The sequence below is a fragment of the Vicia villosa genome, linkage group LG1 (assembly GCF_029867415.1).
Source record: "Vicia villosa cultivar HV-30 ecotype Madison, WI linkage group LG1, Vvil1.0, whole genome shotgun sequence".
Lineage (NCBI taxonomy): Eukaryota > Viridiplantae > Streptophyta > Magnoliopsida > Fabales > Fabaceae > Vicia > Vicia villosa.
The window spans coordinates 112,791,479-112,863,567 of record NC_081180.1 but is presented as its reverse complement, the minus strand read 5'-3'; the positions used below and the strand labels follow the sequence as shown (position 1 = coordinate 112,863,567).

The 72,089-nt window shown below is 32.9% G+C and overlaps 4 protein-coding genes across 5 annotated transcripts; 3 read left to right on the top strand and 1 right to left on the bottom strand.

The window, feature by feature from the left end:
* Nucleotides 1-5,558: 5,558 nt before the first annotated feature.
* LOC131643897 (gibberellin receptor GID1B-like) lies at nt 5,559-8,337 on the top strand. The gene is made up of 2 exons (XM_058914251.1): nt 5,559-6,007; nt 6,748-8,337. The coding sequence occupies exons 1-2, from the start codon at nt 5,969-5,971 to the stop codon at nt 7,741-7,743; spliced, it is 1,035 nt and encodes a 344-aa protein (XP_058770234.1). The 5' UTR covers nt 5,559-5,968; the 3' UTR covers nt 7,744-8,337.
* A 29,586-nt stretch (nt 8,338-37,923) lies between these two features.
* Nucleotides 37,924-41,535, top strand: LOC131614692 (uncharacterized). Its single transcript, XM_058886255.1, has 8 exons — nt 37,924-38,051; nt 38,125-38,392; nt 38,485-38,575; nt 38,661-38,788; nt 38,861-38,951; nt 39,048-39,210; nt 39,301-39,458; nt 39,536-41,535. The coding sequence occupies exons 1-8, from the start codon at nt 38,049-38,051 to the stop codon at nt 39,753-39,755; spliced, it is 1,122 nt and encodes a 373-aa protein (XP_058742238.1). The 5' UTR covers nt 37,924-38,048; the 3' UTR covers nt 39,756-41,535.
* A 4,474-nt stretch (nt 41,536-46,009) lies between these two features.
* LOC131643895 (LEC14B protein-like) lies at nt 46,010-52,719 on the top strand. Of its 2 annotated transcripts, none has more exons than XM_058914250.1 (10): nt 46,010-46,167; nt 46,633-47,150; nt 47,254-47,373; nt 47,484-47,561; nt 47,765-47,941; nt 48,348-48,425; nt 48,738-48,913; nt 51,811-51,969; nt 52,132-52,192; nt 52,285-52,719. In XM_058914250.1, exons 2-10 carry the CDS (start codon nt 46,722-46,724, stop codon nt 52,486-52,488), a joined length of 1,482 nt encoding a protein of 493 aa, XP_058770233.1. In that variant the 5' UTR covers nt 46,010-46,167; nt 46,633-46,721; the 3' UTR covers nt 52,489-52,719. The 2 variants fall into 2 exon arrangements, with proteins under 2 accessions (XP_058770233.1, XP_058770232.1); XM_058914249.1 differs by having other exon boundaries at nt 46,012-46,167; nt 46,619-47,150.
* Nucleotides 52,720-63,763: 11,044 nt separating this feature from the next.
* Nucleotides 63,764-65,445, bottom strand: LOC131614683 (LRR receptor-like serine/threonine-protein kinase ERL2). The gene has a single exon (XM_058886247.1). It carries the CDS (start codon nt 65,239-65,241, stop codon nt 64,045-64,047), a length of 1,197 nt encoding a protein of 398 aa, XP_058742230.1. The 5' UTR covers nt 65,242-65,445; the 3' UTR covers nt 63,764-64,044.
* Between the last annotated feature and the right edge of the window lie 6,644 nt (nt 65,446-72,089).

The following is a 72,089-nucleotide window of genomic DNA, read 5'->3' as shown; positions in this document are numbered from 1 at the left end:
TGGCTATTCTAATAAATTTATAATTTTTCTTTGGTAAAGAGGCTAAAAGAGTGTATGCGTTAGAAAAAACGTTTTATTACCAGTCGATAAAAAAATCCATTCACAATATTTATTACATAAAGATGTACAAGTTACGATCAAGATTGTGGGATAAAAAAAATAAAACACATAAGAAATAATAAAGGAACCTAAAAGATAAATCTGATAAGAATAATGAAGTCGTCTTTTTGATCTCGGTGCCCATAGAAAACTTGCAAGAAAGTTTCTCTTCTAGACGAAATCCATAACGAGGACGACTGAGCGATGAGATTTTTATAGGTCGATCATTGGGAAAATCACTTCAACGAAAAATCATAAATGCTCTTTTATAGTCGTCTTTCATTGTAAAAGTTAGGAACTCGACAGGTAAAAAAGAATGACATTATTCTGAATTATAAGATAGATTGACGATGAAAGGATTATAATGGCCAACCTCGTCAAAACTTAAACAATTTATAAGAGCAAGGTGGTGGACAATGGGAGAGGTGCAGTAAAAAAGGAGGGAAAATAACATTGTCAAAGGTTGTTTGGGAAATAAATATAAATAGATAGAGTTGGAGCATGAATAAAGAAGGACATGTACGTTAAACTTTTTTTCAATCAAGAAATAACATGATAATGATTGGAGAAAAGGACTTCAATTTTTTTAAAAAAATCTTGAGAGAAATAGGCTTTCAATTCAATACATATCCTCTATAATTCTCGAGTTATAAGTACCCAAGGAAAAATGTTCAAAAAGCGCGAGCATGAGATGAAATCCTTGGTGGCATAAGGAAATGAAGAAATCATGAGGAAAAAGAGGAAGAAATAGTTGAGTGAGGGAGACTAAGAACCATTTTTTATATAAGAAATCATGTAGATGACATCTTCCTCTTTGGTAATAGGAAAACACCTCCTTTATCGCAACTGAGCCCAATGTTGCCCCATGGAGAAACCTAAACGAAAAAAGAATTATATTATATGAAAATAATGAATATTACAAGGGTATAAACTCAATAATATAGAGCATATCAACATGGTTGGTTGTTACTAACTCCACTAAATGTAATAACTATGTTGGTATAGAGTTAGTACATTGTGAATATTGTTATTACATTTAGTGGAGTTAGTAACAACCAACCATGTTGATCTGCTCTATATTATTAAGTCATTATCATTTGGTATCTAATCATATAAGTTAGCGGAGTTACTAACAGAGGATAATGACTTAATCTTCTACAACAGAATAAATAAATGTTAACTTTGTTGGTGTATAGTAAGGGTGTGAATAGGCCAGACCATGCCATACTTTAGATGGACCGAGTCTGATCTATGATAATTTTAAATGTTTGACCTATTATAGGCCTTTTTGGCTTGACCTGGTATTTTTGAAAGTCTGGTATGGCTTGAAAGCCTATTTAAAAGTCTATTTCACATTAAAAATTTCAAATAGTCCATTTATATGTTTTTTTACATAGACAACAAGGTCTTCTATATACTATTTATTCTATTTTATAATAGATATGCATAAATAGTTCGACCTATAAGGTTTCATAGGTTTTTTTTAGTAGCCGAAGTCTGACCTACTTAATTAAATAGGCTTTTAAAATAACCTAAGCCTAACCTTTTTGTTAAATAGGTCAGGCCAGACCAGACCTTAAATAGGATAGACTATAGGTATGTGTAGGCCAACCTGACATATTTCCATCAGTGTAGAGTTAACCAAAATAACATGGAGTGTTGACTTGGTGTAACATTGACTAGAGCGTCATATCAAAAGAAAATTTATAAGAGATACAACTAGACGATGCTTTTCCATATGCATTTTTAGACTAGTTATTAATCATGATACTATGAGATGTTTTTCCATATTCATTTCTAGGTTAATTGTGGATCATGATACTAAGAATTGCTTTTCTAAACCCGTTTAGAGTCCAAATGATAACTTTAGGGCATGGTTATATGTGTTCTAGTAAAACATAGATTTTTAGAGAGTTTCAAATAACATTATACATAAGGAAATGACATTAGAGAATGAAAAAATTATATTACATTTTATTATCATAAAAACTAAAGTTATAGGTCATTATTCTTCAAACCTATTTGGTTCAACAATTTATTGACCCTTGGTGGACTACTTTATAATGAACATGCTATATATATGTTGAATATTCATCTTTTTCCTATATTAGTATCTTCTTTGTGCGTTTTCTTAAACTTATACTTTTCAAAATAAGTTTATTTTAAGTATAAATTTTCCACCAAAAGTTGGAAAACGATTACTCAAGCTTCTTTGGTGGTGAGTTTCATTGTATGATTTCACATTTTTTGAGGAGATGAACAACCCATCATACGAAAACAAAGATTAATTCTTTTTGTCTCCATTATCCTATGAGTTGACTTTATAACATATATTAAAGGTTTTACTTGGAAGATGAATGAACTTTTTGTTCAACCTCTTGTTGTGTAAAAGTAAATTGACTTTATAACATATATTAGACCAGATAAATTAATCACTCAATGAATCTAAAAAATAAACTATCTCTTATAAATAGGAAAAGATGGAGTATTTTATTTTGTTTATCCTTTTCATAGATTAATGACATATTAGGGTCATTTATGTTATGTTTGGTAAAAATAACGGTTGGCTGATAAGTTAGTTGATAACTTATATCTTATGATTGATGTATGATGACTGTTAGCTTATAACTTATAATAACATATATATTTAAGATACTTAAATTATAAAGGGTAAAAGTGAGTTTTTGTTAAAATAATAAGAGTAAAAGAGGAAGAAAAATAATAAGCTATAAGCTAAAATGTTATTTGAAATAGCGTATTGAAAATAAGCTATAAGCTAGTAGAATAAACTATAAGCTCGTGGTAAAACGACGGTTACCAAACACGTTTTTTATTGTCATAAAAGGTTATAAGCTATAAGCTCCAAATTATGTCATGCCAAACAAAGCCTTATGCATAATTAATAATAAAAAAAACAACAACAATGTTTGTGAATATATTGTTTTTTTGACATTCAACGAATTAAATATGTTTTAGCAAGTGTGTTTTTATTGTAACTTACTAGATAAAGTATCTATTCAGTTTCCCAGTGTTCAATGTCTTTGAGATTAATTATCCAAGTAAGATTTGTAAGACGTACATTTGTTAATCCATTTTGAGTATAATTAGATAAGGACCATTCAAATTGGGTGAGTTTCCAATGTTTCCCCTCTTTGATGGTTGCTCAACAAAATATCGTTTTAACTATATATTTGTTGTATCTTGTTGCATTTCACTATTTGATAATAACTTCTCTCAGGGCATCAGTATTGCGATTGTGAGTTTGAAAACAGATTTCTATTCTCATGACTCTTTATTTCTCCTCGAGACTTAGTGGATGCATTGTTATGAACCTTCCTTAACCTATCTTATCTAGCCTTGTTTTCAATCCTCGTAGGATGGTTGAGTTGCAAGTTTTACTTGGCTATTCGTACGAGGATGTTTTACGCATGTGAATCTCTTTTTTATTCTTAATTATTTGAGGTATTTTATAATTTTATTTTATCTGTGAACCACATCCCAATGTCAGTTACTATTACTTATATGATACCAAACCTTGCTAAAGTGCTTCTTTTTGAAGAAACATATCATGTTGGTCGACGTGATCTACCTTTATCCATTTCGTGAAATAATCGATTGCGACCATAGAGTAGTATATTTATTTATGGGCCATGGGAGAAGGTTACATGACATCTATTCTCCGCTTAGAAAATGGCCACAATGAAGTGAGAGTAATAAGGTCGGAACTTGTGGTTGGTGGAAGTTGCCACGTCGTTGACATTTTTCGTATTTATGAATAAACTTGGTCACATCTTCCTATACCGTTGGCTAATAATACCTAACTCATAACACCTCTTAGCTAAAATTTATCCTTTGATAAGTTTTCCACTAACACATTTATGTATCTCATGTAATGCATATTCTAAATCTACAGGGTCTAGTCACTTAAGGAGTGGGGTCGACATATCTCGATGGCTGAGAGTTCTGAATATATATTATATGATTGATGTCATCTCTAAGTGATTTCTTGAGGTGATTGTTTTGGACTAATAGACATTGTTTTTGTATAAACAATAAGGCTGTTGAGTGTTTAACGTATTTTTAATTTATGGCTTCTTGTTGATAGTGTGTTGGTTAGTTTCAACAATATATCTATTCAAGATTTTCTCTCTCGTGAGATATGGCGAAAAAAGTACAATGGCTCAGTTGGTGAACTTGCTTGTCTAAACCACCCACCGGTTCATGGTTTGAATCATGTTGGGATAAAATTTGTTTGTATGATTATTATTATTATGTTAGTCAAATCGACATAGACATCAAATGGAATGTTTTAGTAAATTTTGTGGTAACAATAGTAGATCATATAGAAATGTAGGTAGATAAATATTTTGATGGTACCAAAGGAAAAAAATTCAACCCATTACCTAACTCACAATTAATCCAACCCAAATCGAAATAACAACTCTTAAAATGATGAGTGAACAATCGACTTTGTTAATTGATGAATGGGGTGGTATCTACACACACGACACACATATAGACTTTTCTTTGTACGAAAATCAACCATTAAAATAGAAAAAAGAAGAAAGAAGTAAATCAAAAGAACATGGAAAGATTGAAATCATATCTTCAACTTTATTTTCACATTATTTTTGCTAATAGCTAGAAATGTGAGGAAGTCGATTCCATCAAGTGTGTTCCATGATATTTAAAATAAACAAATTTGGGGTGGTGTTAAAATAAAATGTAAAATTTTCAAGAACAAAAAACAAAATGTTTTTACAAAATCCAAATTTAAATCAAGGCAACCAAAAATACTCACCTACTACTAGTATTATTCAGTATATTATATTATTATAAAATCCCATTTATTAAATTAAATTCTTAAAGTAGCAATAAATAACGGGGGAATTGCGTGGACGTAAAAAGCAATTTCCGTTATGATAAATGAGGAAAAACAAAACTGAATAATTTAATATAATTTAAAAAGACAAAAAAACAAAAAACTCAACTCAAAGACATAACAATATTGTTAACAAGTCCAAAACGGGGTTGTCAATAGCCATCAACAAGAACAACAAGAACAAGAAAGCTTCTTCTGTACACAAGCTTGTACGTCACAAGTCATTTCTCTCTCAAATACATACACACGGATAAAGACAAAAACACACATCAAATTTAAATAATAATAATAATATTATTTCATAAATAAATTTAATTATTAATCGATAAATAAATAAATATATTTAATTATTAATCCAAGAGTATTTGAATGAGATGGTAATAGATTTTTTCAATTTAATCAGAGAACACATAAATGTTAAATTCTAGTGTTACTTTATTCGACTGAAAGATTAGTCTCTGTAATTGCACGTAGATGATACTCGACTTTTAAAAAATTATTAAATAAATTATACGTGGGACCCATTCAACAGTTTAATTCGGCCGCCAGCTTTGTCGTCTCTCTTGTCTCCGTTTACATCTTCCTTCCCTCCGTCGTTTGACTACTCCTTTCTCTCTCTACACCTACACCTGTCTCTCTTTCTCTCTCTCTCTCCTCAAACCTCTCTTTCTTATCTTTCTCATTTCTCTCATTCATTCATTCATCTCATACCTCATCATATATGTGAATGAATCAATCAATGTGATCGATCTTTTTCACTCTTTTCTCTCTTTCTTTTTCACCTTCTTTTCTTCTTCTTAAACCGACAAATCAACCTTACCCTCTTTCTTCACTTGTTTTTGTTTTTCTATGTGGCGGCATAAAGGGTTGGTTATGGTTGTTATTCTTCTCTCTGTTTGAGGATCACTGTTACTTTTTCAAGCTGTTTCTTTCGATTTTGTTTTTGTTTTTTTTAATCATTCAGAAAGAGAAAACATAGACACAAACATGGCTGGAAGTAATGAAGTCAACCTTAATGAATCTAAGGTAACTTTTCTTTGTTTTGGGCTTTTTATGTTTTTTCTTTCTTTCTTGTTCTTACTTTATTTGATTCTACCATTTGAGTATCCTGTGTTTTTTTTCTTCCTTCTTTTATTTGTTTTTAGTAGTGATTTATGGTGTGTTGTTGATGTTGGGTTTTGGTTTTGAAAGGGGAAAGTTGTAATCTTTAACATAGATTGGGAAGGATTGTAGTATATTTGTTGGGGGAATATCTCTGAGTTTGAACAAGTGTTGTCTCTTTGTTTTTATTATCCTCTCTGGGTTTTGTTGATAATGATGGTCCCTATAATAGGGTTCGTTTCAATTTTTATTTTGTACTTTCTATTTTTTTCTTACATGTAGGCCTCTTGGGTTTCTTGTTCTGGTAAGTTGGTAAATTTCAGTTTGATTTTGTCGACTAAGTTGAAAATTTTCCCCCTTTTCTGTAAATTTTGTATGGTTCTTTCTTGCTTATACACTCCCTTGTCATGATCCTTCTTTTCAATAAGTTTTTGCTTTTCTAAGGCTCTATGCGCTTTGTTTAGATGATTTTACAATTACTATTCTGTCAAATGATATGCATAGTTCAAATGGATAAGTATCTATTGACATAGTTCATATTGGATAAGCTTTGATTAGATGTTTTTTTTGTCACTTCTTGTTTAGAAGAACTATTTTGTTGAATGGAATGCTCATTTGATATGGACATGGTTCTAAATTCTAATGACATGTTACAATCTTTGCAGAGTGTTGTTCCTCTTAATACTTGGGTGCTTATCTCCAATTTCAAGCTAGCTTACAATCTTCTAAGACGAGCGGATGGAACATTCAATAGAGAGTTGGCTGAGTTTCTAGACCGCAAGGTTCCGGCCAATACGATTCCTGTTGACGGAGTTTTCTCGTTTGATCATGTCGATCGGAATACAGGACTCTTCAGTAGGGTTTATCAACCTGCTCCTGAGAATGTTACTACTTGGGGCATTATAGAGCTAGAAAAGCCCTTGAGCACGACTGAGATTGTGCCTGTCATAATTTTCTTCCATGGTGGAAGCTTCTCTCATTCCTCTGCTAATAGTGCTATCTACGACACTTTCTGTCGTCGCCTTGTGAGCATGTGTAAGGCTGTTGTTGTTTCTGTAAACTACCGAAGATCGCCCGAGCATCGGTTCCCATGTGCTTATGAAGACGGTTGGAATGCTCTTAATTGGGTTAAATCAAGGACATGGCTTCAAAGTGGAAAAGATTCTAAGGTTTATGTCTACATGGCAGGGGATAGTTCCGGTGGTAACATTGCTCATCATGTCGCGGTGAGAGCTGCCGAGGAAGATGTCGAGGTACTAGGTAACATTCTTCTCCATCCGCTCTTTGGTGGGGAGAAGCGTACGGAATCAGAGAAGAAGCTCGATGGGAAGTATTTCGTAAGGTTGCAAGATCGCGATTGGTATTGGAGAGCTTTTCTACCCGAAGGAGAAGACAGAGACCATCCTGCTTGTAATCCTTTCGGACCTAATGGTAAAAGCCTCGAAGGACTCAAGTTCCCTAAAAGCCTTGTTTGTGTGGCTGGTTTGGACCTTCTACAAGATTGGCAATTGGAATATGTGGAAGGTCTCAGGAATTACAACCAAGATGTTAAACTTCTTTACCTAAAGGAAGCCACTATTGGTTTCTACTTCTTGCCTAATAATGACCATTTCTATTGCCTCATGAACGAGATAAACACCTTCGTGCATCCTAACTGTTGATAAATCGCCACTACAAGTACTACTTAACCATACATGACTAAAAACCTGACTTGTATTTTTTATGTCCCTACTTTACAGTGGTGGTGTGTAGTTATTATAATATTATGTAGTGTTGTTACTCACTGTTCTAACATCTATGGTGGTAAATCCGAGCTTTCTGTTATCGGCAGACTTCTTGTTCGTGCGCTCTGCCTATATCTTTTGAAGGGTAGCACCGGTTTCTGCGTCTGAGGTACCAGAGTTTGGTCATACCACCGTATTCAAAGCTTGCTCCAATTTATTTGTTCGACCTCGAAAGGAGGAGGCGAGATACAAGATATAGGGCATGGTTGATGAATTTGATTAAGTGAGTGTTTTTTATGTTGTATAACTATTATATAGAGTGGGAACTTTTGAGTATAGCCCATTATGTTATGAACTTGTATTTTTCTATATAGTAATATAAGTGTCTTGTTTGTTTGGTTTTTTAGTTTTATCTTTGTCCCAAGTTCTCAAGTTGTAGTGTTCTTTGTTGTATTTTCAATTTCTTGACACAGAAGTTACATATGTATTTGGTTTTATTGATGAATTCAAGCTATAGAGAAATGTTGGTAACCAAGTGTAGTAATAGTAATCACTGGTTAGAATGATGAAGCTACATATGAATTTGAGTTATTCTATGGTTTTTTTTCCCTCACTCATGTTAGTTATAGGTGCAACCTAAGATTCAGTTGTAAAAGGTTGACACCAAATGTCCAATGTGGAAAAGAGATGTGTTTTCTTGTCATGCGTGATATTTAATCATTTGTTATAAAGGAATAATGGAACATGTAATAGAACATGACAGGGGTGGGTAGGATAGGAGGACAATCCTTAGTCCTTTGTTCATTCATTACCTTAAAGTCAAATCCCATCCACCAAAAGGACACAAGATGCTTTCATAGAAGAGTGTTCACCAAGAGTTTGAATCATGAATTTTTCTATTGTTTTTGTCACTTGTTCAATTTTTGACCAAGAAATTCATCTCTACAATTATGCTGAGAATATTGTATATGTACCCTAAAAAAAGTACAATGGATAAACTTGATGAAATTGAAATGCATTGATTCAAATCTATCAAGAATATAGTTTGTTTGAGTCTTTTTTTTCCTTTAAGCAAAAAGCTTCATTGAAAAATATTAAAAAAAAAACATGACTTTATTCTATTTTATTCTATTCTATCCTATTCTACATTGTTATTCCATTTGATCATGTATTAAAACTATTATATTTTTTTTCTTTATTCTGACTAGTATTCGGGAACAGCTAAGCTTTGACAAAGACATGAAACTCTTGTCTTTTAGTACCATTGTTTTTCTTGGGATACTTATCTACTTTGTTTTTTTTTGGGAGCATTTGTATAATAACACCACAAACTTATTCAAATTAGGCACAAAGACTTTTGTTACAACATTGAAGTTTGGTTTTCATCTTTCTTGTGCAAGATTATTCTGCTTTATTATTACTTGATGTCTTATTATGAATAGTTCTTAGTTTATAATCTTTTTGTCTTTGAAAAAATATTCCCTAATACGACAGAGAAGGGAGTCATTATCAATAAATGGGGTTTCTTTAATTTGGATTATGGACAAAATTTGATTTGTTATGTTTGGTACTTTGCTTTATTATTTTGTTAATTAAAAAATGTTTGATGGGTCATTACTTGTATTATGCGCATTCACACCACACCAACAATGCTACCATTATGAGGAATCTTCTACTCAAGCGTGTCGTTAGTGCCTAATTTTATATTAGTATATTGTATTAATACTTAAATCATAAGTATAGTTCTTCCACCTCATGTTGGCTACCTACTTTCAACTTTATGCTTTCACCTCAAATCCGTTTCTGCATAGTTGGATTCTCACGGGAGAAATGAAAAAGGTAAAAGCATATGGTTAGTAATAAAAATTAAAAAAAAAAAAAGAATATTTACCCATTCATTACTTTTTAATATATTTTAAAGTAGAAAATATATATACTTAAGAGAATCAAAGCATTTTTGTTTATAAACATCTCTTTAAATTGGTGACTTAGATGCGGAACAATTTTGATAAGAATATTTATAATATGAAACTATGTACGTCATAATAAAGTGATATTAGTTGATTATTAGAAACATAATAAATTGAATGACAATTCATTATAGGTGTTTTTGGATGTAGGGTGGATAGAATTAATTCTAGTAGAATTAAGTTTGTTAGAATTGATTCAAACATAATTGAGTTTGATAAAATTGATTTATGTTTGGTACATTTATGTAGCAGTGAGTTGAACAATAAATTTTAGTGTAAAAATCATCCAGAATCAATCTTGGAGGCAGAAACCATAAATTCTAGCTTCAAATAAAATCAATTATGGAAATAATCAATTATACTTTTACCTAAACAAACATCTTAAAATCATACAGAATCAATTCTACACATCTAAAATTATTTTTTACCCTTCCAAAAATCAAACCAAACATGCACTATGACATGTTTGATACATTTATGAAAAAAAAATGAAATTTGCAATGATTTACATGCAGAAACGGAGCTAGGAAACTTAGAAAGTGGGGGCATATTTATAAATAATATTTAATATAAATTTAAATTAAATGATTTATATGTAAAAGAAAATTTTCATCTATATTAAATTATCTTTTATCATTATTTAGCTTTATTGTATTCTTTTTCTTTTAAAAATTCACAAACAAAATACATCTAAATACACATGTTATTTTTTATATATTAATAATATGCATATTAGTTAAATTATATTTAAAATATAATATATTACTTTAAATATTAAATATGTATTATTTAAAATAAAAAATAATATTAATATTATGAAAACTATATTGAAAAATAAATATTATAACAAATAAAATATAATATTAGTTGTTTCAACAAAAGTTTAATTGTACTAAATCAAAACAGAAAAAAACAAGAGTTTGCATTGCATTAAAAATATATTTAATTAAGTGTTAGTATATAATATAGTATGTATGTATTAATTATTTTAGTTTTGGAGAATTCACTAGATTAATTAAACATTATAACAATTGAAATATATATATATATATATATATATATATATATATATATATATATATATATATATATATATATATATATATATATATATATATATATATATATATATATATATAATTGAAACATTAGCGAGGGCATGAGCCCACATAAGTATACATGTGAGTGTGACTCCGTCTCTATTTAGATGAAAGTTGTATTATCAGCATAACATGATTTAGAGTTTGTTTGAGGAAATTCAAATCTACTCAAAATACCGTAACATCAACTTATATTAAACAAGCAACATACATAATATAATACTTAGATTCAATGAAAGATTTATAAACTATTGTTTGTTTCTTATTTTTTGAAAATTTCTTTACCCACCTCCCTATAGGGGTCACCCCCAGCGAAAAACTTAAACTACCCCTGCTTCGGAGATGAATCTCCGAAGTTATATTTTTTTTTTAATTTTTGTTGACTTCGGAAATGCATCTCCGAAAACACCAATTTTTTGGTGTTTTCGGAGATGCATTTCCGAAGTCAAAAAAAATTCAAAATCCGTGCATATTTTCGGAAGTTCATTTCCGAAACTGTTGCTGCATATACAAATTTCCCTCCTTCACTATTTCATCATTTTTCTCCAAAACTTCTCAAAACCCTCTCTAAAACCCAATCAATCTCCATCAATTTTTCGCCCTAAAATCAAGTTTCAAACCGTTGATCACGTTAAAGGGAGCATAGAAAGCTACAATTTCATGTAAACATCTCTCATTTCATCCCCTATTTCACTACATTGATTCAACAAATTTATGCTGAAAACTGATATGGTTCGGAAGTTCATTTCCGAAATATCAAATTATTCAACACATTTCCAACCGTTCTTGTCATGGATTCGACGTACAAGACAAACAAGTATAGGCTTCCTCTTCTAGAGATCATCGGTGTGACCTCGATGGACAAGACTTATTCGGTGGGGTTTGCTTTTTTGGAGTGTGAAAAAGAAGACAACTTTACGTGGGCCTTGGGAATTTGCAAGTCTTTGTTAGTTGATCAAGAGGTTATGCCAAACGTCATTGTCACCGATCGGGACAATGCTTTGATGAATGCGGTCGATACCGTCTTCCCGACATCTACCGCTTTACTTTGCCGGTATCACATAACTTGCAACGTGAGAAGCAAGTTGAAACCCGCGGTTGGGACAAAAGATAGGCCGGATGAAAACGGTAAAGTTGTCAAAGCCGGTGTTGTGGTTGATAGGATAATGTCGGCATGGAGGGGAATTTTGGATGCATACTCCGAAGAGGATTATACCAAGAAATTGGTACACTTTAGGTCTTTGTGTGGTTCCATTAAGACTTTTTGTCATTACGTCGAATCCACCATTCTTGACAAAGTTAGAGAAAAAGTCGTGTGCGCTTGGACAAATCGGGTTAGACATCTTGGTTGCACCACGACTAACCGAGTTGAATCCGCACATGCGGTCTTCAAGAGGTGGTTGGGTGATAGCAAGGGAGATTTGTGTCGCGGATGGGACACCGTGAACCAAATGCTTGAAAATCAACACAATGAAATTCAAACATCGTTCGGTCGGAGCAAGACAGTTATGGAACACCGGTATAAGGGCCAAATTCTATTCTCCCAATTGATTTACAACATATCTCGAACGGGTTTGAATTTTTTGTTTCATGAAGCTAAGCGGTCGGAGACCACGGGGACGGATAGTTCATTATGTGGGTGCACCATTAGAACTACATATGGCCTTCCGTGTGCTTGTATACTTGCAAAAAAGAAAAATTTGAATTCACCCATACGCATGGATGAGGTAGCCGACCATTGGAAGAAACTTCGTTTTGATGATTTTGACCCGCCGAAAGAAAATGACTCCAAAATCACCATCTCCGACGAGTTGGAAGTGATAATGGAGAAGTTTGCTAAAGCGGACGACACAACAAAAATGCACATAAAAGAACAATTGCGAAAGATCGCATTTCCGGAGACCACCGATTTGAAATCGCCATCTCAACCGGTTAAAACGAAAGGTGCACCGAAAAAGTCCAAAATTACACAAGATGACACGTCAACAAAACGATCTCCTTCCTATTTTGAACATGTGGATGCATCGTTCCCGGAAATTCATGAGACACCGAAGTCTAAGTGTAGTGGTAACAAATGAGCCCGTATTTCGAAGCCACCTCGCACACCGCCGATCAAAAAATCACCAATTGCCTACATTGATGAGATGCCACTTTTTATGCACAAATATATCGATAACATCGTTGATGTTGGCGGCGACGGCAATTGTGGATATCGGGCCGTTGCGGGTTTGCTCGGTAAAGGGGAAAATAATCACACTTTAGTCCGACGGGAACTCATTGCGGAGTTGACTTCGTATCGGGACATCTACGGCATGTTAGAACAAGAATTGTTCTGATCAATAATCTTAGTTTTGATGATAACAATGTATATGAATTTTGCTCAAGATAATGTGGTACTCTAATCCTATGCAATTTCCTTTTCAGGAAATATATAAAGAGTATGCACAAATCAGCGCTAAGAAGCTTTGACTCAGAAGGTTCAGTATGCAACTTCAGCACATGGTCTGGCAAGACATCAGAAGATGGTCAAGCAGAATCAGAACATGGTCTATTAGAAGCATCAGAAGAACTTGAGTTCAGAAGCAGAAGCACTGAAGTCATGGAATCACGCTCAAAAGCATATCAAGATCAGAAGATCAGAAGATGCTCTGCACCAAGCTGTTTGTACTCTGATGATATTCAACGCAGTATTTACAAAGAACAAATCAGAATTAAGTACTAGATGGCAAGCTACGCTGACTGACAAAAGGAACGTTAGAAGCTATTAAAGGCAATGTCAGTAGTCACAGCAAATGCAAGGCTCGAGGTAGTTGACAAAAGAGTGAAACATTAAATGCAATGCTGTACGGAATACGCAAAGCATTAAATTCTCCCAACGGTCATCTTCTCAAACGCCTATAAATATGAAGTTCTGATGAGAAGCAAGGTTACAAATTTTGGACGCACTTTGAACGAATTCTGAACTATCTCTGATACTATCTTGCTGTTCACTTCAAAAGCTATCAAACTTCATCTTCAACCTCACTACATTACTGTTGTAATACTTTAGTGAGTCTAAGCTTAAATCTGTAAGAGAAATATCACAGTTTGTGATTATCGCTTTTAAGAAGCAATTGTAATACTCTTAGAATTTGTTTACATTAATTTGTAAAGGACTAGAGTGATCGGGTTGTGATCAGTATACTCTAGAGAAGTCTTAGAAGGTCTCTAAGCAGTTGTTCCTAGAGTGATCGAGTTGTGATCAGTATACTCTAGAGAAGTCTTAGAAGGTCTCTAAGCAGTTGTTCCTAGAGTGATCAAGTTGTGATCAGAAGACTCTAGAAGACTTAGAAGTTGTCTAAGTGGAAAACCATTGTAATCTCGTGTGATTAGTGGATTAAATCCTCAGTTGAGGTAAATCACCTTGTATAGGGTGGACTGGAGTAGTTTAGTTAACAACGAACCAGGATAAAAATACTTGTGCAAATTATTTTTATCTTACGAGTTTTTGAAACTACACTTATTCAAACCTCCCTTTCTAAGTGTTTTTCTATCCTTCACGGCCGACTATATGAAAATCAAGAAAAGTTTGCGAAAATTCATGATTCACTTGTTCCATCACTTACCGGTATCGCTCCGGTCTCGAAGTGGATGTCATTCCCCGATATGGGTCATCTAATAGCAAGTGCCTATGATATTGTATGCGTCGATTTGACGAGGTTTGGACTAAGTGAGACTTTCTTTCCACTTCATAGTCGACCGCCATTAGACTCGTCGGGCCGGATCATATGCATCGGGTATCTACGATCGCGGCACTTCGTCCAAGTGTTTTTGAAACCGGGGTGTCCTATACCGGCTACTTGTTGTCAATGACCGCACATCGTTCAAATGAGGCGGAGACTTGGCCGGATCCTTTCGTTTCAAGAATGGCGGAGTTTGAAGAAATGATGAGCCAAGAGCGCGAGCAAAATAGAGAGCGGTCGAAGGACGTGCCTATTTTGGACTTAGGATCCACCGATTGGTTCGGTGAATTTTAGTTCGTTCCGGATCGTTTTTGTTTGTAACGATCATTTTTTATATGTATTGTTGTTTATCATGTAAAATCGGACCGATTCAATACATATATAATATAAGTATGTTTTATGTCATCTTTGTGTAATTTATGTTTAATGTCAATTTCATTTGTTCAATTTACACAACACACTAAGCAATCAACGAAATGCAAAGTTTATGTCTGTTTCTGCATAATTCGGAAATGAACTTCCGAAATATGCTTTTCTGCCTCCTATTTTCGGAAGTTCATTTCTGAAATGTCCCCTGAGGCAGGATAAGGTTTGTTGGGCCATCAATGCTCCAATAAGTCTATAAATACCACACACTCTTCTTCATCCTCTTCACACCACAAAACACAAATGACACAAACCTACCCCCACCTAGCATTCGTCTACTTTGAAATCGGCTACCCGATGCCGCTCCAATTTCGCTTCTCGCGCGACACGCCGTTTGCGGAGTTGATACCGTCGCTCAACACGCTTTTGCGCTATCCCGAGAATCGAAAGGTTGTCAAGCTCGAGTACCGCTCGCCATCGCTTAACGACGAGGGAGGCATTAAGTTCACACCTTTTGAGATCAAGAACGACGAAGATTTAGCGGTTTTGTGGACAACGTTCGACCGTTTTTCTTCGAAAGGCCCGATCGAGTTGGACGCGAAACTTCAAAGATCGGCGGACGACGTAATCAAAATGTTGACTCATCCCCACCTACCCGTGTTCAACAATATGTAACTTTAATTTTCAGTAATATTATCGTTGTAATCTTCACCCGATTAAATAAAGCGAATCGTTGTTGTTTTCCATTTTTCTTCTGTCCAGACATAAATTCGGAAGTTCATTTCCGAATTTCTCCAAGGGGGGTGCGTTCGGAGATGAACTTCCGAAACACCACATTTTCTAAAAATGTAACTTTATTTCGGAGATGCATCTCCGAAATCAATATTTTATATTAAAAAAAACACGTTTTCGGAGATACATTTCCGAAAACACCTTTTTTTCAAAAAAAAGTACCTTTTCGGAAATGAACTTCCGAAACAAGGGGTAGTGTTGTAAATTCACCAGGGGTGAGCAAGAAGGTTAGGAGGTGGGTGAAGAAATTTTCTATTTTTTCTATGAGATTAATGAAGAGCCAATGAACACATATTAGCTAATGATAGATCTTCGAGTGTCTAAGACTCCATGTTTAAGCTCACATTATTTCTAATTACAAGTCATCTTTTAAAGTTTAGTTTTCTAAAAAAAAGATAGCATTTAAGTTGAAATAAAATTTGATTAGGGTGACCCAATATAAATAAGAAAAAGGTCCCAAGTTGGACCATTAACCATTTTATTGGTATAAATAGTATATTTTGTTTTAAAAATGTTACATAATATTTTACTAAATATAGTAATGGTCCACTTTTATGAGTTAAATTTATTTATTTTTAATTTATTTGATGTATTGAAATTTTGAATTATATGGATTGATTCAAATTTGAAACTAGAATTCAATATTTTTAATTCAACCTAAATTGATGAAGAATAACTTTGTTGGATAACATGTTCGTTAAATATTTAACCAACTTAATTCATATAAATTTTTAATGACAACATCACTTTTTAATTTCACACATATATTTTAGTCGATTTTTAAGTGTTCAAAATATTTATTCTAATGTTTGGATTCCAAGAAAATTTGTAATTAAGTTAGAAGATTTCTAACCATCTTATCCAAGTTCTCCCGAGTATATTTTATATGAATTTGGTGAGAAGATAACACGATTTTGAATTGATGGAATATTTAAAAAATTTAAGTACCTTAATATTGGTATTCATGGGTTCTCGGAGCGCCTCTGTGCTTAGAGGTTGTGTCTAATGCCTTAAAATAGGTACCCGTAACTTCTTAATGTGCCTTCACTCTTTACCCATTAAAAAATGAAAAGATTTGATATTGATTATTTCAAAAGTTTAACAAAGTTTAAAATATAAATAAAGTTGAATGAGATCATTCTTACCATGAGCTTACGAGACTTTCAATATGAATAACCTCCCTAACCCCTAAGAGTCTTCTAAGAACTTGCACAAACTATTTCAATGTTGTTTAAAGGAGAGCTTAATCAAAATTACGAAAATGGTGAAAATAAAAGGGCCAAACAAATCTGTAAAACAAAATCTCAAAGGATGATTATCATCTTGAATGTCGTAAGAACAATTCATTCAACACACGTAAGTACAATCAAAACCCAACAAAACAAAATAAAGAAAAATAATCATTAACCTACAAAAAGAACAAATTGTGTGGTTGGAGTGGGAAAGCTGGTGCTCTAGGATAAAGAAAAGGAGGAAGTGTGATAAATAGATTGAAAAACAAACGGGAAAAGAAAAACAGGGGGGGTGGGAATTGGTATTTAAAATAAACAAACATGAAAATTGTTGTAGATGCAATATTAGATTCCATACGTGTGAAACTATTGATGAATTTAGGGAGGAACTACTTAAAAAACATGGATATTTGATGTTTTGCGTGGCAGAGACATGCATATAAGTAAGGTATAATGATCATGTGTACATGAAAATGTAAAGTGGCGATTTAATCAACATAATCATACATTGTAACTCTCAATTGGCTATTCTAATAAACTCTTAATTTTTCTTTGGTAAAGAAGCTAAAGGAGTGTATGTGTTAGAAAAAAAGAAGTTTTATAATCCGTCAATAAAAATGTCCATTCTCAATTTTCAATACATAAAGATGTACAAGTTACAATCAAGATTGTGAGATAAAAAAAATAAAGTACATAAGAAATAACAAAGGCTCCTAAAAGATAAATCTGATAAGAATAATAAAGTCATCTTTTTATTCTCGATGTCCATATAAGACATGCAAGAAAGTTTCTCGGATGAGAAAAATATTGTCACAAATGTAAAATATTTTTATTTAAAAAATGTTGTATTTGCATAAAACACACCACAAATGACTACAAATTATTATACTTTATGTTTACATTCTCGACAAAAAAATCGTCGGAACGTTGTAGGGGCTTAAAAATCACCAATAACGTTTGTCTGAAAATAAAGGTATTCTTGTAGTTTTAAGAATAGTATCATTCAAATTAGTCGATTGGAGATACACTGGTAGTGTTGCCAATGTGTCACCAAAAGTCGACACTAACATAATTAAGGTACTTGTTTAATTTTTTTTATTAGGCTTCAGTTTTAGCGTAAACGACTTTTCCATCCTCAATTTCGTCTGGCTCCCTTTTTTATTGTTTATTACTAGTGTCGGCTTTAACCGACACTAATTTTGGATTGAAAAGATTTTTCCCTCCTCAATTTCGTTTGCCCCTTTTTTAATGTTCTAAATAATTATTTTGTTTAGGGTTAATAGTTATTAATAGTTATTTTGCCCTCTGTCATATAGGCCCGTTTTGAAAAATTCCCCTGTAAAAAAATATATTTAGATTCCGTCCCTAACATTTTAAGATTCCATTGTTTTGTCACTTGTTGAAATTCAATCATTAGAATCTTTGATGTTAAGGTTAATTTCATATGGCGTTTTATATTATTATTTTATTGTTTACCATGTTAAGGCTAAAATCGACGCTAATTTTGGTGTAAAAATGATTTGTTTCCCTCCTCAATTTCACTTGCCTCCTTTTTTATTGTTCTAAATAATTATATTTTGTTTATTACTAGCGTCGGTTAAAACCGACACTAACTTTGGTGTGAAAACAATTTGTTTCCCCCTTAAATAATCTTCAACAATTATAACTTATTAAAATAAAATAAAATAAATCAATATTAAAATTATAAATTAAAATAAAAATTAATTTCATAAAATAAGTTAAATAAATAAAAACTAAAATTAAAATAAAAAATATAAATTAAAATCAAATAAATTAAAATAAAAACTATAAATTAAAAATAAAAAAAATTAAAACCAAACTATGAAATAAAACCAAATTATAAAATATTCTTTTAAAATCAAACAAAACTAAAATTATAAATTACTAAAATCATATTAAATAATACTAAAACTATTAATTTAAATAAAAATTAATTTGGGGATTAGGGTGTTACATAGTTATCAGAGCAGGTCAGTCCATCCGGCCAGGTTGTCTAATGTTGTGTGTTCCTTAGTACGCGACATGTGTATGAAACACTATCGGTGCTTGATTGTTTTTCTAACCGCTTACTAGCAGGAACGAGATTGAAACAAGTGGGGGAGAAGCTTATGCTTTGGATTGTTGTAGGTGTGGAGTGCTGGTTCAACATGTTGATGATGGCAAGAGTTCAGTTGATGTAGAAGTTGTGTGTTTTTTACCCGAACCCGAAGAGAATGCAGATTCAAGATTCATGTCTGCTTGTCAAGTTAGGATGTCTTTAAGGGAGAACGATAATGTTTTATTAATGTTTTCTTCTCAGAAAATAGAGAACGATGTGACAGCTAGTGTATGCTAATGATGTTTGATTTTTCTAATGTTTTTTCTGAGATATATGTGATTTATCGCTAGAGTGCAAAGTGGATTTTGTTATCGAACTAGTACCGGGTACGAGTCTGGTGTCAATAGCTTCATATAGAATGTCGGCTTTAGAGTTGTGTGAACTAAAGAAATAATTGGAAGAATTGCTTGAGAAGAATTTTATTCTAACAAGTGTTTCTATGAGGGGTGTGTCAGTGTTGCTAGTTAAGAAGAAGGACAATAGTATGAGGTTGAGTGTTGACTATAAGCAATTGAATTTCCAAGTCAACATTTTCCTTAGTGGTTCGTAAGAAAGGATACGTAAGATGATATGAACCTCTGCTTCTTCTTCAATGTTGACAATTACAAAGTCAACAAGATATACAAATGAGACCTTTTTTACTAGTACATCTTCCATTATTTCATGAGGAACTATATGAGATTTATCTACTAATGTCAGGTCATGTTTGTGGCCTTTTTTTTCCTCATAGTCTTCTCATTATAGAGAGCGACATCAAATTGATGCTTGTCCCCAAATTTCAAAACATTCTAGAAATTATTAGTTCCCTATAATACAAGGTATGTTGACACTCCCTAGGTCTAGTTGCTTTGGTGGAAGTTTCCATCGGATTATCGCACTACACCCTTTTGACAAGTTCACTCTAAATCAGGATTCATGACTTTTACAATAGAAATGCAAAAATAAAGACTTAGAATGATTAGAAATGATTCCCAAATGACAGCCTTCATTTTTCCCATCTCCTTAATACAAAATTATGCCTTAGACTCTATTAAAATCAGAACCCTAATGACTAAACACGTTTTTTAATTTCTAGATTTCTTGAAAACGGTTGATTGCACAGCGCCTTTACTTAATTGCTTCGTTATTGGACATTTAGTATGATTTGCAATTTTGTTAATAGCCCCATTATGGGATCTCATAGCTCCGCTATTTAGTGTCTTTTGCAATAGTGTATGCTTTTTACTCGCTATTTTTCATCCTTTTACATCTCAAAATAGACTTTGACTTCTTTGAGAAAATTTTATACCTTGAAGTTGGCCTTCTTGTTCCTCTAGTTTCACCTCAGTCAGAGTTACGAAACTCCATATATGATCAAAATATTGCACAAATGTAAAATTGGATTGTACCAATGCATCACTATTTTAAGATCACTCTACTTTTGTTGCATTCTTCGTGTGCTAATACCATCCTTGCTTTGTCATTATAACTTTCAGAAAAATACTATGAATTTTTAGTTAGGTCTTTTCTGCGAATCTTCATAATCTTTATTTAAAAACTACTAAACATAAATGCATTAGCAATAAAAGTACTTTAAAATAGTGAAATTAAATGCTTAAAACATAATGTGACATTATATCATCAATTGAAACATGTAATGATGGATAAATCATCCATTAATATTGCTACTATGGTGAAAATTGATAGCAATATTATGGTGAAAATCGGTTTATGGTCCAACAATATTTGTAGAGCTCAAAAAACCAACTAGTTGTTAGAGCTCTCCATCACACCAAAGGAACCATATCTGATACTAGTTCTACATGTTGACACCAGATAACAAATTTTGCCTATGTTGAGACTAGAAATTATTTTGCATGAACAAATACATCTTGCCGACCTAGACAATAATTTCATAAGAAATTTTATATTCAATGACAAGTCTTGAGTTCAGTGACTTGATTACTAATACTATTTAGATGACTTTAAAGAAACACAATACGAATCCACTTGATGTAGTATAACATTTGCATGAACAATAGACATCTTGCCGACTTAGACAGTAATAGGTAAAAACAGAGACAAGTTGGAGATGAATGACAATGATAACAAAACAACAACATATAAAATAAAACATGAATCACCACAAAAGACAGAAATTACCAAAAACAGCTTGTTCTTACCTGATCTGTAGTCCAAATCAAGCAACAGAGATGTCTTTAAATGGGTAAAAAATGGGATTGGGACCTACTTATCTTGTTCAGTGTTTCCAGCAAATTAACTTCAAAAATTACTTGTCATTTGATGGTAATTGAAATCCATGTACAGAAGCAACTTTAACTTTTAGAGGATAGAAAACTAAGTTGAAAAGAAGGGTGAAACTAACAAACAATATTTTTTTTCTTTTTAATACTTGATTGATGGTTGAAATATTTCTCCCTAACTTTTGTATTAAGTGTAATGATTAATAAAGTTTTTGTTTTTAGTTAATCAAAATTCAATTCATAATTCTTTTGCATGTAAAAACTAGACCCGACATAATCTCTTATTATCTTTGATGATTTTTTTTCTTTTTTTTTTTTTTTGATGACTATGGGGGCCAAGGCCCAAAAGAAAAAAACAACTACACAGGGGCTACATGGTAGCCCAAAAAACCAGAATTATCTCTATCTAAAAACTCTTTGAGAGCCTCTGGAACATGAGTATAAAAGGTGGTATTGCTCTCCCTACTACCAATCTTTGCTAAGGCATCAGCACAAGCATTTGCACTTCGATAAACATGCGAAATGATAACCACCTCCATCTTGTTTAACTCCATCAAAATTTGCCGAAGAAGGGCGATACAATCCATTTGCCCTACTGTACCTTTATTAATAGCTTCAACTAGTTGTGAAGAATCAACATTAATTTCCACTCTAGTATATCCTAGTCTTTGAGTTAGCATTATGCCTTCCAAAAGACCCCAACATTCCGCAAGTAATGCATTTCCTCTTCCCACAAATTTGGAGAAACCACCTCTCCACTTTCCTTCATGATCCCTAAGGATTCCTCCACACCCCGCCACCATTTCAGAATTGCTAGATCCATCCGTGTTGAGCTTGATAGTGTTCTTAGTTGGAGGTTGCCATGCTCTACAAATCCCTCTCTGAGCATTACCACTGGCTGTATGATAAAGAGATACCGCTTGCATATACTCTTCTTGCCTTTTCAGTATGTGTGTTATCGGGTTCAAAGGCCTTACAAAATTTGAGTTGTGTTCCTCTTGATTGCGCCACGTCCATAATGCATGGCAAGCAATAATCCATGTATTGCTCCATCCTTTCTTATCTTGCCAACGGAAATTAAGGTTTAGAGTAATCCAATCGGCTACCGTCGTACTGAAGAATTCCATGAGCAGCTCACTCGGAACCAAACTCTGCCACACCCTCCTGTTATATTGGCAGTCTCGCAACGCATGGAGACTTGTCTCGCATGCAGCTCCACATATCTTGCATGCTGCACTTCCAATTCCTCTCCTATTCTTGTTATAATTAGTGAGGATACGATCGTGTTTAAGCATCCACATGAAGGTTTTGCAGCGTTCCGGAACTGCTGCTTTCCATATTTTGTGCCAGTCCCCATCAGGTGTCATGCCGTCACAGTTTGTTAGAGAATGATACATTTCCTTCACCGAGAACTCCTCTTCTTTCGTACCTGCAAAACAAAAGATGTCAGCAAAATGTAAACTTGATCAATTAATTAATTCTCTTTTTTGGTGAAAATTAATATTTTTTCTTTAACATTTTCTCCTTTATAATATCTCACCAAATGTACGTGGACAGTGTTGGGTTTGACTTCTCTTTTTATGTGAAGAAAGCCATAAGTTTCCTTTTCGTGTCTCACTTATTTGGCTTCAAAAGAGAAAAATCAATTTGAAACCATTCTCAATAAATCAATAATTACAAATTTGTTAACCATTTAATAGAGTTCATTTTTGAAAGACATGTTTGCTACACCAACGAATATTTTTTGACCGTTTGGATCTTCAAATTGAAACTATAGATTTGGATATTTTTGGCTTCTTGATTATTCTTTGTAAGCTAATTTGTTTTAGAATTCGACTGTTGTTAGCACTAATTTGTGAATCACTTTAAGACTCTCTTGTACCCTTATTTAATTATGATGGAGCTATTTCTTTGTTTAGGACGACTCGTGGTTTTATTACTCTCGCATTAAGGATTTTCTCTGTTAAAATATCGGTGTTCTTTTATGCCTTTATTTATTTGATTTTCTACCATACATTTATTATCGATTGTCATAGGTTCTTACAAGTTTGTGGAATTTTATTTCCGCTGCATATTGATTTGTTATTGTGTGTTAATTTCTTTTCATAGTGGTATCAGAGCTCTTGGTTAAGGACTATTTTACTTGTTTGAAAAATGAAGTCAAATACAAATATGAATATGATATTGTTGAATGGTTTTAATTGGAAGGGTAGGATGAAAGACTTAATATTTGCGAAAAATTGCATTTACTGGATTTTAGTTTCGCAAAGTTGGATTTTGTGTCAGATGAAGAATGGGTGTTTAAACATTTACGGGTATGTGATTTTATTCGGCAATATGTAGAAGATAATTTTTATAATCATATTGCTAATGAAACGCATGCAAAAACTTTGTGGGAAAAGATATAGTCCTTGTATGCCTCTAAATTAGGGAATGATAAATTGTTCTTGTTGAATAACTTCGTGAGTTTGAAGTACAAAGAGGAAACTTTTATTTCAAATCACTTTGATCAGATGTCCGAAATGGGTATCACATTTGATGATGAACTTTAATTTGGAACTATTTATATTGTCATCTTTACTAGAATCTTAGGCAACATTTTATGTTTCTATCACAAGTTCTACTCCTAGAGGTGTTGTTTATTTAGAAGCATCTAAGAGTGGTATTCTTAACGAAGATATGAGAAGGAATGAAGAAGGTTCTTCATCTCAATCCAAGGTAATTGTCATTGAAAATAGGAGGAGAAGTTAGAAAAAAGAACCGAAGGGTGGTAGAGAGAATAACATAAGCAAGTTCAAACCGCAATACAATAATCTGAGTGTCATTATTGTGAAAAAAAACAAGACATGCACATAAGTATCACTATTAGTGGAAAAGGGATAATAAAGGTAAGAAGGGTAAGTCTAAACAAAGAGATCATGATGATGACCATGCTGCTGCTGCTACTACTACTACTACTACTAGTGATGATCTTCTTATTCTATGTAGATAGTTGACAATGATGCTACATTGCATGTTACACCAATGAATGGTTCTTCACATCTTACGCTTCTGGTAACTTTGGAGTGTCAAAGATGGGTAATGATGGTGTATCTAAGGTAATTTGTGTTGGTGATATTTTCTATAAATCAATATGGGAATTCAATTGTTGCTTAGAGGTGTCAAACATGTTCGAGATGTCCGCTTTAATTTGAACGCAATGCATATGCTTGACGACTATTTTTATGACTATCACTTTGGTTTTGAAAACTGGAAACTCGGTAAAGGTAACTTGGTTGTGCTTAAAAGGGAAATTCTTTCTAAATTGTATTGGACAAAAGCTTTGGTTTCTAGGGACAGTGTGAATGCTATCTACATTGAAGCATCTTCGTGGCACCGAAGACATAGTCATATTAGTGAAAAGGGGTTGAATGTTTTGGACAAGAAGGACGTGCTTTCAGGATTAAAGAATGCAGTTGGAGAAGTGTTCTCAATGCATTGCCAATAAAAGACTAAAGTATCCTTCCAGAGACTTCCTCCCTTAAAGAAGTCAAAGTTTCTTCAATTGGTACATTCTGATGTCCGTGATCCATTAAAGGTAAAATATTTTAGTGGTGCGCTTTATTTTGTTACCTGTATTAATGATTGTTTTAGGAAACTAAGGTTTATATTTTGAAGAGAAAAGATCAAGTGTTAGAAAATTTCAATGAATTACATGCTTTGGTTGAGAGCCACACATGCGAGAAGTTGAAATGTGTTTGTTCTGACAATAATGGTGAGTATCATGGACCATTTGATTCCTTTTGCAAGCAGCATGGTATTATAGATAAAAAGACTCATCCTGAAACACCTTGATTGAATGGTTTAGCTGACATGGTTAATCAAACACTAATTGAGAGAGTTAGGTGTATGCTCTCGGAAGCTAAGTTGCCAAATCATTATTAGGGTGAGGCATTTTACATGGAGGTGTATGTTCTTTATCTCAATCCTATTGTTGCTTTGAATAGTAAAGTTCCAGACAAAATTTGGTTTGGAAAGAATGTAAAGTATGATCATTTTAGAGTTTTTAGTTGAAATAATTTTGTGAATATTCCAAAGGATGAAAGATCTAAATTGGATTCAAATTTAAAAAAATTTATCTTTATCAACTATAGGTAAGATGGGTTTGGTTACAGGCTGTATGATCCTATAGGGAAGAAGATTATCAGAAGTTGTAATGTGGTGTTCATGGAAGGCCGAACTATTGAATACATTGATAAGGTGGAGAAGACTACACACAAGAAAGATATTATCTTGTCTAATATTGATCCAGTTCGGATACCTCTTCATACTCTGGATACTATTAATGGTGGTGATCAAAATGGTGAGCCACATGATTATGTTGATGATTAGTAACTTGGAGATGAGGTGAATATTCTAACTAGTGAAACTGATGAAGAGAATGATATGTCACATGATGATAATATTAGTGAAGCTCAAAAATCATGTCAAGTTCAACTTAGGATATCTAACAGATAAAGACAATCTTCTGCAAGCTATAATTCTGATGCGTATGTGATCTTGACTGGTGAGGGTGAACCTGAGTGTTTTCAAGAGGGCATGGAAAGTGATGAAAATCAAAAGTGGTATGATGTAATTCATGATGAAATAAAATCATTACAAGATAATTACACTTAAGATTTAGTGAAGTTTCCAGAAGGCAAAAGGGCTTTGGAAAACATGTGGATGTATAGAGTTAAATATGAGAGCACTCTAAGTCTCCAAGATATAAAACCGTATTAGTTGTAAAAAGGTTTCCGTAAAAGAAAGTGTGTTGATTTTAATGAGATTTTCTCACCTGTTGTAAAGATTTCATCAATCAGAAGCGTGTTAATTTTGGCTGCTACTCTTGATTTAGAGGTTGAGCAAATAGATGTGAAAACGACTTTCTTTCATGGTGACTTAGAGGAAGAGATCTACAAGAAACAACCTGATGGCTTTCAATTTAAAGGCAAAGAAGATCATGTGTGTGTGTATTGAGAAAGAGTTTATATGGATTGAAGCAACCTCCAAAGCAGTGGTACAAGAGGTTTGAGTCTGTTATGTGTGATCAAGGATACCGACATACTACTTCAGATCATAGCGTCTTTGTTAGAAAATTTTCTAACGATGACTTAATTTTTATCTTATTATAAGTAGGTGATATTCTAATTCTAGGGAAAAGTATTTCTAACATTGACGAGTTAAAGAAATAGTTGGACGAGTCATTTTCGATGAAAGACACGGGAGTAGCTAAAAACATTTTTGGCATTAGAATCATGCGTGACAAAAAGAAGAATAAATTTTGGATGTCACAAGAACATTATATTGAAAGAGTGTTGCAAAGATTCCAAATTGTAAGTTCTAAGGTGGTAAGCACTCCTCTTACTACTCATTTCAAGCCGAGTTCTCTAGAGAAAACTTCTATAACCACAATAGAGATGAAAATCCACCACTTAAAATTATGAAAATAGAGACCAAGGCTGGCAAGTTTGATATGCAATGGTTTCCTTCCCTAAATACATGTGTGATAATAAAATTGATTCTTCTCGTTCTAAGAATACAATTGTTCCATTTGTTTCTTATCCTCCAAGGAACCATCAAAGACTTGTGAAAGGCAAGCAAAGCAAGCTTGGAGTCACGCTCAATTCAAAGTTTGTGCCATACTTTTTGAGAAACAGTTTCTATGGCATACATAATTCCATTTAAATCGGCCACAATTGAATTTGTGTGACCTAGAGGCACAATAAAAGAACCAAGATCACCTTCCTTATTCCTATAAACTCACCACACATTGTCGAGCCATGATTACCTAGTGAGGCATCATTCGTGTTCATTTTAATCCAATCCAAGAGGTCCAGAAAAACTCAATAATGTTTGGAGCTTTGGGATGTTGTCTTTGCACCTGAAAAGCTCTCATGACCTTAATGTCAACTATAGATGGACCATATGAGAAAGATGTTTGGTTCCCCAAGAGGTTCGTGTTTGCCACCATTGAAGCAATAATGGAATTCCAACTTAGTTTGATATTATTGAGTCTGCTATTGTTCCTACAGATCCATATGATTTTTAATATGTTTAGGATGGTCGTAGAAACAACCAATTTGCATTGAGGACCTCATCCTCTATTGACAATTTTTATGACATTAATGTTGAAGTTAATGGTGATGTTCATATGAAGTGTGCATTCTAACCAGTTCTAGATTCTCAAAGCAAAAAGGCATTGGAAGAACAGATGTATGGATGTATTAATATTCTTACAACACAAGTTACAAACAAAAGAGCTGTGACATCTTCTTAACATTAGATTCTTATCCGTGGGGATTTCCTTGTGAATAAGCCTCTACTACAATAAGAATTTCGAAGATGTCACTGCATTATGCTAAACAAGATCAACCCAATCTGTGGGACAAGTAGAAGGTCTATAGAATTGGTAAGTTTGCTTGTGAAGGAAATGGATAGCTTGCGGGAAAGAAAAAAGACATAGGAATTTCAGCTGTAAACATCAAGGAATGTGCCATTGTTGATCCACAATAAAATCTTGGAACTTGTGTTGGAGAGTGGTGAGCCTAGCTGGGTCAATGTTTAGGAACCGAATTAATGTAGTACCACACCAGTCTTGATTCAAGAAATTCACACAATTTCCTTTGACAATGCTCTAACATAAGTTGTCTATCACAATTTTGATTTTGGATTTGATCCCACACCATAAGGAGAGGAAATGTGATAGTTGATTGTTACCATTTCTTAATAGTTCTTTGCCTAAGCATGACATGCCACTGATCTTGAGAGGTGACAGATTTCAAAAACAATTTTAGCTTAAAGGTAGCATTTAAAGCAGAGAGACCTAATGCCAAGCCACCATCTTTGAAGGGAGTGAAAACTTTGAACTAAGAAACAATCACAAGCTTCCTAGCCTCATGGTTACCACTTCATATGAAGTTTCTAAAAAGCTTCTCAAGTTATTTGAGGAGATAAATCAGCCAAGCATAGATGGTGAGAGTGTAAATGAGCATGTTATGCAGAACACTTTTAACCAATTGCATTCTTCCTTCCATAGATAGAAGAGATGATTGCTAACCTGCTAATTTAGATTGGATTCTATCTACCACAAGGAGCAGATGATTAGTTCTAGGTTTGCCCTTGAAATTTTCACAACTAGATAGGTGAATGGAAATCTATCAATTTTAAAACCAAGCTTCGTACAGATTTGGATCGGTCTAGAATGAGGAATAGAGGCAGAATTAAAAAAGGAACATATGTGGTAACTAAATACAAAAGACATACACATGACATACAAACTGACAACATAACACAGTAGATGCAATGCAAACAAGGAAGCTGAAAATGCCAATATAATCAATGAGAAAGTTTCTGGCACAAGTTGAGTGGCAATCGTAGGAAACTTGTGGATTCTGATGAGGACCAAATGTTTGTTTATCTAGAATTTTTTAAAGAAACAAAATTAGAGGAGTATGACATAAATGAATTTGAGAGTGTGATCCTAAAAGTAAAGTTTTATTTTCTTCTTCCCCTTGACATGACCTTAAATAAACTGTATAAACGTTTTTTTGGATTAGAATTGAGTTGATATACTCTAGACATGATGACAATTATAATCTTAAGAAAATATTTTATTTTATTATTACAATAATATATATAGAATACCTCTTCTTTTTTGTCATGATAATAGAATACCTCCATAGAACCATGCAAGGTCTTAATCTTATCCCCAATTTCAACTACCACCCAAAGTGTGACAACTTGAAAATCACAAATATATGTTTTGTTGATGATTTACTTCTGTTTGTTAGAGGAGATGTGGGATATGTAAAGTTGATGATGAACAAATTGAGGGATTTCTCAAATGCAACTGACATCAAAGCAAGTATTCCTAAGTGTAAAAACTACTATGGTGAGGGTGGATGAGACAACTAAGATGCTTATTCAGGAAGAGGCTAGTTTTGATACTGGGGGCATGCCTTTTAAGTACCTTGGTGTTCCTCTGGATAGTAGGAAACTCTCTATCACTATATGCTAACCTCTTATTGACAAAATGTTGACAAGGATAAACCATTGGAGCACCAGACTTCTCTCTTATGCTGAAAGACTGCAATTGGTAAAAAGTTTCTTATTTGCAATAGCCAATTATTGGGTGCAAATTTTTCTTCTTCCAAAAAATTTGATCAATCATATTGAGAGTATATGCATAAAGTTCCTTTGGACAGGTAAAGATATCCCTTCGAGGAAAACTCCTATTTCTTGGGAACACACATGTGACCCGATATCTGTTGGTGGTAGGAATATTATTGCTCTCTCTCTAATTGGAACAAAGCTACGATTGGTAAATTGTCGTGGATACACTTGTACTACATCAAAAACAGAGATGTGACAATATTCCAACCAGCTATGCATAGCTCTTGGATCCTTAAAGTCATATCCAAGCATAAAGAAGTTTTGATGCAATCAACCACTTGGGGGGAGTTTCAAGCTTCATGAAAGTATGTGACTCGTGAAATGTATAAGATGTTGTAGGGTGTTAAACCCAAAGCGATTTGGAGAAAATGTTCTTTAGAAACATTGTTAGACCAAGAGCGGTGTTTACACTATGGATGACATGTCAAATGAGATTACAAATCAAAGATAGATTGAGTAAATTCAAAATTGTAATTGATGGTAGATGCATATAATGTGGGGATCATGAGACTTGCAACCAAGTCCCTGCGTGGCTTAATTATAATCATGTTCCTCAAAGATGGGATACGGAGCTACAATGGTGTAGTATCAATACGAAAGGCAAAGGTAACAAAGTTAATATGTTGAAATGTGACTTAGCTAAAACCATCTACTCGATTTGGGTGGTTAGAAACCAAACTATCTTCCAAAAGAGAGACACTAAAGAGCTTCGCAGCACGGAGATGATTTTAAATGTGTTTTGGCGTGCGGAGACAAACCGAAAATTAGCTAGATCATGTATTAAAAAATGTAACTTAAGTTGTTTGAGTGGTTTTTTTGCTCTTCTCTGTTTGTCTATTTGTTTGAGTTTGGATCTTTGGTTCTGCTCGTATATTATCAACTTTTTAGAAGATAATTTCTCAATGCACCCACCCCATGGATCTCTTAGCCACCGCGCGAAGTTCTAATTTTGTCCCCTGCTTTCGTAGATGCACATTCGGAAGCACCCTTATTTTGCAAAAAAATTGTCTCCTTCCGTAAATGCATCTACGGAAGCGTTAAAAACATAGAAACTTGAGATTTTCTCAATTAATTAGGAAAACCCCAAGTTCCGTAGATGCATCTACGGAAGGATTTGAAAATAAAGTGTTCTGTAGATGTACCTACGAAATATATCTTATGGATTTTCCCAATTAATTAGAAAATGAATTTGAGATTTTACCGAAAATTTCCCAACTTAATTGGAAAATTAATTTGGAATTTTCCCAATTAATTGGGAAAATCCCAAGTTTCACTATGTTTTAAGCTTCAGTTGCATCTAGTTAATTAATTTGGAATTTTCCCTATTAATTGAGAAATTAATTTGGAATTTTCCCCATTAATTGGAAAAATCTCAAGTTTCACTATGTTTTAACGTTTCCGTTGCATCTAATTAATTAATTTGAGATTTTCTCAATTAATTGGAAAAATCACATGTTTTAACGCTTCCGTAGATGCATCTACGTAACAAAACATAGTTAAACAAAAAAATGAATGCTTTCGGAGATGCATCTACGAAAAGACAGAAGCATTTTTGCCAATTCGATGGTGAGTGAGAGACCCTTAGGATTGGGGTCTAGTGAGAAATCTTCTTTTAGAATAAAACTAGTAACAAACTCGTGCGTTCGCACGGGTTCTGATACGGGACGCGCATTTATTTCAGATATATATTTTTTAATAAAAAAATGTTTGGTTAACCGTGAAAAAATAATAATTGAATGTATAATTAATAAAATTAATTTTTTATCATTAACTTCATGTCCCTTTAATAGTCAATATTTTGATCAATAACTTCATGTTCCCATGTACAAATATTAGTTTGATCAATAACTTCATATCCCCGTGTACCTTTAAAAATATTTTGATTGGTAACTTCATGTCCAATTAATGATCAATATTTTGAACACTAACTTCATGTCCCGTTAATATTCACTATTTTGATCCATAGCTTATGTTCTCGTGTACAAATATTAGTTTGATCAATAACTTCATGTCCCCGTATATCTTAAAAAAATATTTTGATCAGTAACTTCATGTTTAGTTAATAATTAATATTTTGATCAATAAATTCATGTTCCCGTATACAAAAGGTTTAATCCTCATTTTTCTTTAGTCATCATTATCTTGAAATATTATATTTTCTTTTTGGTTCATATATAATTGTCCAATCACACTTAATATTTGTACAATCATTTTATATATTATGTTCTTTTTTAAAAAAACTTACATTTAACTTAGTTAAAATGTGTTCTCATAACTAAAAAAAATATTTTAATATGAAATACATTGCGTTTTATTTTTCATATTTATTTTATTTTTATTATTAACAATTTTAAAATTTAATGCAATATTAATAATTATTTTAGAAATATTATTCTTAATTATTTGTTAAAAAGAGATAAGTGAATGTAATTAATATAAGGTGCACGAAATATTATAGTAATATATGTGTTTGAATTGATGTGATTCGGCGAGTGGACCAAATGATTACGCAAGTAAATTGCAATTTAAAAACAATTTATCTAGGTTTGTTGCTGTAAATTTTTTGTATCAAAGATCATTAATAATAAACAATATTTGATGTTTCAACTGCTACATCACGTCCAAGAATGGGTGGCAATAGATGAAACATCTTCTTGTTTGTAATTTGGAAAGTCCAAATGAACATATACAGGTGGATTCGTAAGAAAACTAATAATAGCATCCAAAGTTCCATATATTAATTTTAATTAAATATTAATTATACTTTTTTCATATATTATTTAAATAAAGTGACAAATATTTTTATTTAAAATAAAAGTTGCATAATTATGGTTGTCAGTCACATTATCTTTATTGAATAGCATGAGATCTTTTAAAATAGTTTCAAAATCTCTGCTCCATTGTATTTTCATCTTTCAATGTTGGATAAGAGATGTATTTTCATCTTTCAATGTTGGATAGGAGATGTTATGCTTTTGATGTGAAATGACATAATTGCTTCTTTCACTTAACTCTACTATTAAATATTCACAAAAGTAAAAAAAAACTAAATAAATACATTTTTACAAAAAAAATCTTGAATATAAAATATCATATTACCTACTACAAATATCATAAGATTAATATAAAACAAAATTTGATATCAATTTAATATAAATGAAAATATTAAAAATTATTTCTATAAATTTAAACAATGAAATATCAAAAAGTAATAAATATTGATATAAAATTAATATAAATAGAAATATTATATTATATATATATATATATATATATATATATATAAATAGATATATTATATTATATATATATATATATATATATAGGGGACGACTCAAGTGAGAACACTTGGTTATTATGAGAAATGAGAACAATGAATCTCGACCATTAGATTTGATTTTAATGGACTGGATTGGTTTCTCTTTCCATGATCTTTAATATTTATTTTAAATCAATATAGAAAGAGAAACCAATCCAGTCCATTAAAATCAAATCTAATGGTCGTGATTCATTGTTCTCATTTCTCATAATAACCAAGTGTTCTCACTTGAGTCGTCCCCTATATATATATATATATATATATATATATATATATATATATATATATATATATATATATATATATATATATATATATATATATATATAAATAGATATATTATATATATATATATATATATATATATATATAAATAGATATTATATATATATATATATATATATATATATATATATATATATATATATATATATATATATATATGAGGAGGGTTATATTTACTCCAAGAGTAAGTGTTGAACACTTACTCCAAATCTTAACCATTGATTTTCATTAATCTAACGGCTTTAATTGATCATTTAATCTAATTATTTTTGGAAATATTTTTTTATATAAAACTTTAATTAAAACCGTTGGATTAATGATAATCAGTGGTTATGATTTGGAGTAAGTGTTGAACACTTACTCTTAGAGTAAATATAACCCTCCTCATATATATATATATATATATATATATATATATATATATATATATATATATATATATATATATATATATATATATATATATATATATATATATATATATATATATATATATATATATATATATATATATATATATATAGGGAGCGTATCCGGTGAGAACTACTATTTATGTGAGAAATGAGAACTATTAATATCAATTGTTGGATTTCATTAACGATTAAGATTTAAAGTTTTTAATATGAAGATCACCTCACTGAATTTTATCTCTTATGCTCAATATTTAAACTTTCCATATGAAGAGATTCTGAAAATAATTCTACTTGATGAATTAATCATTATTAAAATAATTTTTTTAAATATACTTAATTTTGGGATATAAATAAAAAATATAATTTAAATATATTTAGTATTTTTTTTGAAATTAAAATTATCTAAAACTATAAATATTTTTCAAGACTAAAATCATAATTCCAAAATAATTTTTTTTAAAACAAAATTATTTCTAAAATAATCATAAACATAAACTGTATACTCGTCTTACTAGTATTAAAATTATTTTTAAATAAATATGTCATAAAATTCTTTAAAAATCTTAACTCCTAAAATTTAATTAAATTAAAAAAACTATTTTAAAGTTGTATATTGCATGTTATAAAATTATATTTTTATAATTTATTTTTATAATTTATTTTCATAAATTAATTGTTGTAGATTTACTTTGAAAACCAAACAAGTCTCCAATATTTTAATACTAATTTAATCATCGTATAAAATTTAATAAATATTATGAAGTAAGAAATTAATTTATCAAAATATATTAATAAGTAAAATTCTATAATATGCACTATATAATTTTTTAATTTTTTAAATTAAATTAATTTTAAAGAGTTAATATTTTAAAAGAAATTTATATGATATAGTTTTATTTAAAAATAATTTAAATACTAGTAAGATAAGTAAACAATTTATGTTTTTGATTATTTTAAAACTAATTTTTTTTTTTGATTTTTTCTTTTGGAATAATTTCAGGAATGAGCTAAGTGATTATTGTAAAAGAAATTTTAGTAAATTTTCTTACGATGATTAAATTGTTATTAAAACATTGGGAGGCTTATTTGGTTTTCAAAATAAGTCTACAATAATTAATTTATCAAAATAAATTATAAAAATATAATTTTATAATATGCAAGATATAGCTTTAAAATAATTTTTTTAATTTAATTAATTTTTAAGAGTTAATACTTTTAAAGAATTTTATGACATATTTATTTAAAAATAATTTTAATACTAGTAAGATGAGTATAAAGTTTATGTTTATGATTATTTTAAAAATAATTTTACTTTTAAGAAAATTATTTTGGGATTATGTTTTTGGTCTTGAAAAATATTTATAGTTTTAAATAATTTTAATTTCAATTAAAAATACTAAATATATTTAAATTATATTTTATATTTATATCCTAAAATTAAGTATATTTATAAAAATTATTTTAATAATGATTAATTCATCAAATAGAATTATTTTTAGTAAGAATCTCTTCATATGGAAAGTTTAAAAATTGAGCATAAGAGATAAAATTCAGTGAGGTGATCTTCATATAAAAAATTTTAAATCTTAATCGTTAATGAAATCCAACAATTGATATTAATAGTTCTCATTTTTCACATAAATAGTAGTTCTCACCGGATACGCTCCCTATATATATATATATATATATATATATATATATATATATATATATATATATATATATATATATAAATAAATAAACAAATAAAAGGAGTGATTTATTTATATATTGATATCAATATATAAATAAATCACTCCTTTTATTTGTTTATTTATATATATATATATATATATATATATATATATATATATATATATATATATATATATATATATATATATAAATAAATAAATAAAAGGAGTGATTTGAATATGTATTATTGAATCAATATATACCATGATTTTGTTAGTAATCACCCATCAAACCCAAAAAATCAAATGTAACAAAAAATATCAATATAAACCAAATATTAAAAAAATATAAATGTAGTGATTTGAATATAAACTGAAATATTAAAAAAAATATAAATGTAGTGATTTGAATATGTACTATTGAGTCAATATATACCATCATTTAGTTAGTAATCAACTACCAAACCCATAAAATCAAAAGTAACAAAAAATACTAATAAAAACTCATGAAATTATAACACAATGAAAAAATAAGTATACATTAATTTATTTTTTTCATAATTTCTGATAGAAGCAAACCAAGCCACAATAAGAAATAAATACATACTTGTTTTTGATGTTGTTTTAAAATTACAAATTTGATAAAAAAAAATAACATACTTGTTTTCGATGTTGTTTTAAAGTTCTAGATCTGGATTGTAGATCAACTCTAAACATTAAAAAACAAATAAAAAAAATAACATAGCTGATTTAAAATTATTTACTTGTTTCTTGTTTTTCAATATTGTTTTACTTCTCATTTCCATTTTTGGTAGATCAATGACCTAAAAAATAAAAGAAGTAAAAAAAGATTTTAAGAAGATGAATGAGAGAAAAAGATCTGAAAATAACAGATTTGATCTAAAATTATTAACTTGATATAAATATAAAAGATATGAAAATAACATATATGATCTAAAATTATCAACTTTTTTGTTGTTTTTGAGGTTGATTTACTACTTGTTTCCATCTTCGGTGGATCTAAAAACTAAGAAAACCAACAAATATTAAGAAGATGAAGAAGAAGAAAATAGAGTTAAAAATGAGTTCATATGTATTTAGATTTTAGAAGAAACAATGAGGAGTGAGTAAAATAAATTGGAGAAAAAATAATGAAGAAATAAAAAGAGATAAGATATTTAGAGAAGAGAGAATAGCAACATGGAAAAAGAAAGAATGAGAGAAGAGTGGGGGAAGAGAAAGAGATAATGAGACTCGTTAAAAAATTAATAGTTTGAAGAAACAATCTGCTTCATCATATTAAAAAAAAAATTAATTATCAAATTTTATATTCTCTTAGTTTGTGTGCCAAATAAAAAGATAAATATAACTATTAATAGTTTAATATCTTTCGGTCCTTATTAAATTTTATTTATTATAAATTTATTAAATAGGAACCTGTTAATAATAATAATAATAATAATAATAATAATAATAATATGTGTGTGTGTTTTTTTTTTTTTTAATTTTATTCCTACTCATTTCTCTATCTTGGAATTCTTTTTTTTTTTCAAATAAAAAGAAGAATTTTTATGGATAGAAAAATAAAAAAGGAAGGGATTTAATTTCTATTTTTAGTAGATTGTAGAAGAAAGAGATGTTATTAGGTAGAAGAAGAGAGAGAGGAAAGTATGCTATAATAGGGAAAAAAAAGTAGCCTTTTTAAAATTTGGATTTTTTTAATCTAAAAAACACAGCAACATGCAATCTCATATAAGAAAGTTAATTGTTCTTTAAAAACCCATTTTGCCCTTTTCCTAAATCCTCTTCATTTAACCTACCCACGTGGACACTCTCTTTGCATTTTCTACTTTTCCCAATCTCATAAATCTTTTGTAATTTCCCATTTGATTTTCCTTCTACACTTTTTGGCTTCTCTTTTCACTCAATTAATCTCTCTCCCAATGAATGAACGCCGTAATCCCCTTTTCACTCAATGAATCTCTCTCCCAATGAATGAACGCTGCAGACAGACTCAACTTTTCTCTTTTCTTGCAACTATGGTTTTGCAAATTTCAATACAAATCTTATGTCTCTTTATTTTCCTTCAGCAACTTGAATCTGTTCACTCCTTCATTTCTATCAACTCTTTCAGTCTCTCTCTCATCTTCTCTCTCGAAAATCTTTTTTCTTTTTCATACAAAAACTTTCATTTCTTCCTTTCTCCTCCTCCCCCATGGCAAGACCGTTAGAGCGTGTTGCTGACATCAACGACTGTAAGGAGTTATGGAAGGTTGCGGCTCGAGTTGAGCATAAATGGAGTGTCGTTTCCAACAACAAAGACCACTTTGAAATGATTTTCATTGACAAGGATGTATGTTCTACAGCCTAAACGGTTTCGTATTTTCCGATTTATATTTTGTTGTTTTTTGTTCTGTCATTTTTAGAGAAGTATTTTAATAGCTTTCACAGTGGGTGTTTTTTTTTTTGAGCTTTAATATTGTTTATGTTTTGTAGCTTTCAAAAGGTATCCATTTTTGGTGTATTTTGTATATTTCAAAAGGTCATAACAGTATTTGGTAGCTTTCACAGTTTGTGTGTTATCTGTATATTTCAAAGTTTATATTCTTTCTAGCTTTTAAAATTTTTATGTTTGCAAAGTGTTTCATAAGGTGTATGTTATTTGGTAGCTTTGCAAACCTTTTGATTGGTTATTTTTTCGTTGAGGACTAATTTTCCAAAAGTGTATTTTATGCTTAGCTTATTATGGATCTGATTCCTTGTAGTTTCATAAAAACAAACAGTTGGGTTATTACCTATGCTTCCATGAATTCAAATGGTAACTTTGGTCATAACAGTTGCATAAATTTGTTTATAGCTCATAACTTTGTGGATTTTAATATATTGCTCAGGGATGTGATGTCCATGTTGTTGTTCCGCCTGCACACAAGGCTGCATATTACGAGAAATTTGCTCTGAATTCGACCTACACCGTGTCCAACTTTAAAGTACAGCCAAATAAGTTGCTCTTCAAACCATCCACACACAAGTATCTGGTAAAGTTTACTGGAGGAACATCGGTTTCGGATGTTAACAAACATGAAATACAACCCAAGCAAAGGAAGTTTACCAGATTCGCTGATATCATTACCGGGAAATATCGGAAAGATTTGCTGCTCGGTAACATTTTATTTATGACTTGGAGCATGTTACACCTTTTTTTAATGTTTCCTTCATATTACTTATGTTGTTTGTTGTTATCCTTTTTGCAGATGTTATTGGTATGGTCGAGTCTATCGGATATGCTCAGACACAGACTGGAGGCAAAAAACTGCAAGTCAATTTGGTCCTTAGGGATGAGAGGTAATTAGTTCATAATATGCACCCTATGTTTGTCTTGCTCCATAGCCATATTGTGTTTCTAATCCTTCCATTTTATTATGCCCAGCAACAACACGATTAATTGCACCCTATGGGAGTCCTATGCTGCTCAATTCTTTAATTTTAACAAAGAGCGGGGTGACGCATCTAATCCAACAATCCTGGTTCTTCAATACGCAAAAGTTAAAGAAGAGGGTTAGACAATCGAAACACTTTTACTATATTACGTCAATATACTCAACTTTGACTATGAATTTGTAATTTAAGGACAATATCCCCTGTCGGTTACCAACACCTTTCACGTGACGCGGCTCTGTATCAATGAGAATTTGCCGGCAATGAAAAACTTCTTAGACAAGTACGGAGAATTACTTATATTGACACATGCGTATTCAACTTTTTGACATTCAACTTAGGTCACTCTCATTTTTTTACTTATCATTGTTTCTTGCAGGTTCCCTAAGGATTCTTTGGTTACCGTTTCCAGCCAATTAAGCTCTCAGTATCAGCGTTACTCACAGAATTCTAATTCTGATACCGGACGACAAACCCCAACCCAAAAGTTGCTCGAAGGTGCTGTTGTACTACCTATCAGTGAGATTAAAAAACTGCGCGAGGTCTGTTATGTGACTTTTATTTTTATATGCATTTTTGACGGTTTGTTAAATCCTATGCTTTACAATGTATCTTGTCTGAATTTCATGCAGACGACATTTTGTGCAACGGTTGCTGAAACCAAAAAATTGATCGCTTCTTCCTTCGGATGGTATTATCAGGCTTGCTATGCATGCCCAAAAGCTATTCGTGGTGATCATCCTCCGTACAAATGTGATAATAACCATAAAACTGAAACCGAAATCTATAGGTGCTTATATGAATTTAATTCAGCCCATTTGCCCTTTTCTTTATTCTATGTTAACATCAAATGTCACTCCTAAACAGGTATAAGATTGAAATTGATGCTGCCCATGCGGGCGTAGCTTGCAAATTCATTTTCTGGGATAGGGAATGTACTGAGATTTTGAAACTCTCTGCTGCTCAGATGCGTGAGACAATGATTAAGGTTAATTCTACTTTAACGTCATTACCCGTTAGCATTAGAATTAATCATAACGTAGGCTTATCTAACCTTTACTACCCGGTCAAGAATTCTGTGTTGTAATGGTACGTAACCTGACATAACGGTATAAGTAGGGTGTTATACCATAATTATTTATCATACACATACAACTCACAAGCTGTTTCCAAATAGAATGTTACAAGGAATGGATTCTATTAACTACCCGGTTAATTATTGTGTGTTGCAATCTTACGTAGACTGGCATAACGGATCCCTTAGAGTTCCCTCTAGCACTTGATGTCATGTTGGACTTAAAGCTGGCTTTTAGAGTAAAATGGCAACCCAGTTGGGTGTTGAATGCAGTATAGGGCAAGCAACAAAAAAGATTTGGAAATATTGATCCGGGAATTATCGTCCTCAGAGATGGAGAGATGCCATTCAACAGTTTCTACGGTTTCGATCTTGGGTTTGAATGAGCAAAAAGTAAACAAAGATATAGACAGGAAAGAATAACAAACACATTCTTAGAAGAGAAAGAACTTATCAGGAATGTAAATATATTCACTCTTCACAAACATACACTTACCAACCCATTATATTCAACCTACGATACTCGTCTATGTCATCACGTATCTCTCACATAAGCGTCCATCTCTGGAGCACAAACGAGATCATCTCACAACTAAGGTTATCTCTAACGCGAAGTCGCGAGAACATCCGTATTCTCGCGTCGGCGATCTCTCGCGCGCCGCTCAAACATGAAAGCATTACGTACAGATACAAACAGTGAATGCTAGCTCTAAATCTATCTCTAGAGTTCAGAACCAACAGATTATCATCCTAGATAAGGATTCAAGAAGTTTATCTCTAAAGCAACCCAAATCCCCAGCATAGAGCAAAAATCCAGGATAACATCAACACAGATTCGTAAAGCAAGTTAAATATAACATTATAATCGGTAAATATACATAAGATTCAAGTAAATATACAAACAAACCCAACCAAAGAGAAATACACAAAGAAGAAGAGAAATGAACCGAAAATCTCCCGGTTTGTCAGCTCCGTTCGACGCTCAATCCACCCCCGATCATCCAAATGCAACCTCTGAAGTTGTTTTCTAAGCTAATCTACCCTAAGAATGAAGGTTTGATGATTTGGGAACAATTACCCCAAAACATAACCTAAAAATGTGATTTTTACCCCTATTTAACAAGCTGATATCTGTCATGGTCGCTCAGCGGAGGTACTCCCGCTTAGCGGCTGACAGCAAAAGTGAAATCTTGTTTTCGCCATAAGTTGAGAACCGTAACTCCGAATTGCGCCCGGTTCGAAGCGTTGGAAAGCTTATTCAATGCTCTATCCAATAATGAATGAATGGAAACCAAAATGATGATTTTTGTCATCCTTATTTTGAGTCTTTGGAAGTCCGCTTGACGGTGGCTAAGCGGGCTTGCACCAAAACTACGAAATCGAAGTCGTGCCTTTGACACTTTATTCCTCAAGGCTCCAATAAGCATGAATACCTATAAAAACAAAGGAAAAACTATCAAATGGTATAAAAGTATATGAAAATACAAATATTCACAAAGTATACGTATGTATACACAAAACGGGGAATTATTCAAACGGTATTAACAAAAGTATCGATAAGTGCCACTATTTACATACACAAAATAAGTACATTTTGACACTTATCATTGGGACAGTTGCTCCGTTGTTATGTTCATTAAAGATGATGCATTCTATGAACAATTAAAGGCGCCGTGGGAGACCTCAAAGGTATTATTTTACCAGCCTATGTAAGAATACTTGTTTTGCATTACATACACCTTTGTCTTGCTGATAGAGTGGTTTGTTATTGCAAATTAGGTATCCACTTCAACCAAACCAGAAACCCAATCGCTGCAGGTATTGTAATGTGTTATCAATATAATCCTTCATATATCTGTTATTAACGATATCCCGGCTAATGTATACATGTTATGCAGATTAAAGAAAGCGTCGATGAAGCAAAAACTGATGCTGGAGAAGAATGTGAAGTGCATGCGGTATCCTTCTCTTATTTCCCTTAACATGTCTTTGAATCATTCCATGTCGTTGTATTTACGGGTTCTGTGCATAAAATTTGGTACAGGATCTAGAGATTACATCAAAGCATAACCCTGAACCCTTAACCCACTGTCAAAACAACATCGGCAGGTAGATCGTAATAACATTGAAGACAAGGCCAACCACTAATAATGAGTGGGTGAAAAGACTTTTGGTTATATATCAATTCGTGGTGAACACCTTGGTTATTCAAGATTGTCCAACTTTTAGATATTTCATCTCCATTCCTTTCAACAAATGCCGGATCAATTTCTGGATACAACTACAGATATATTGCATAATCATTATTATCAACATTCAAATGTAAAGTTGAAGCAAAATTAATGTTAGAAAATAATAAAAACAACCAAAATAATTCATGAACCTGTGAGGCAACTTTTGCAATTACAAAATAGTTAATCATTTCTGAATGCATAAGATCTCCACACAGTTCCATGTTATAGCTTCCTCCAAACAAGCTGTTTAATGTAAATCCTCTTCCTGCTTGCTTTGAAAAAAATCTGGTGGGAGAGAATCTATTTATTACCAATTTTTTCACCAAAGTTAACTTGATTCACGTGTGAATAGTATAGCAACACATCTTTTTACATGAACATGTGATATCTCCCACGTGTGAATAGTATAGCAACATAGCTTTTTACATGAACATGTGATATCTCCTCTTTTTAATAAAGTTTTCATTTCTTATGCATTTGTCTTATAGTGTAAAGGAATATGGTGAAAGAAGTATTGTCCATTCTTTTTCATTCCTCTTTCACGTGTGCACAGTTAGTGGTAAACATATATGGACAATTATGCAAACACTTTTTCTTACTTTTTGGAAATGGGTCCACCTTTTAATCTATGTTTTTAAATGAAACAAAAGCTAATGTCAATGTAATATCCAATTATAATATTTAGTATTGTACACAATTTTCATTATTGTAACAAACAACGTGGCTCCATGCAACTCATGCATGTACACTCATAAACGTGACATATTACTTGAATGTCAATACTTCAAAATCTAACATGTTTTCTACCAACTTTCTTCATTAAATTACAATATGATATATAAGGTTATAGCAGATAAAACATGTTTTCAATAGGATATAAATCAATATAAATTAAAACATGCGTGCAAGAATATTACATATACCATAATTTTAGTAGTTTGAACTTCAGAAATACTTCTATGATATTGTTTAAAAAAGGACAACAACTACCTGAATAACACAATTTAGACCATTCCCTAAGCACTTGCTTAGATACAATTCAGAGCATTTGGATACATGTTTTACCAAACAAACTAAAGTCAAACCTAACATTAAGGTAACTAACAAAATAAACACATAAAACATCAATACAATATATTAGATAACCATCCATTGCCATCAAAACCACATAAACATCCATCACCAACAAAATGACATAACTTTCTTCAGCAAGCAATTCCAAGGACCATGTTTGTTCTTCATTCTTACCGGTTCAATATATTGACGACAATTTTTGAAGCCGGAGGCACCCTTAATGAGAATCCAACCCTGTCTCCTCTCTTAATGTCCCTACTCTTCGCAAAGTCGTACCAACCTTCCCCAACAAACCTCTCCACACAATATTGTCTCACCGCCCGGTGCAACACACAGTCATAATCTATCCCAGTATCAGAGTCGGCTATTTGAATCCGTTCATGACCAGTCATTAAACACTTCTTAATGACTTTCTGGGGAAGTTGCTGCAAATAACATGTTAACAAATATGAAGTTAGTATACATCATATGCAGTGGATGGTTTAAAGTCACTGATGTGTAGTCCAAGTGACCCAAACTGTTTGTGGATAACAGTTGCAAAATATCCACATTAAAAAAGATGTGTAAACATGCTGATTGTTCAAATCATTAGGGTTAAATAAAAGACTATGACAAGGGTGCTGATTTAAATTGCTAAACACTTAATTAATATGACTACTCTATTAACATGGAGCAATCAAATTCTTTTAGTTACTCATTGACAGAATAATTAATTTTTACCATAGAAGCGGAAATAGACTTTTTATATGATTCTATTCCTACTTAAAAAAGATGTGTAAACATGCTGAATGTTCAAATCATACGGGTTAAATAAAAGACTATTTTCCGGGTGCTTATTTAAAATGCTAAACACTTAATTAATATGATTACTCTATTAACATGGAACAATCAAATTCTTTTAGTTACTCATTGACAGAATAATTAATTTTTAGCATAGAAGAGGATACCTACTTTTTATATGATTCTATTCCTACTTATATTCAGATCATGATCAAACTCCTAAAAAATAAATAAGGACACTAAATTCAGATTGGGTGAAAACTCTATTAACACAATAGAGTAAACTATCAGCAACTAACCATGTTTGAAATAGAGCTTGAACTAGATTGGGTGAAAACATGTGTTGCAGATAGTTGAATATGCATCATATTTATCTTAATAGAAGAATCCCGTAAATTCATTTCATTAAACAAACTTCAGATCATTTCAAACCATTAGGTGCAAATAAAATAGTATGACAAAGTTTAATATGCTACAGTTTTGGCCAAAAAAATGACATAGTGGATGTGAACAACCTTGTGCGAAAAAATGAAGCCTAAACCAAATAACTTACAAGTACATTTCTCTGTACAACTCTCCCAGACATCTTCCTTCTCCAAGTAAAGACAGTTCCATAAATTCCATCATCTTCCTCTATGACTTCATCGTATTTGACCACCTCTTCTTCTTTAGCGTCATCTGTATCAGAACTGAAAGACAACTTTTATATCAAAATCATATAATACCTCTGAGATTTCAATATCACTAAACTAAATTATTGTAATAAACAATATCGAATATAACTATCAACACATGCAACAATGTAATTGTTACCTTTCACTGTCGGAAGATAGCACAATGAGGGGACGCTTTCTACCCCGTTCAGACACAATCACCTGTTCCTCGCGACGACGAACACCTTCAGCAGCTACCCCTTTTCCCTTTTCCTCCTTAACCTTGCGAAGATCCACATGCAACTGGGATTGAGCAGAAGGGCCGCCTTTTTCCGGGACACTCTTTTTCTCCAGAAGAGGCGATGAAGATCGCAACTCCTCGTACTGCGAATAGACCTGATCCAGCCTCATCCTTCTCCATGCTGCTTCTCGATCCATCCGGGCTTTGAAACTGCAGAAATACAATAAATCGTGAATGTTCGCTTGTCAGTTGTTGCTACCGAAAGTCATAGAAGAGCGAAACCCTAAAATATCAAATATGTCAAAAACAAACACACCTTTCGACTTGAGCTTTTGAATCCTTATCGTTTGAACTGTTTCGGAAGCTCTGAAGTTTTTTTAGATAACAGCTACAACGTTCCACTTCTCCAATATAACAAACACTTAGGTATCTGGAGAAGTTAATGTAGCTGAACGTTTCTGTTTCTGCACGTTTATGGAGTCAATAAAACGCATATTCAATTACCTCCTTTTACTTAATGACATTGGGCTTTCACATTGGGCCTTCAATGCATGGTTCTTGATACTGAAATGGTAGATGACACCGGGTCTTCACGTGCTGCTTCTTTAGGCTGCAATATCATAATTTGGGCCCAATTTTCAATGGCCCATCCATTAAATTTATACATTATTTTTCTACAACATTTTATTAAATATCAATTCTCCTTTTTATAAATAAAATTCTCAATAAGTCATCAATTAAATTTATACATTTATTTTCTACAACATTTTATTAATATCAATTCTCCTTTTTATAAAAAAAAACTCTCAATAAGTCATACATGGAAAATTATATTTATTTTAATTATTTTTATTACAGAAAATCCTATTTATTAATTTAAATGTATATTTGCACCAAATGTGCGTCCCGTACCAGAACCCGTGCGAACGCACGGGTTTGTTACTAGTTGGAACATTAAAAGGTGTTGGAAAATTTGTGTAGAGTTGAAGCAATGCAGACAGACATCTCACGTGGCAGGCCAAAAGAGCAGCAATGACAGATTGGTCATTTCCAGAACAGTTTATTTTCTTATATTTTAGATTATTATATTTGCTAAAAGAAAAATCCTCCCTATTCCGAAAAATCAAAGAAAAAATTAATAATAAAAAAATATAGAAAAACCATTTTATTATGATTTAAAAATAGAGTATTGTGTTTGCTCCGACCTTCAATTACCTTCACTGGCTTTATTATCCAATAATTTTAATATTATATTAATAATATTAACATAATAATATTATCTTGAATGGTTCATTGTATATCAAATTTCGCGAAATCAGAAAATTCCGTAAAAAATGTTTCACTTTGTGTAGCACCACTTTTTCATAATTTTGCTCAGAATCACAACCACACTACACCAGATAAACCAAAAATTGTGATCTCCGAAAATTCCATCACAAGAGGTACTTTGCATAATTGTTTCTGTTTATCTCATTTCATTTTCAGTCGTGTCCAAATTTTACAGAATCAAATTCAAGTTGACTTCACTTTATTCTGGTGATTCATATCTACTATTGTTTACTCTATTTGATTATTACTATGGTTCATTATTTGGTGTGTTATTGATTCCTGATTTTACTTGCTTTCCTATGAATTTTTAATCACTGGTGATGATGTTATGGAAAGGGTTTTTGGGTCCAATTTGTTGTGATGATGTTATGGAGACATAGGCAAAATTGGCTGAAATTTGTGATCAAATATTAATAGTTAGCACTAAGCAGAGTTCGAACCTGAGACCTTGAGAGGAGCATAGTCTCTGGACTCAAGCCTTCACTACCAGGCTAACCCATGGGGTTCTAAAATTATGTATATGAAAAGTTAGATTGGAAAAATTACTTATTGGTTCTGTCATAGTTTTTCTTTTGTAGGATTGACAAGCAAAGGGGTTTTATGAAGATTTTTGAGTAGATAAGATGCTATGGCATTGCAAAAAATTTCCTTGTTGCTTTGAGTAGTAATGTATGATATTTCTGGTGCGCTTTACCTTGACGAAATGGGTTATGCTATGAGTAGATTAGATGTGGAATCTAGTGAATGTGAAGGTGGAAATGCCATCCATGAAAGTTCTAGTATTGGACAAAGTAAAAGGGCGTTTAAAAGTTTAGACAATGAAATTGCTCAAATAACTAAGTTGAAATCAACACCTCATCAATTGTTAATACATGATGGATCTGGAAGGAAAGAGTTGCCTGTTTCCCCAGTGAAGATGCTGGCAGGTCGGGAGTTTAATTGTTCGGGGCGGGGAAGATTTTCTTCCGCTGATCGGTGTCATCTGTTGAGTAGATATTTGCCTGTAAATGGTCCTTGGCTTATCGACCAAATGCCTAGTCGAGCATATGTGTCTCAGTTTTCTGCTGATGGTTGTCTTTTTGTTGCTGGGTTCCAGGTAAATATTCTCTCTCACCTTTAACATTGTATCATAAAAATACTTTTTTTGCTGGAAGTATATGCATGCTATAGTTTTAGTTCTAATTAAATTGATTTTTCAGGGAAATATCATAAAAATATACAATGTGGATAAAGGTTGGAAAGTTCAAAAAAATATTCTAACCAAGAGTTTGAGATGGACAATCACTGATACTTCTCTTTCCCCTGATCAACGCAGTCTTGTAAGTTGCTGTGTTTTATCTTCAAAATAACAGGAAACAAAAATGTCTACATCTTTTTAATTCATTGTTTTTCTGGATTATTCTTATGGCATATGCATCTTCAATTTCAGGTTTATGCCAGCATGTCGCCCATTGTACACATTGTAAATGTTGGATCTTCAGAAACTGAGTCACTAGCAAATGTGACGGTACTCACAACTAATTCTTCACTTTGGTTTTAATTTCTATTTCGACAGATACTACAGTTGTTTTGAATGCTATAAAGTATCTGAGCAATATATTCTTAGAAATTGGATCTTCCATGACTTGTCTAACTGGTGGATGTCCCCGGTTTTTTTTTATGGTGTTCTTTTCGTATTCATAATGTGCTTTTGGTTCTTATAATATGCAGGAGATCCATGATGGTTTAGATTTTTCATCAAATGATGATGGAGGCTACTCTTTTGGAATTTTCTCTGTGAAATTCTCGACAGATGGGAGGGAATTAGTAGCAGGAACTAGTGGTGATTCTTTAATTGTATACGATCTTGAAGCAAATAAGGCTTCGCTTCGAATTTTAGCACACGCGGTAATTTTACTAGCCATAAAATATTCATCTCTTTAGCTTCAAATGATTTGGACTTTTTTCTAAATTGTTAACTTATGGTGCAGTCTAAATTAAACTAGCCGATTCACACTTTACTTAGCTCTATGAGCTGTATAGAATTGATTGTGTGTCAAGTGAAGGAAGTGGTTTTTATAATCCATGTGATAGAATAGATTGTTTAGTTGCATTATCGAATGCGGTCACTTTATCTATTGGCAGTGTCTTTATATTAGTGCATGGGAAATTCTATTTGAAAGCTTCTGCTTGATCATCAATCTATCATTTTTATGGACAAATTATTTTCATATTGTGGTAATTTTTGTAATGATCAAGAATATTAACACATATCATAGATGTTCTAACTTTTTATTTTCATTTTATGTTGCAGGCTGATGTAAATACTGTATGCTTTGCTGATGAAACCGGCCATCTTATTTACTCTGGAAGTGATGATAGTTTCTGCAAGGTATGTCCTACATTATAAGACGACTTATTCTGTTAACATATTATTCGCTTTTTCCCTTTTTTTGAGTATCCCAAATTTTGATTTTATATAGAAGTAATGACCATCTTTTAAACAGGAAGTCAATCTCATACCGTCAAGGTTAATTAAATATTGAACGTGAGAGCAGTTATTAGTTGAGATATGTGTCAAAGCTCTTAGCTTTGGTCATCATCACTTATTGCAGAAACTTCATGTCATAATTAGAGTTGTTTGTTTGTACTTTCCCTCTTGATTTTAGGTGAGGGACATATTCTAATGTACAAACTTGTTTAGGTCTGGGACCGGCGTTGCTTAAATGCTAATGGCAAGCCAGCAGGGGTTTTGATGGGGCACCTGGAGGGCATTACATTTATTGATACTCGTGGAGATGGACGCTATTTCATTTCTAACGGTAAAGATCAGACCATAAAACTTTGGGACTTACGCAAAATCTCGTCCAATGTTACCTGGTATGTTCTATTTCCCTTTTAGCAATCTATATTTTGAAGTCCATATCTATTGAATCTTAAGAATATGATGTGTTTTGACAAAATGTTCAGTAAATAACGGTGAAGATTAAAGTAGTTTGGAATTTAACAAGAAAAAAGGCTGTAAACTATAAAGTGAAATACCGCATGTCATCCTAAGCATTGAGTCTGTGGGACGTGAGCTAATGATGGAAAATTAAAAGGAAATCTTGTTCATGATAACTTGTTTCTAGAACAAATCAAACAACTTAGTTATATTAGGATAAACTATAAGTTTAGTATGGTTATGCTTGCTAATGCATGAGAAAAGATATGGGCTCATGCGAGTATGAACTAGAAAAGTACACCAGTGTAATTTTACCAGCGTGTGCCAATAAAGTCTCAGTCAGATACTATATGAATTCTCTCTCGTTCTCCTTCGATGGACATCTGCTTATATGGTAGACGTGGTGTTCTCCATACTTAAGACTCATTAAGGACCAATAAGGCGATTGTCCCTAATTAAATGTGACCTCATAATGGTAATTGGAATCAGTCTTTATTGTCGGATACTGGGCCATAATGTTATCAATTAGCCATAAATGCACTATCCGCGTATTTTAAGTCTCCGTATTTGATTATTCCCTCCATGTTAGTTTTGATTCGGCAAGGTCGGCTCGGTCCCCCAACTAGCTTAACCCGGCCTTACTGTGTCGAGCTAGCTATACTTAGGGGCGGGCTCTTTTGGCTCTATCCTATAGCTAGACCCACTCTTGGGGTGTGTGTTTCTCCGTAGGTCATCAAGTACCCGACCCAAAATAGACCAAACATGTACACGTACCCCCAAGCATGAGCTGCGTGAGGGCGAAATGCTTTCCTGAGACCGACTAAGAGATTGGATATTTACAGAGTCCCTCAAACATGAGCCGCATAGGAGAGAAATACTTTCATGATACCGATTAAGAGATCAGATATTTACACAGTCCCTATAGCATGAGCCGTGTAGGCGAAATGCTTTCCTGAAACCGGTTAAGAGGCCAGACATTTACAATGTCTCTCAAGCATGAGCGGCATAGGGGCGGAATGCTTTCCTGTGACCGACTAATAGATCAGATATTTACACAACGTTATTTTAGAGCGGGCTCTTTCGATATTGTCAAAAGCTTCCGAGAACTCGGCCTACACCTAGGGTGTGCTCTCCATCATAATATTAAGCCCCTTTGTCAAAGATAGCCTTAAGGTGGACAGTCCCCAAGCATGAGGCGCGATGGGCGGATGTGCTTTGAGCGGAAGACCGGTTGGGCCAAGCTGACTTCTTGAAGGGAGAGCTGACCTTCTAACTCAGGTAGCTCGTTTTTGCTGTTTTAGGGTGGGCTCTCCATCATATTACTAAGTCCCTTGGTCGAAAGTAGGCTTAACGGTAAATAGTCCCCTAAGCATGAGTTGCGTAGGGGCGAAATGCTTTAGTAGAAAATTCATGTAACTACAAAGTTATCATGGACAGTCGATAGGTAGAAGAGGCTGAGCCTGAAGATGGCTTGGTGGAACAACCTGAAGATGCAAATATTGAGTCCTCGGTATACCGGTTTATACAACCCCTCAAGAACGATGCTTGAAAGGGCGAAGTGATTAAGTCTGAAATCCGGGAAGTATGACATGAGATTGACTTGACTTTGTAAGCGATTTGCTCCTTCATAGTTTTGACTGAAAATATTTTGTAAGGACGCCCGTAGTAAGCAAGGATACCTCAGAGAGTTTCAGCACGATGCCCCGTAGAGAGTAACTCGTAGGCGCAAGGATATCTCAGAGGGTTTCAGCATGATGCTATGTAGGGAGTAGCCTATAGGCGCAAGGATACCATGGAAGGTTCCAATACAATGCCTTGTAGGGAGCAGCCCGTAGGCGCAAGGATTCCCCAAGAGGGTTCCAACACAATGCCCTGTAGGGAACAACACGTAGGCACAAGGATACCTCAGAGGATTCCACCAAATCTATTCTCTCTTTTTCTCCTTCTTCCACTCTCTCCCCTTCCCGGCTTGTTTCATACTATAGAGCAAGAATATGGGAATATACTTTTGTTCATTCTCGTGGTGGCTTACCGAAGCCTAAGATAAATTTGTTGAAAAACTATCTCATTTATAAGACATTTAAGAAACTGGCTGAATAGCTTGACAAGGAAAGTGCAATGATAAGGACATTGAATTACTAAGCTTAGAAATGTACAAGTAGAATTTGAGCAGGATAAGGTTAAATGTGCTAATATCAAAGAGAAATAAGCTTAAGGCCTAAAGGTCCCTTCTTTGAATTATGCGGATTGAAAGAAGCTCTGTCTCTATTGGACCTACCTGAACCTGTTTCATCATCTGATTTGAAACTACAAATGAGCTGGTTTATAAGGCCCAATGTGATGTTTGTGTTCTATACGAAGAAATATGATGAAGCTCTAAAGGAGGGTGGTGGAAGCAGAAGATAGGGGAGTAAATTTTGGGTGGAGGGTGTACCATTACATTTGATGGAACTTTATAATCTAATGGTAAAAAGTGTTTTTATACAGTACACAACTTAAGTGACTTGTATATCTTAAAAATTACCCTATAAGTTAATTATACTTACAAAAATATGTTACAAGATTATGAGGCTCTGTATACTTATGAATTATCTGAGGCTTTCTCAATCTATCATTACATTTCATAGAAAAAAAAAACAATACTAAGAATTTATAGAATTATTTTTACAGGATGATGTATTGTGAGTCTATTTGTGTCAGCATTTCAGTCTGGAAATTGATCAAATTTCTAGCCTAGCTAATAACGTCTGTTCCTTTTTGTGACTACTATTTCTAGATGAAATTGTTGCCAATGCAAAGGAATACTCTTAACAGATTTTTCTCTAAATTCCAGTAATCGTGGACAGAGAAGTTTTGAATGGGATTACAGGTGGATGGATTACCCGCCGCAAGCAAAAAACTTGAATCATCCTTGTGATCAGTCAGTTGCTACATATAGAGGACATTCAGTCTTACGCACTCTCGTCCGCTGCTTTTTCTCCCCAGCTTTTAGGTGAACACTGAACTGGCCTTACCTTCTAATTATTTCGATTTAAGGCTTTTAAATATTCAGATGTAGCGTCTGTTTGTAACAGATTATTCAGAAAAGTGATTCCGATATTGCATAATTTAGAAATTAATATTTAACCTGATGTTGTTTTCTTCAAATTTATAGCACTGGCCAAAAGTACATCTATACCGGATCACACAACGCATGTGTTTATGTATATGATTTGGTATGTTTTTTAGATACTATTGCTCTATCTATATCTCTTTTTATTTCCATAGAAAGCCTTGCTCAATAGAAAACTTTGATAATTCATTACAGGTGACTGGAGCACAAGTTGCAACACTGAAGCACCATAAATCACCTGTAAGAGATTGTAGTTGGCACCCCTTCCAGACTATGCTTGTAAGCTCTTCTTGGGACGGGGATGTTGTAAAATGGGAATCTTCTGGGAGCTCTGATGTAGCAGCCTCTTCGGTTAAGAAAAGGGCATACAAAAGACATTTTTTTCAAGATTACCTATGATGACGCCAGCTAAATCGATTATGAATAATCTGAAAGGTCCATAACATGTTGATAATGAAGTTGTATATGGTGTTTGATATAATAAGGTATAATATATTATGAACTATACCAGATAATCTTGTATATAAGTAATAAACAACCACTTGAATTAACTGTGGGATCGATTCATTTGTATGCCATGTTTGTAATAAATTTGTTATATAGTGTACCAATGCATCATTAGTGTCAAAATGAGTCCGCATTTCTCTCTTAATTTAACGGTCTACAACCGATTATCCCATAAAACCAGTTGAAGAGGATCCGAGTCTTGGTATTGCATGAAAGCATCAATACAACCAATTACCTATGATTACCTATGATATTGTCTTTGTTATGATGCCTTATATCCTTGAATAAGATAGACCCAAGTTATGATAATTATAGAAAGGCAGGTTGAAAAATCTGCTGCTCAAAAAGCAAGTGTGACAAAAAGATTTTGAGTTTTTCCTTTTCAAAGAAAGGAGAATATTCTCATATTAATGGCATGAAATGGCTCTTTGTCCAAAAAGGGCCAACACCCTACAGAGGTGCTACCTTAACACTTTGTATAAAATTTTGGGACCTCACTCCATTTTTGTTCCGTTGTGTGGTGAGTGATATTGGAACCCAATGATGCCAAGATTGGTGGTGACACTTAATTGTTGTCACTAGGGAAATGACTTAAGTTTTAAGTAAATTGGGCACTCATAGGAACAAAATAGGACAAGAAGTCGAACCCTCCCTCCATATATGACAGCAGGGTTCTGGTTCATCTAAAGTACTTGATTCACTTTAGAGTGTAAAGTGAGCAATAAAATATATTAATTAACAAATCAAAGATAAATACTTTAAGTGCATTTTGGGTATAATAACCAGTCACGACTTTTCCTTTCTTCAGTCGAGGCTAAGGGACAGGGTGTGAGATTTGAGCATGTGAGTCCGCTTTCTCACATAATCTACTTCTTCAGTCAAGGCTAAGGGACAGGGTGTGAAATTTGAGCATGTGAGTCCGCCTTTTCACAGAATTTAATTCCTCAGTCGAGGCTAAGGGGTAGAGTGCGAAATTCGAGCATGTGAGTGCGCCTTCTCACAGAATCTACGACTACAAAGTATTGTCTGTTTTGGGTGTAAGAATCTGTTACAATTTTATCCTTTAGAAAAGAAGCCTACTTTAGTTGTGGAAGACAAATGTTAAATATAAACTATTATTAGTTTCGATTCCCAAGTAATGTGAGACTATTTTTCTAAATCCAGAAAAATAATAAATCACGTGTTTGTTGAAATAACAACCTTCAATTTTTTATTTATTTTACACTTTAATTACTTTATAGGAGTAATATTGTTTCTATTTGTTTTAATGATAGAGGTATGCTAACATTTTAATAAATATTTAATTTAATTTTGTGGAACCTGAAAACAGGTTGCTAATTTCCTATATGTAGATTAGATAGGGTTGCAAGAAAATTTGCAGTGGATTGGCTCCATAAGTACCAAATTAGACTTTTGCAGATATAAAAATGCATTGAGCTAAAATTTACTTATGTGTGAAGCAATGAAAAGCTTCCAATCTGACAAACGAGTTAGAAATAAGAGTAGCATTGACCTGTGTTTGGTAACGCGGTGAGTCACTATTGCCGCACGTTTAAAGCCTTTTCTACTGTGATTTTAAGAAGCTGGTAAGTGTAGCTTCTTGCTCGCTCTGATTTCTTTCATTAACAAACATATGCTTAGTGCAAGTTTGGTTTGGCTTTTGGAAAGGCCAAAAGCAATTTTAGAATAATAGAATTGATTCTGGGTTATTTTAAGATGTTTGGTTAGGCAAAAGTAGAATTGATTCTGTCTCCAGAATTGATTCTATCAGAAGCTAGAATTTGTAGCTTCTGCCTCCAGAATTGATTCCGGATGTTTTTTACATTGTAATTTATTGTTCAACTCACTTTTACATAAATGTATCTAAACATAAATCAATTCTGCTAAACTCAATTCTGCTAGAATCAATTCTACTAAACTCAATTCTGCTAGAATCAATTTTGTCCACCGCCAATCCAAACACACCCTTAGATGGTTTGCAATGAATGCTGTTAGGTTAATTAGCTGCTTCATGTGCCCCACAAACAATAGAAGAATGAGTCCATACTTCAAAGTTAAACCTTATTGAAAGGCTTTACTTTTACAATTACAATACAAAAAGTGATTCCCAAATGAGTGATATTGTCCCTACAACCATTTTTCCACTGCAGGGCGTAGAACCCCGTGCTTATGGAAAGCTATAAAAAAGCTGAAGAAAAACGTTAATTGTAGCCACTGGCCACCACAACTTTTTCCACTAAAGGATACAAGGTGAATATTGCAATTATTTGTTAGAGAATTCTCATAAAAACAACCAAAATGAACTGAATGAAACTAAAAACACCATGCCGTATTGATTTCCACATGTGCTGAAGAGTGGATGGGGCGTCATGTCACTTTCTCCCATGATTTGGAACTTTTACTAGGAGACAACTCACTAGCAGCATTTAAATGAGTTACAAAAAGGAAAATGATTGCGATTTGTTCTAAGCTAATTTTAGTCTTTGGATATTAGTACAATAGTTGAGAGGCAAAAAGATTTTAAAAAATCGGTATTAGACGAGAAAGGAAACTGGACCGTTATGGCCAATTTCTTACGGTCTTCACCAAACCTTCTCACTACATCCCCACCACCACTTCTCCGCCGTCTCATTCCAATTCAAACACGCCATCAAAGAAAACATCGATTATTGCAAATATCTTATTCGACTCCAACGTTGGAAGCGAGAAGCAGAAGGATCATAGTGAGATTAGCAATGGAACAATGTGGTTAAACACGAGGCCGAGTATGTGGCCCTTGACCTTGATTCAATCTTATGGAAAAGATTTTGAAGGATATGAATATCATTCATCATTCTTTTGTTGTATTCGTAGAGTCTCTGGAGTGCATGAAACATTAATAGACTAAACGTCAAGAATATCAAGAATACAAGAGAACTTGACACTTTATATTTTATCAAAATCTTAAGACTACGTGTACGAGTTCTTTCTCTTATATATCTAAGATAGCAACATTATATCAAGACTTGTAAAAATTTGATAAATTTGTATGTCTGATTTTGAACCGGAATTTCAAGAGGTTTATAACTCAATCATATACATTATGGCTCAATTTTTACTTTCCTGGTCTGAGCCACTGACTAGTTTGATCTATGTAACATCAACTCAATTTACCACACAGGAAAATTTCACAAGTGATGGCATTATATAGTTTCAATTCAGGCAGATTTACAAAGTAACAACACAACAGTGTGATGAAATACAATGATCCGTAATTTCAGTTTAGTTTTGCATAACATAATGAATCATATTACATAGGTAATATAATATAACAATAACACATATAGAGCATAAAACAAAAAATAGCTACAGTTTCATTAGTATTTACATTCTTGATTCTTCTTATTTCACCTATTCATTCCTCCACAAGCAGCTATCACAAATAATAAATAATAATAATAATAATAATAATAATAATAATAATAATAATAATAATAATTATTATTATTATTATTATTATTATTATTATTATTAAATGAAATAAAAAACTAAGAGCTGAAACTAATAAAATTAAATATTAGAAGTAAAAAGAAAAAAATATATTTATTTAATGAATTGTATAAATAATATGGAATCGTACATGAAACTGTTGCATCATATTCTCCTAAAATGAATGGTAAAACATAAATATAAAATAGAACTCGTAATAAATTAGTTGTTGTTATATTGAATTTTAGTGATGCATCTCACTGGTGGAGGAAATTTTATTGATTATTTGTTATGTCCTAAATAGAATTCTCAAATTTAAAAACAAGATCTCTTTAAGATATATGGAAGAAAAGACAATCAAACTTGTCTTATTTTAGAACTTGAAATTGTTTGGCTTATTTCAGGATTTTAGATCCGAAGCGAGTTAAACTCATTGATAGAGCTTATGAATGTGTATTCATTGAGGGCCGGTCCAATCAACGCGGAGGCCCCGTTCTAATTTTAAAAATGGGCCCAAATTTAAAATATAAATACAATTATAATAATTAAAAAAGACACATAAAAATTACTTTTATATATTAATCAATAATATATTTAATTATAATTATTTTGAATTTTGATCTATCTCAATTTTTGTATGTATTGAGTTTTTTATTATAGCATTTTTTATTTATTAGATTTTTTTATAACATTTTATTTATTTCAATTAATAATTATGGAAAAAAATTGGACCTTTTAAAAATTTGGGGCCTCCCAAAATTTGAGGCCCTGTGCTGTAGCACTTCCTGCACATGCACAGGGCCGGCCCTAATTGAGTATGCACTAAACACACTAAGACATATAGGTTTTATGACCTAAATGCTAAAGTGATCATAAAATCAAATGATGTTGAGTTCTATGAAAACAAATTTTCTTTCAAATCAAGAAATAATGAGGGCACTGAATCAAACCACAATTTTGTGATAAGAAATGCCGAAAGCAACGATAAATATAAATAGAACTTCAAAGAAGTAAGATAGTAAAACGTGATGAAATAGTTGATAAATATAACACTCGCCTAATAGCCAAAGGTTTTAGTCAAAGAGAAAATTAGATTTTTTCTATACTTTTTCTCCAGTCACAAGAATTATATCCACTACATTAGTGTATTGATTTCGATTGTTGTTACTTATAACTAAATAGTACAACAAATGAATGTTAAATCAGTTTTTTTAAATGGTGACTTAGAAGAAAAAATCTATATGAACTAATCAGAAGGGTTTGTGATTCATGGGCGAGAAAATAAGGTCAGTAAGTTAGATAAGTCTTTTATGATCAAGTAACTTAAGAAATGACATAAATATTTTCATTACTTAATAATATTAAATGGGTACAACGTGAATGAAAGTGACAAATGCATTTATTATAAATATGAAAATATCATTTGCACAATCATATGTCTCTGTGTTGACGACTAACTCATATTCGGATCAAATATAAGTTAGGAATGTTATGAAATGACTGTTGTGTAACAACTTTGATATGAAAGATCTAGAAGAAGCCGTGTGATTCTTGGAATCAACATCACTAGATTTGAGAAGGGAATATCTTTGAATCAATTTTACTATGTGGAGAAGATCTTAAAGAAATATAATTACTTTGATTGTAAACCTACTTCTACACCATATGATCTTGGTGTAAAACTATTTAAGATCACTTGTGATAGTGTTAGACAAAATAAATATGCAAGCATCACTGACTGTCTTATGTATGTCATTGGCTATACTAGACCCGACAATACATATGTCATTGGATTGTTGTGCGAGTTTACTAGTGGAACAACTAATGAGCATTGGAAAGCTAATGAAATAGTCATGTGATACCTTATCAAATATTTTCTAATGTACTTGAAGGATACAATGATGCAAATTGCAACACCTTATCAAATGATTCCAAAGATACTGATGGTTCAGTATAGCTAGAGGAGTTGTATCTTGGAAATCAAAGAAATATAATATCGTTGCTCAGTCCATGATAGAGTATAAAATAATAACGATTAGCAACTTGTAGTGAAGAAGCAAGTTGGTTAAGATGCTTGCTAGTTGAGATCCATTAGTGAGAAAAACTTATAGCAATTATATTGATCCATTGCGATAGTACTTTGACTACTGCCACATTTTGAACCATTATTATAATGGTAAGAGACGTCAAATAGGAAGTGTAATGGTATAATTAGAAGAGACTTTTGGGTGGGGCGAGAGGCACACACTTGACTTATCTTCTTATTAAGCACGAAGAATTGGACAACTGACTTATTTCCAAAATATGGAACTCAGTCAATCTGAGATACTATAGTTGATTGAAATCAGGGTGAATCGCTTATTTACAACAACTTATAAAAGACTCTGACATATGCAACAAGTTATTATTGTTTAATGGAAGTATTGCACTGTTAGACTCCCACAGAATGATCCTTGCCTCCCTACGGGGTAATTTAACTGCTAGGCTTTTATAGAAAGATCCTTGCCACCCTACAGGGTAATTTAACTGTTGGACTTCTACAAAAGGATCCTTGTCTCCCTATGAAGTAATTTAATTTTTGGAATTTCACAAGAAGATCATTTCTACCTACGAGATAATTTAACCACTAGACTTCCACAGGAAGATCCTTGCCACTATATGAAGGTAATTAAACTTCTGGACTTCCACATGAAGATACTTGTCTCCCTTCAGGGTAATCGAATTGTTGGATTCCCACAAAAAATCATATCCATTCACGGGGAACTAAGTATCATCAAGAGGACTTAACTAAGGTCTCGCATGAAGGACTCAACTAAAGTCTCACCTGAGGGACTCAACTAAAGTCTCACTTAAGGGACTCAACTAAAGTCTCGCTTCATGGACTCAACTAAAGTCTTGCTTGAGGGACATCACTAAAGTCTTGCCCGAGGGACTCAACTAAAGTCTCGCCTAAGAGACATAACTAAAAGTCTTGCCTGAGGGACTAAACTAAAATCTTGCCTGAGGGACTCAAATGAAGTCTCTCATAAGGAACTCAAATGAAGTCTCTCCCAAGAGTTTCAAATGACACTCGTCTAGAAGGATCATCAGAAAATTCAAAAATTGAGGGCGGGAATAAAGCTTCAATAAGGATACTAAGGAAATCTAAAAATGAGTTAGGGATTAAAACACTTAAGCCTCTACGAGCCCTCGTGCTTGAGAGACAATGTACTGGTATAATTAGAAGAGACTTTTGGGGCGCGACGAGAGATACATGTTTTATTACGTCTCCTATATTTTGGGTGGAGTTCCCCTTTTGGGGATACGTCGCCCAAACCTCTTATAGCTTTGTCCATACCACACGATCGTGCATAAAGCATATACTAGGTCATCAAATGTTATATGGGAAGTAGTATGATTTAACTACACTTTCTAGGTCACTCATTCCTAGAATGATTGCTACATTCTAGGGAAACTCAGTTTCAGACTCTAGGACTATAAGTACATTAGTATCATGATACTCAAGTGACTGAACTAGAACACATAAATACACACATATAAGAGCTTCTCACCCCGCATGAGCTAGCTCTCAACACCATAACAATCCTAAAGCTTCTGATAACCCTTAATCACTAGGGCTTGTCACATATTTGTATTTTTAGTGAGTACAAGAAGAAAGTACAACATTGTTAGAGATTGTAGTATATCATGTACGCACTGATATAAATTTAGCATATCCTTTGACGAAATGATTGGCTAGAGAGAAATTCTACAATATAACCAATAAGATATAACTAATGCATATAGATATGTGAGTTGTTTATGATGGAAACCCGAGCTAGAAGACTATAGATCCTAAAAATCAGGTTCAATGGGTAATTTCAAGTTGTAACCAATATCAGATGATTGTGCTAGTATAGATAAGAGAAGCATGAATTATAAAGTGGTAAGATGAGATAATAGAAAATCCTAATGAGATCTATATTTTGTATGAGTGGAGTATCACTAATGAGATAATAGACTCAGTTGTGTGATTGTGGAACGTAGATCGGTTCCTATGAAATTTTGAGGCTGAATTTCTAGAGCCTTCACTAAATTGTGGTAGACATGTAGGATCACTAAAGCACGAACTTATGAAAAACACCTTAAGAAAAAATTGTGTGTGAGTTTGATGTCTGAGATAAAGTTCAAGAAAATGAGTCACCGTTGTTGAATCAGAATCCTACTTGATATGTAAAGGTTCAAATCACAAACACCTCTCTTTACGCACAATCGTAGAAATGTTTGACGTTACTTATGAAACATTATGTTAAATTCAAGTGGAGACTGTTGGAACGTGTCAAAATTCCTATATGGAGAATAATTTGGAAATAAAAGAGTAGTGCTATTTAGTACGAAGCAATTTGAAGAAGAAATGCAAGAATGAGTATGTGTCACTATTTTAGTGGTAAATTTTAAATTAATTTTAAATTTAACTTCATTTTTAATAGGGATCATGGGGGTTGTGGTAATAATGGATGGTTAGGATCTATTCTTGCATTTCTTGTTTTTCCACTTTCTTACTAATAAGCATTTTCCGAAATAAAATGCTTAACTCTCACATTGTTTGAATGTGCGTTTTTGTGTTAATTGAGAAAACCTCATATCTCACATTGTTAGAAAATTATGTGTATTTGTGTGTTAATTGAGAAAAATTCTAAGTTTCACTTTGCCTACATTACCTATCCTGACTAACTTGCTTCATTATGTAAGAAATGCACATGTTTCATTCTAAAACACACCAAAAATTACTCTTGAATTTTTCCTTCTGTCACTCTCTTTTACTCTGCATTCTCGAATTTTGAAAGCGTCAACTTCTTCCCTTTTATTTCTAATGTGTACACTTTTTTAGTATTTTCTTGGATTCTCTTTGGAGAATTATTTGAATTTCTTTTTGTTCGAGAAATTATTTAGGGTGGTCAAACGATCATTATTGAACTCTCTTTGGATATTTATTTGAATTTTTCCTTGTTTGAGAAATTAGTAAGAGTTATTTTTGTATCATAGAGAGTGTATTTCTAGACCGATCTGTTACTATAGAGTAGTAATTGTATTAGCATTTAACTAGGTTGTTTAATCCTAGAGACATCGTGATTGACAATATGTCTTCCACAATTTTTGATAATGCTATAAAATGTCTTAAAGAGAACGATTTAGTCTATGACTCAACCCAATTATTTTTTCGATGACATTTTTAAAATTGATTTTTAAATTAAAAACAACAACTAAGCTATGATAATTATAGAAAGGAAGGTTGAAAAGTCTGATGCTCAAAAAGCAAGTGTGACAAAAAAATATTATGAGTTTTTCTTTTTAAAAGAAAGAAGAATATTGTCATATTAATAGCATGAGATGGCTATTTGTCCAAAAAGGGCCAACACCTTACCAAGGTGCTACCTTAACATTTTGTATAAAGACTTGAGACCTCATTCTATATCCTGTTCTGTTGTCTGGTGAGACTTAATTGTTGTCACACGGGAAATGACTGAAATTTTAAGTAAATTGAATACTCATAGCAACAAAACAGGACTTGAAGTCGAATATATGACAGTAGTGGTCTGGTTCCTCTAAAGTAAGTAATTTAGAGAGGAATATAATCCACTAATTAACAAACCAATGATAAACATTGTAAGTACATCTTCACAAATTCTGAGTTTGTTAAAATAATTTTAGATTTTTTTTTCATTTTACACTTTAGTTATTTTAAGAAAATCTAAATTCATGACTGTAATATTGTTTATATTTTGTTTTAGCGATACATGTAGGCTAAAACTTTAATATGTATTTAATTTAATTTGGTTGAACTTGACGACAGATTGCTAATTTGCTATGTTACAATTAGGCAGGGTTACAAGAAAATTCCTAGTGGATTGGCTAAAAAAATAGCAAATTAGACTTTAAAGTTTAACAAGATGAATTTAATCATAAATGTGCAGATATAGAAATGCATCGAGTTTAGAACTCACCCCCAAACTGGATTAGTCGGTCCAGTGGGGCGGATACTGATGGTGAAAACCAAAAAAAGAAATGCATCGAGCTAAAAAATACGTGTGAAGTAATGAAAAGCATATAGACAAATGAGTTAGAAACAGTAGTAGCATTTGGTTGGTTTGCCATGATGAGTGTTGTTGTCCCTACAAACAATATTTTGTGAGTCGAAACTTCAAGCCAAAGCTTACATGTACAATTACAATACAAAAAAGTGATTCTCAAATGAGTGATGTTGTCCCTACAACCATTTTCCACTGCAGGGAGCAGCACCCCGTGCTTATGGAAAGCTATAAAAAAGCTGAAGTAAAACGTTAATTTTAGCCACTAGCCACCACAACACTTCCTACTAAAGCATAAGCTGTGATATTGCAATTATTTGTTAGACAATTCTTACAAAAATAACTATAAGAAATGGATGGAACAATATACACCATGCAGTATTGATTTCTACATGTGCTGAAGTTTAGAGTGGATGGAGTGTCATGTCACTTTCTCTCTAATGATTTGAAAATTTTACTAGGAGACAACTCAGAAGCAGCATTTCAATGAGTATAACAAAAGGGATAAAATAGTGTAAGTGGGATCTTGATCCATTCCTGTGAGTTCACTTCTGCGAGTTGTTCTAAGCTAATTTTAGTCTTTGATTAATTCAATACTAGATAGGAGACAAAAAAGTTTAAAAAAGTGGCAATAGACGAGAGAGGAAACTGAACCGTTATGGCTAGTTATGGCCGATTTCTAACCGTCTTCACCAAACCTTCTCACTGCATCTCCACCAGCACTTTTTTCACTGTCTCAGTCCAATTCAAACACATCATGGAAGAAAATATCGATTATTATAGATACCCTGTTTGACTAGAAAATTAGAGGCGAGAAGCAGAAGGATTATGATGAGATTAGCAATGGAACAACGGTTAAACAAGAGACCGGTGATTATCTATGGCCCTTGACCTTGGTTCAATCTTATGGAAAAGATTATGATAAAGATGAATATCATTCAGCATTAATTTCAATTTAGCCAAACGTCCAGCATAAAAGTTAATTTGACCTCATATATCCCACCCAAAATCTTAAGGCAATGAGTGTACGGATTATTTCTCTTATATCCAACAATTTCTTTCAATTCTAATCGATGAAATACTTAACCGCTCACACTCGAATTCCATCAGATTTAATGGTTGAGTTTCGCACTTGAAATTGCTCTAAAAGGGCTTGGTCGAGGTAACAAACATGTGTTAATTTTGAGAAATGAAGTGGTAAATTGTTTTTGATTGAATCATTAGAGAAAGGGGGTATGTTGAAGAGGTGAATATGTGAAGCAATATGAAAGAGGTTGATGTGATTGGTAATGCTGCTCTCAATTTTCTCCTCCTTTAACTATAATAGCTTGGACTGATTGTAGCTACTATTTTATAAGTGAAGATGAGAGATAACGACATCGCTATATAACTTTCATAAAGACTTGCAAAAATCTGATAGAAGGGTATGTCTAATTCTTGTGCAACTCACTCATAGACATTATGGCTAATTCTTTACTTTCCTGTTCTGAGCCACTAGTTTGATCTATGTAACATCAATTCAATTTACCACACAAGAAAATTTCACAAGTGATGGCATTATAAAGTTTCAATTCAGACAGATTAACAAATAAATGTAACAACACAACAGTGTGATGATGAAATACATTGATAGGTAATTTCAGTTTAGTTTTGCATAACATAATGAATCATATTACATTAGTAATATAATATAAAATATAACAGTAATACATAAAAAGCATTAAACAAAAAATAGCTACAGTTTCATTAATATTCACATTCTTCTTATTTCACCTCCACAGGCAGCTATCACAAAATTTAACAATAATAATAATAATAATAATGAATTAAAAACTAATAAAATTAAATATTAGAAGCAAGAAGAAGAGAGAACCTATATGATTTATATAATGTGAAGTTTATCTACTCAGATTCAGCCTTTAAACTGGTTGCACTGTGTAGTAGGTCTTGTTTTCTGTTTTCCAGCCCTCAAAGGGCAGGGAGTCTCTACGGGCGGGACCATGCAATTATACTGCATACACAGTGAGCTTCTCTCTGGAATCACAGCCGTTGGACTAATCTCAATTCCCGTTAGATAGTTATGCTGCAAATACAATATCTGTATACTCGCATCCAATAACCGCTCCACAAAACTAGCCGGTACCCGACCGGAGAACCGGTTATTGTTCAGGTAAAGATTCTGCACGCTAGCTAGCATTGGTGATATCTGACCGGATAACCGGTTGAAACTGAGATCAACGGTCGGAATTGCAACTTGATCCACCGGTTCAACTGAACCGGAGAACTGGTTTCTTTGTAATTGGAGATTGCTTAGTGGAAATGAAAATATCCGACCGGGAAGGGTTCCTGTGAACTGGTTTAGACTCAGGTCTAAATAGTTTAGCTGCTCGAGCCGGGTTAGAACCCGGTCCATTGAGCCGGTGAGTTGATTCCATGACAAGGAGAGATACTGAAGCGACGGAGGGAGAGAGTTTGGACCAAGTGAACCGGTAAGAGAGTTGTGCTTTAGGTCCAACCGGGTTAAGGCCTGAGAACCGAACCGAGGGATAGAACCGGAGAGACGGTTATGGCAGAGGATGAGATTCGTTAGTCCCGGTAATGATCCGACCGTCGGAGGAATTTTTCCGGTGAGCTGGTTGTAACTGAGATCAATAGTTTTGAGACTGCGTAACTCACCTAACTCCGCCGGAATCTCGCCGGAGATGAAGTTTCTGTTAATAGCAAGGAACTTGAGGCTCTTTAAATTGGAAATGGTTTGAGGCAGAGTACCGTATATTCTTCCCGGAACAACGGTAAACTCAGCTAGAGAAGAGAGTTTACCAATGGCGGCGTCGAGGCGTCCCGTTAAACCGGCCGCACCGGCTCTCGGATCACCGAGGTTGAGCGCGATAACCTTATCGGAGTCACATAAAACGCCGGAGAAGTTACAAGGATCAGCAGTGAAATCCCATGAAGAAAAGAAATCAGAACCAGGCATGTCTTCGAGAGATTTCCGAATCGATTGCAAAGCTAGAAAATCAGTTGGATCCAAAATAGCAAGTATAATATGTGTTTGCATCAAACAGAACAAAAACAGAAGAAAACATGAAGGAATCATTTGGTTCGCCATTGAAACCAGAAACCCTCAATGCAGGAGGAAGAAGAAGAGAGTGTTGTTCGGTTTTATAGGTAAGAGAAAGAGAACATGCGAATAAGCTTGAAGAGAAAGCAATAGGTGAATCTGAAATTTGGCTTGTGAGAGAAGGAGCAGAGTAATGGAACGCAGCGAACACAACAACCAAATGTTGATGATACTTTTTACTTTGTTGTAGTACTTGGTACACTCGCTCGCTTCCAACGAACCTAATTTTTTTAATGTTTTCTGTATTTTTTTTATTGTTTTTTGTTTCTTGGGAAAAGTTCCTATCAAACGGTTGTCCGAGCCTATGTGGCTTCCTTACCTTAGCTTCGGATGACACGCTGGCAACTTTGCTTCGGGTAAACACTGTGCTTCACGTGACTCTCGCATGCCTTTTTATCTTCCGAACCTGAACCAAAACACATTGGATAGCTATGGAAGCTGTCAAAATGATTGGGCTTTACTATTTTATTTTTACTGCCAACACAACACTTATATAATATTATATTTTGACAAAATTGTAAAATATTATGGGAAATGCTAACAAGTGCCCCAGGGGCACTCTTTAATAGCTTTAAAAAGTAAGTTTTTCTTGGAAATATGCGTAATTAATGCATCGAAAATTGAAATGGTGAACTTTTGAAAGAATATTTTCTTTATTTAGAATGCTTAAAGAGTGCCCCTGGGGCACTCGTTAGCATGACCCAAATATTATTAGGGACAACACAAGAGACAGAATTTGTTTTTATCAATTTTTTTCTCGTTATTTAGTATTAAATTTTAACTCCTACCATTTTTTTTTTTAAAATGATAATATTGAAAAATAATATTATATTATAGGAGAATATCTAGATTTTTGAGATTTTCATGTTTTATAGGAGAGTATTTAAAATTCTACATTTAATATTAATTTTATGAAAATAATCTTAGTTTATATTTGTCAAATATGAAAAAACATATAAAGAAAAAAAAGTTGTGAATACTTGGACACTTGATCAATAACTCGCATTCATCTAGTCTAACTAACAAATATCAATTATTAAGAGTGTTCAAAATTAAATTAATCTGAAAATAAAAATGTAAAGCAATTGAAAAATATTTTAAATATATATATATATATATATATATATATATATATATATATATATATATATATATATATATATATATATATATATATATATATATATATATAGTAATGTAAATAAGATATTCATATTTATAAAATAATAATTTTTTATTAAAAAAATATAGAAATTAAATATTATTTGATACTTTTAAATGTCTTTTTTTATAAAAAATGTTTGGATTAAATTAATTTCTTTTATGAGTCATCAAAATCAAAATGTATATACTTTTATTTTTAAGTCTAATAATTTTTATTTTTTATTTTTTTAAAATTGATTTATAAATATAAATAAATATTATTGTAAAAAATTAAATCAGAAAAAAATATTTTACACTCATTTAACTCCATCCATCCAAATAATTTTTTTTTATTTCAAAGCCAATGTAACACTACAAAATACACTCTTGTCTTCTTATCTTGAGTACAATGTATATTGTTAAAATTGGTATTGATATCAACTTGTATATACACAAAATATTTCTCTTTAATTTACCATCAAAGAATATGACTTTTTATGATATCAATAATTATAAAAATAATTCATTAAAAAAAACAGTACTACAACTACTTTTGTTGATATCCTCGGTTTTGCAAAGGGGTTATTAAGAAGCAATTTTTTTACAAGGTGGAACAGGTGAGTCAAAAAGCTTGGTATCAAAGTAAGAAACACTAGGAAGAGACAGAGGGTAAGTGTAGATTTTAATTTTATGTAGGGATAGTAGATATTAAGTGAGTGACAGCTACGTAATGCAGCTGATACTTCATAATCGAATACGACATAAAGTAAAAGATAGAATATGATTCTTTTTCTTTAATTTCATCTCTATGATATTTTTATAGAAAAACAAATCATAATAACTAATAAATGTGCATTCCTCATTTTGTTTTCATTTCAGTTTTAAGTTTGTAACATCACATTTAAAACATACCAAATAAATCATGAGTTTGATACTTGAATAATGAGTTCCATTAATAGGAAGATTGATTGTGATCCTTACTTGCTTGGGATTCAAGCTTTTGATACATAGAATAAATGTCATTTATGAGACACAAACCTCATTTCCAATCTTTTCCTTAATAATCAAACTACCATATCTTGAAATGTTTCTTTAATTAATTGACCTTTTTCTTTTGTCACACTTGTCTTAAAAGGAAGAAACAGTAATATGAAAATATATGTCTTTGTTGGAGGTAGTTTGGAGATGAAGTAAGCATAGTCAAAGTTCATATTTGGTCAAAGTCATGTAGTACTATGTGTCAAAGCTTGTTACGCAATTCACACATTGTTGCTTTGGGTTTTTCACCAATTACCGTGTAGAAGAATGGTTTCATGCTTTTTATTCTCTTGGATAGAGAGTGTATAAGTCAACATATAACAGAACCAAATCAACTATCATGTGCTTTGCTACGTACAAGGGGAAAGTTTGTTTCGTTTGCCTAAATTGTTCATTCACCTTTTTTGTTCTCTACTCTTATTTTCTTTTTTTTTTTTACCATAACTATTTTAAGCTCTACTTTTGGTTTTGCCTGGAGCTGGACCATAAATCACATTAAAATCAAGCGATTTTAGAAAGAAATGAGTGAATTCAAATTTGTTTAAATTAGATGAAATAATTCAAATTTGTTTAATCATTATTTCAAATGAGTTAAACATCAAAACACCGAAGGGAAGTAGATTAAAAATAAGAATAAAAGAAAAACAAAATATTGGAGGGCAAATACTTCATCCAATTAAACTACATAGCAACCATCTTATAAAAACATTCCTAATACGACAAAATATCTAAAAAAGTGAATGCTTTTGAAAAAGAATTTTAAGTGTGAGCAGTGTGGAAAAGTCTCACATTAGATAAAAAATATGGAGATTTGAGCATTTATAAGTGAGAAGATTTGTTCACCTATCACCTTAAGATTTTAGTTGAATATGTAGTGTGCCTCTTATAAAGTGTGTTGCTCCTAAAGGAAATATCCCAAGTTAAAATGCTCTCTCATATTGATCCCCTGAATTGCGCCAATAAATGATATCATGAGTCTTGTGTCAACGCTGGTACAAGTGTACATGGAGAAAAAATTCCACCTGAGGGGGAATGTTGAAAAAGAATTACAAATATGAGTAGTGTGGAAATTGTCAATACGGAACAATGACATTGTATGTGGAAATTGACTCTAATTCCTTCCAAATTCAACGTATAGAGCATCCTCAATCCAGAGTCAGATCTCTATCTAGCCACCAAGATAAGAGGACTGCCATCTTATACATCACAATGGAGAGCTCTGTTAGACCTTCTGATTCCGTTCTACCTCAATTGACTGCCACCAGTGTGATCAGCAATGCAACGACATCTAGCGTATATTTGTCATCGGAGTGCTTCTCCCAAACAACAATTGATACCAAACTGCAAAATGAGGATCGGGTGCGCTAGGATATATATGTCTTGACAAAATAAGAGGAACCTCAGTCACAATCACTGGTGAAATGGTCAGAAGATCCCTCGTAAATGGTGGAATTTATGTAACAAATTTCATCCCGACGCGGTCGAGCGATTAAATAAACATCAATCAGATCTGAATGCATACAATGTCAAAGGTCGTTTGGCCTTCAAAGATTGGGTAATTCTCTCTTGCGGAGCGACAAATCTATCACTGTCGATGGAAAATGAGCAAAAGAGAGAAAGGTAGCCTCAACTTTCTTATAATTTCATGTAGAAGTACTGTCACAAACACCCTCAATAGGTTCTTCTTGGAAAAGTTAAACTTCTAGCTTTGCCAATTCACTTGGAGATATCATAATAGGAAATAAAAACCAGACTCAACCCAGTGCATATTAAAGAAGCCACCTTCAAAAAACTTAATTACTTTTTCAATAACGGTTTCCAAGTAAGTCAGATCAGGACTAGTCCATCTGGATCCGTGAAGGGATATTTTGGCATACATTTCGAACACACCATTGACTGAACTTTGGTGGATTTCTAGATATCAACGTCGGCCCCATGGAAAATACTCTAAATGGGGAAAAAAACTTAACTGACCGTCCATAAGATCCAGTCGAGAGCATTCACTCAGAGGCGATATAGCCTTTACAACCATGAATAGGTAAATTAACCACAAAGACATTGGTCGCCTAGGAAAACCCCTTGAGCAAAGGCACACAGAAGATACTTATAGAGACATACATAGTCATCGGGAATCAGAAGAGGAGGACCATGTTGCATCGTCCAAGACACATATCCTTGCAAAGGGAATCTAACAGATAGAAGCTTCCAAATCAATAATCCTCAATTATATAGTCAGTCGAGGAGAGGATTGAAGAGGAGCAGAATATGATTCTTTTTAAGTTCTCTCGGAAAGATAACTCTTCTTGATTGAAGCTAGTCACAATGAAGCTTAGCTGCTTCCAAATCAATAATCCCCAATTTGGAGAGTAGTGTTTGGAAGACACGTCAGAGCCAATAACGAACACATGACAAAAGAACTTAAAGTTCTAGAGACAATAATCAATTTTAAAGTTAACAAGGGTAGAAACCATCGATAAGTTCAAATCCTTGGAGCCAACGAATCATACGATGAATCAGATGGCCACAAAGAATTTAAATAAAGCATATCATGCACAAGAATATAAATAAAGGCACCAACAGAAGGTAAATATATAAATATTATTATCTTTGAAAATGAATAATGCCATGCTAACATTACAAATAAGAAGAAAGAAAAATAGAAAAAGATGAAAGTTAAGCCACATCGCTCTGAGACGTTGCACCAAGGTTGTCCACCAAAACCCCATTCCGAGCAGTTTTGAACGGACCTAGTTCTGTATAGGGAATAGAGATGCTTGGGCAAAACATTTTCACCTGGTCAACAACCTGATTGAAAACCCCAAACATTTTCGTCAAAGTTTGTTGAAGGGACTTGTCAACTTTCTTCCTCAGCTCGACCACCTGGTCATCATAAGCCTTTTGATCTTCAGCGTCAGACACCTTCTCCTTTTGAATGGTTTTTAGAGCCTCATCAGCACGAGAGTTTTCCTTTGTAGCAACATCAGTTATGACACTTCTTCTTAACCTCCAAAGAAGACTTAAGCTCAACAATTTGGGAAACTAAAGTAAAAGGTGAGCCATGAATCTTCGCCTCCTCTTGAAAAACCCTGCATAATAGACCTTTTCCTGGAGAGCAGACATCTCCTCCGAAAACTTGGAGCATTTTTGCTCCATAACTTTACACTTTATTTTCTAGGTATCCCTCTCCTCGGAAGGATTACCCATGGCCAGGATATGACTCTGATCAGTAACAACAAGAGAGAATAAAAAGGTTTCCCAATAGGAATAGAATGTAGCATCGGAAAAAGTTCCATTTTATATGACACTGAAATATTCTGAAGATGGATCAGATGCTCCTTAGACACAGTAGTAGTGGCTTCCTTGGGAGTGCGAGGAATCTGGACAGGCAGTATGGAAGACAATTTAAAAAGAGTGGTGACCAATCTTGAAGCACCACTCCTAGACAGACGAGCCCATTTAGGAAAGTATTCCTCTAAAGTGGGACTTTGATCTTGATCTCGAACTCTCTTCATTAGGGCAGTTGGATACCGAGGTTCATTCCCCACAGTCTAAGTAGCATTGGCATTTAGAGGATGATTAGCTCTAGTTGCGGCCAAGGAAACCTCAATAGTAGCATAAGTGACAAGCATTGTAGAAAAAGGAGTATCAACCCAAGCCGGGGGACCGAGTTTCACACCATGAGCAGTGGAAATAACATAGACATTTTGAAAAAGTCCATCAAAATCAGCAAGTACAAACACCCATATCCAAAAAAACAATAGGACTTAATCCTCACCTAATATCTCTTTCCTCTCTTGACGACCGACCCGCACTCACAATGGCACGGGTATCAATAAATTTCTTCCGTTGATAGGAAGACGGAACTTTGGAAGGGGAAAACCCCTCCTCATACTCGGGTCTCCAATATAGAGCCATCAGATCATTCTTCATCATAGTTTCTTCAACAATAAGATAGTCCAGTTTGACACCATACGGATGAGGTTCGGGATGGAAGTGGGGTCAATCCTGGTATTTTAAAAACCCACCCTTACAAGGGCGAGAAGAATCGTTAGAGCTAGAGTAGAATGCAAAGTGAACCTCCCGAGTGCAGGGCCTCACTAACACAAAGTGTCCCAGAAAGTCACTCCAATTTTCATAGAAAGGGTCGAACAAGGGAACATTCAAATGTATATAACATTGTTAAAATTCTTTAAAAAAAGAGTTTTGTGGACAATGTGGTATTATTAATTTAAATCTTGTCCCTACAATTGAATGTAGATTGATCTGGTCGGTTGAACTCTATGAATACTTGACGACAATAACTTATCTGCAACATTTGAAAATCGGATGCATATACATACAATCTATAATCAAGCTAATACACAGTAAGTGTGAGATTTAGGGTTTAAAATCTTAAAATTTAAAGACCATAAAACTTTTCGGTTTGTTAGGACAAATGTCAAAGCTCCTTTGATCTCTTTCATCTTAAGAGAAATTGAATCTCTTGCAGTCGGCAAAAAACCGCATTCACGCAGTCAGGGCATTATCAACCATTGAATTTTGATCACACAGTTTAAAAAAACAGACTTTATTCTTATATTATAATTTTAAAACTACCACAATTAAATCAAAGTTGTCTGATTTTAATGGGACGATTATCAATATTTGAATGAGTA

Coding starts and splice junctions, on each gene's coding strand:
- LOC131643895 (XM_058914250.1), top strand. CDS start 46,722: ATGTATGATATTTCTGGTGCGCTTTACCTTGACGAAATGGGTTATGCT. Junction 47,374..47,483: donor CCCCTGATCAACGCAGTCTT/GTAAGTTGCTGT, acceptor CTTCAATTTCAG/GTTTATGCCAGCATGTCGCC. Junction 47,562..47,764: donor AGTCACTAGCAAATGTGACG/GTACTCACAACT, acceptor TATAATATGCAG/GAGATCCATGATGGTTTAGA.
- LOC131614692 (XM_058886255.1), top strand. Junction 38,576..38,660: donor TTGGTCCTTAGGGATGAGAG/GTAATTAGTTCA, acceptor TATTATGCCCAG/CAACAACACGATTAATTGCA. Junction 39,211..39,300: donor AGATTAAAAAACTGCGCGAG/GTCTGTTATGTG, acceptor AATTTCATGCAG/ACGACATTTTGTGCAACGGT.
- LOC131614683 (XM_058886247.1), bottom strand. CDS start 65,241: ATGGCGAACCAAATGATTCCTTCATGTTTTCTTCTGTTTTTGTTCTGT.
- LOC131643897 (XM_058914251.1), top strand. CDS start 5,969: ATGGCTGGAAGTAATGAAGTCAACCTTAATGAATCTAAG. Junction 6,008..6,747: donor TCAACCTTAATGAATCTAAG/GTAACTTTTCTT, acceptor CAATCTTTGCAG/AGTGTTGTTCCTCTTAATAC.